Here is a 60,948-nt window from a genome sequence, read left to right as displayed (position 1 = left end):
GGAAGGGTACCAACAAATGTCTGCAGCATTGAAGGTCCCCAAGAACACAGTGGCATCCATCATTCTTAAATGGAAGAAGTTTGGAACCACCAAGACTGGCCGCCCAGCCAAACTGAGCAATTGGGGAAGAAGGGCCTTGATCAGGGAGGTGACCAATAACCCGATGGGCACTCTGACAGAGCTCCAGAGTTCCTCTGTGGAGATGGGAGAACCATCTCTGCAGCACTCCACCAATCAGGCCTTTGTAATAGAGTGGCACATGACAGCCCGCTTGGAGTTCGCCAAAAGGCACTAAATGACTGACGATGAGAAACCTGATTCTCTGGTCTGATGAAACCAAGATTGAACTCTTTGGCCTGAATACCAGGCGTCACGTCTGGAGGAAACCTGGCACCATCCCTACGTTGAAGCATGGTGGTGGCAGCATCATGCTGTGGGGATGTTTTTCAGCAGCAGGGACTGAGAGACTGGTCAGGATCGAGGGAAAAAATGAACAGAGCAAAGTACAGAGAGATCCTTGATGAAAACTTGCTCCAGAGCGCTCAGGACCTCAGACTGGGGCGAAGGACAACGACCCTAAGCACACAGCCAAAATGTTCAAAGACCCCAGTCACCCAAGTCATAGACTGTTTTCTCTGCTACCGCACGGTAAGCGGTACCGAAGCTCCAAGTCTAGGACCAACAGGCTCCTTAACAGCTTCTACCCCCAAGTCATAAGACTGCTAAACTATTAATCAAATGGCCCCCGGAGGGTTTACATTGACACCCCCCACCTCTCCATTTGTTTTTTTACACTGCTGCTACGCTGTTTATTATAGTCACATCACCCCTACCTACATGTACAAATTACAGCACATTGACTTGGTACCGGTACCCTCTGTATATGGAGCAGCAGGTAGCCTAGTGGTTAGAGCGTTGGGCCAGTAATAGAGAGGCTGCTGGATCAAATCCCCAAGCTAACAAGGTAAAAATATGTTGTTCTGCCCCTGAGCAAGTCAGTTAACCCAATGTTCCCCGGGCGCCGAAAACAGGGATGTTGATTAAGGCAGCCCCCCACACCAATCTGATTCAGAGAGACACATTTCAGTTGAAGGCATTCAGTTGTACAACTGACTAGGTTATCCCCCTTTAATAAGACAATGCAGGAGTGGCAGCGGGACAAGTCTCTGAATGTCCTTCAGTGGCCCAGCCAGAGCCTGGACTTGAACCTGATCGAACATCTCTGGAGACCTGAAAATAGCTGTGCAGTGATGCTTGCCCATCCAACCTGACAGAGGATCTGCAGAGAAGAATTGGAGAAACTCCCCAAATGCAGGTGTGTAGTGTCATACCCAAGAAGAGGCTGTAATTGCTGCTTCAAAGTACTTTGAATACTTATTACATTTTTTACACATGCAAACATTTATAAAAAACTGTTTTTTTGTCATGTAGATTGCAGAGGAATTTCTACAAAGAAAATTAACATAGTTTGGGACTTGAGGAGTTTAATTTCTACATACAAACTGGCTTTGATCCAGCTTTAACTTCATATCATACTAAAATGACTATCATATCTAAATGTTGGTCTATCGATCTGACAAGATTCTGCACCAAGTTTAAAATCACTGTTTAAACAACTATATGCCTAAGCATTCAAAATATGAATGTCAGCGCAATGCAATGCCTTCCATTGAAGCAAATTCAGTAAATATTTGTTTTGATCCTTTAATTTACAGACATAAGTACATACACTTAGTGTAAAACAGATGCAAACATTACACCATTAACACATTTTCGTGCAGCAGGATTACTGGGAAACTTAATTGGAAGCACACATTACTTTGCACCATTTCAACATTTTGTCTATCATAGTTATTTTACAGAAACAAAGCAGAGTAAAATTAATATTATTGCCACATGTATGATTCTAATATGCATAATAATGAAGATCGGCACAGGAACACATTCATCAGACACTTAAGAGACTGAGTCCCTTTACTTAACAGTCTGCTATGTAGTATTTGCAACAATTGAGGCACAGCCACTTTGACAAACAGAACTCTGCGTCGACTCTGTACCTTGACCTATCATTTTTTAAATCAAACTTAACCAAAACCACCTTTCTTGTGCTCACAATTCCTGTCAACATTGTCATAGGCACCCCAACCCTTCAAAATTATTGGTATCCAATAAGATAGGAGCAATAAACAATGGAAGTGTTGGATGAGGTAAATAGGAAAATTGTCTTTAGAAAAAAAATATATTTCTGTAAAATTCTGGTTGAAAACCGGTTAAAAATAAACCAAAAACCACAGTTTGTCCATTGAGATCCCTGCTTAATCATTGGTTCATCGTTTTCTTTCCTCTAAAGAAATATAAATCTGACAGATTGTTGCACATCAATCAAGATGCATTGTTAGAATAAATACAGCATTGATCATATAGCAGTAAATTAAGATAAAAAGACACAGGTATTGACAAAATAACTGACTCTTAATCCCAGACAAACTACAGGAGGCACAAATATACAGTGCCCTCTACTTGCAGTGAGCAATGACATAAACCAACATACATATTAAATACCCCTCCACCAGTGAGGGCCTTTATAAATGCCTGACCTATGAGCAATAAACAAACTGAGAAAAGACAGTCTTTGCCATACTACTTTTTAAAACACCTCTTTCTCCCCCCAAAATACTGTTTTTTGGGGAAAGATATTAGAAGCAGAGTTAGTTTTTGTATAAACAATTGCTTAAAATGTGTGGGTCATGTCGTAATAGGAAAAAAGTACCCGCCCAGCCCTATATCTAATCTTCACCCACAAGGTGTTGCTTTGGAAGGGTTAAGTGCAAAACAGGGGTAACACAATCTATCTACAAAGAATTCTCTCCACACACACACCTCAGTGTGTGGTACAAAGACAGACATAGAAAATCTGTGACAAGAAAACTCCACTATCTCGCCCTTTGTCTGACCAATATCAATTATTTCCTCTGTGTACGATCACGGAGGTGCAACCCTCAATCTGTCCGTTTTGTTATTCATTGTTTTCTCCCCTACCCAATTATGAATAAATCAAGATTTCACATGTCCTTCTTCAGAGCCTCTGCAAAAGTACTTGAAACAGAGGAGAGACAGTCAGTTACTGCAAACAGTGGGAAGAGGGCAGGGGGACAACTTTCAATATTCACTACTCATCACTGATGATGTTCATGCTTTGGTCCACAAAACAACCCATTAATACGCTGTATAAATGTGTGTGTAACTTTTAAGCGCTTCTTTTCACAAGCCTGCTTTTCTCCACCAGCTTTCTCTGACTTCTCTGGCCAGTGATAAGACCTGACTAGCAGTAGACAATATACATGTTATGTCTGTAATTGAGTCCCTGTATGTGTAGGAGCCAGTCGCTCTCCACAACCCTTCATGATGTTGCCTGACTCCCTGACAGTGTGTATCCATGCCTCCACTGTCATGTTGGAAAGGATCTAGAACTTGACGTAGTGACCGGTGTTCACCATGAAAGCAGTGCAATTCAGATTATCTTTGTGTCTGCGTTTTGGGGGTGTTTTTATTTTTCGGTTCTTTTCTTGAAAGATAAAGTTTGTCCCTTACAATGGTCCGTATTTGGCTTCATATCGGGACATGATGTTCTTGCAGCGACCACAGTCCTTTCGCAACTCAGCCACTTGTTGCCGCAACGCCGCATTTTCCCTCTCCAGAAACGAAGCGCGCACTGTGATCTGGTTCTCCTTCAGCCGCCGGGCGTCACGTGAACGTTTGGCTGCCACGTTGTTCTTCTTCCTCCTCGACCAGTATTTATCGTCCTGTGGGAGACAGAGGATTTTAATACAAAATAATAGAATCAGTGTTGTGGAAACATCCCTAATCCCAGACAAGCCCCCTTATTTCATGGCTTACTACTCACTCATTAATTTTGCTGGTGTAACATAGTGATACTACAATCTTCATCAACCAATGATTATTTGGTGCCCAATTGCAGTGGCTACATTCTCATTACCCTACTACAGAACAACCAGTTCCATCATTCATCACCTCCCTGAAACAAATATTCACTGGTCATCTTACCTTCTGCTCAGTGGGCACAAAGACCTTTTTGGCCTTCTTGATCATGGGCTGTGGTTTGAGGTCCTCGTCAGAGAACTTGTGTTTCCGTGGGTTGAACAGCTCACCCCCAGGCACGCTGGACAGCACCAGGTCTGTGGGGTCCGGCTGGAAGTTGATGTCCACCTCAATGTCCTCCGGGTCGATGGGAGTGGATGTGAGTCGGTCTGCAGACTTCCCCTCTAGAGGGAGACAAAGTCAGTTCAATGATGAGTATGAGTATATTTTTTATTTTATTTTGGTAGCTGTTAAGTATGTTCTTATAATCTTGAAGGCTATAGTTAGACATTTCAAACTGTTTGCTAGATTTTTTCCTTAAGACATACTAAGGTCAGCACTATATGAATACTGCTATTTGTTAATGCTGTAGAGCTCAGGTTTCACATGTACATGTCCATGTGTGTGCTTTGGGCAAGGTGTCGAATGCGTCGGGTAAGTCTATTTGACATTTGTATACAATATGGGAGTATCTAGTGTCAGCATGTTGCAAGTGTCTATTACAGTGTCAGTGTATGTGCATGTTGAGTTCAAAGGTAGAATTTGTTACAGTGGTACCGTGTCTGGGCTTTTAACAAATGGGCCCCAACAATGTACCTTTTTTATTTTTAGACACTTCAACCTCCGCTGCGTCAAACCCAGACACAGCATCTTCATCGTCCCCATCTTCTTCTTCCTTCTCTTGTTCAGCTGGCTCTAAGGTGAGTGTGACAGTCTCTGTGTCAGGGGTGGTGAAAGGGGGTCTTGTCCCCTTGGTTTCCTCCTGGGCCAGGCTCTTCTGCAGCTCCTCCTCTAGGGTGACTGGGATGCCATTCTCCTGCAGGAACTCATCTAGGTCCATGTACTCCAAGTGGAAGGTCTCCCCATCATAGGGGATGGTCTTCTCCCAGATGGCAGGGGTAAGGGAGGCGGACACCCCTCCAATGCCTGTACCTCCAGTCCCACCACTGGCCCCTCCAACACCGGCCTCGCCATTATCGGCAGAGCACAACTTCTTCTTCTCTATTTCTGTGGAGATAACCGTGAAAAGCATAATGGGTGAAGGTTGCACGGCCATGTGAACACAAACAGGGTGGTAAATAAAGGAAGATAGAAGTCTTGTGTCATGGAAAGAAGTAGAAAAAAAATAAGTGGTGAAATGACAGAATGAGGGAAAAGAAAAGGGGGCTGCATCAACCCAGAAACAACGGGGAAGGGAAATCTGGACTTGTCAACACAGCCCCTAAATGCAAAAACGAACATGAAAAAAATATTAATTGCCCTTCAAATGCAAGACAATTATGTACTCATATTGTATGTGAAAAAATGGTTTGACTGCATTGCTCTAGGACAAGTAGGGAGGTGTGAGAACTTTATGTTCTTTTTTCCTCCCTCAGTTCAGTGCCTCAGGGGAAACTGGAACAGCAATCAGAATGTACAAAGGGTTTTCTTCCCCAGTACTGCTCTATACTTGGCACATTTGAACAACTATTGAACTAGTCATATATAATGATCAAACATAGCAGATTTTTAAAAAAAATAAAAAAAAGTGTCCAGTAGTTTGAGGGTACACAAACGCTCATTAAAAGCACTACTACCTCTCCATACACCAGTCAACATGGCCGATAAGTCAACGATCACATCAGATCACATAAAACATTTGTACATTGGAAAGCATCTCTCAATTCATCCACAACGACACCAGTAGGCTAGTCTTACCATCGTCGCCTTCGAGAATATTAGGTGGGGGAATGTCCATAATCTTCTTCAAAACAATAGGAAACGATTTCTGTGGATCCGACCTAGGCTGCAGAGGCGCCTTGAGTGTAGTTTCCCAGGCACTGTTAGCAATATCCGTGGATAAATGAAGTCAAAGCAGTTTTCAGTCTGTTGCTTTGAAACCCGTTTCACAAATTAAAACGTTGTCAAAACAAACACCACAGATCCCGACAGTCATAGCCTACTGCGAGCACTGTTGTCTTATTCATGAGCTTAACGCCTCTTCAGAAAATACTCGGCGTGGATTGGCCACATATGTAACTTTTAATATTAAGTAGCTGACAGAAAACTCGCTGGTTAGCCAGTCAAAACAGAAGCAGTAGAATACACCGGGAGCTCATTGGCTGAAGGAACACTCCGTTTCAATCCTTCGTACGGAAATAACTGTACATTGCGTGCAGAATGTCAATATTGTGTCTCCTGACTCCTATTATTGCTACATTTAGCTAAACCAGATAGATCTGGAACTGTATGACTATGGCCATTCATTGACCCTGGGAACTGGAAGAGACGAAGACAATGATGCTTCGCGACATTTAATGCCAACTACTAGGCTATCAAATCGTAGTAGGCCAGGCTTCCCCAACCGGCGGTGGTTTTATTTGGCCCCCCCAAGTTTTCTGAGAAAAAAAAGAAGACATGTTTTCATTGTTGGAGATAAAAACACCAGGAAATCAGCTCCAATTGATTTTAATTTTGAACATCTGTTCCCCAGTATTCCCACTCATATAGACATGTGGTCGTATAATAATTTCCTGGATTTATTTGGCACTTTTTTACCAACTGAGGTACTCAAATCACTTTACATCAGCACCCACCTCAGTGATGCACTACGATTGTGCCATAACTCTCACCACACAATAACTATCAGATGGACAGGTGGGGAGTGATATATGCCAATTAGGAATGAGGAGGGTGATAAGGTGGCCATGATGGAATTTAGCCATGACACCGGGGTGAACGTCCCTACTCTTACAATGAGCGCCATTGTTAAGGCTTCTTGCGGTTAATTTGCAGTCTACTTTTTTTTTTTAACTGTTTATTATGGTCCACCCCCGACCACCCACTCAATAAAAAAATGGCCCGCGGCTGAATCTAGTTGAGGATCCCTGTCGACGTTGGATACTTACTTACGTTTTATATGACGATGCCTTGCATCCAGTTTCTCCTCTGCACGACATGATGACTGGATGCATTATACATTGATACATTTGTATCCACACTCGTGACCAAACAAAACACGTGTGTTCTTTTCTCTCCTTCACGTGCAGCGACAAGTTGTTGAGGGGCGTGGTTATGGCACGTGCAAAAGCAGCACTATACTGAACAGCTGGCGTGTCCCTATCATGTATTTACACCCAGCGCAACCGTTCTACCATTGGATTGGAAATGTGTTAATAACATGAGTCATATCCCCTCACCTTACACCACATCAATAAAATTGTTATATTGATAATGGTTTCCGATATGCTAATAGACTAGAATTCTCACATTTCTGCGCGCACACGCGCATTCAAATGGGGCTTCAACATCAGTCTGTTTTTTGTTGCAGGATGTTCAGACAGGAACATGATGTACTAAACCCATTCCACCATTGCTCTTTAAAAAAAAGTACAAACCAGTCATTCCAAGTAACAACAATACTTAATAGCCCATGTTGGACATACCTGGAACCAATTAAGGGCTTCATTAATTGGGTGAATTAAATCTGATTCGTTGAGTTCTAGTTTTAGTTCACCTATGTATTATCTATTTAGGTCAGTGTCATATTTTGTATGAAGACAGTTTGTACAGTGGATGTAGGTCTGATCTTCAGACAATATGAACCTTTATGGCAACACAACATATGATGCAATGCAATGTTATTCTAGCAGGTGCAACAGCTCAACTGTTCTCTCACTGTACACTATACATGACAGAGTGGTACAGTAACAGTACATCTGAACTTTTACAGAGTAAACAAAAGTCCAAGTGTGTACATGAGGGAGGAACTAGCCACAAATAGTTATCTAGGTTAAAATACAGGTGATATGAGCCCAGAAAATAGGTCAGTAGGCTACCTTGTATCTAGACTAGCACCTAAATGTATAGCAAAGTTATATAGACTCTGACAAGCTTCTACAAATGCCAATCTAATAGACTCTACAGACAGTACTTGAAGATGGCTATTATTTAGTCAGGTCACAACATTTAAGATCAATTTATACTGAACTAAAATATACATGCAACATGTACAGTGTTGGTCCCATGTTTCATGAGCTGAAATAAAAGATCCCAGAAATGTTCCATACGCACATAAAGCTTATTTCTAAAAAATGTTTTTCAGAAATTTGTTCACATCCATGTTAGTGAGCATTTCTCCTTTGTCAAGAAAATCAATTTACCTGACAGGTGTGGCATATCAAGAAGCTGATTAAATGGCATGATCCTTACACAGGTGCACCTTGTGCTGGGGACAATAAAAAGGCCACTCTAAAATGTGCAATTTTGTCACACAATGTCAGGGATGTCTCATGTTGAGGGAGCAAGCAATTGGCATTTTGTCTGCAGGAATATCCACCAGAGCAGTTCCCAGAGAATATGTTCATTTCTCTACCATAAACTGACTCCAATGTCATTTTAGAGAATTTAGCAGTACGTCAAACCGGCCTCACGACCGCACACCACATGTAACCCAGGACCTTCACATCCAGCTTCCTCCCCCTGAGGGATCGTCTGAGACCAGCCATCCGGACAGCTGATGAAACTGAGTTTGCACAACCGAAGAATTTCTGCACAAACTGTCAGAAACCGTCTCTGAGAAGCTCATCTGCATGCTCGTCGTCCTCACCAGGGTGTTGACCTGACTGCAGTTTGGTATCGTAAAAGTGGGCAAATGCTCATTTTCCATGGCCACTGGCATGATGGAGATGTGTGCTCTTCACGGATGAATCCCAGTTTCAACTGTACTGGGCAGATGGCAGACAGCGTGTATGGCGTCGTGTGGGTGACAAGTTTTCTGATGTCAACGTTGTGAACAGAGTGCCCAATGGTGGCGGTGGGGTTATGGTATGGGCAGACATAAGCTATCAGACAACGAACACAATTTTATTGATGGTAACTTGAATGCAGAGATACTGTGACGAAATCCTTAGGCCCATTGTCGTGCCATTCATCCGCCGCCATCATCTCATGGTTTTCTGATCCACGCCCCTACCTTTTTTAAAGGGGACCCAAAGATGCATATCTGTATTCCCAGTCATGTGAAATCCATAGATTAGGGCCCAATTTGCTGATTTCCTTAAATGAACTGTAACTCAGTATAATCTTTGAAATTGTCGCATGATACATTTATATTTTTGGCCATATGGTTAATGAGGGGCGTTTCAAAATGCAAATAGCCAAGGTCGTGCACAAGCACTGGTTCTCTTACTGGTGTGAGTGTGACAGTGGTAGGATTGTTTGTTGAATCACACTTTTTCTATGTGTACAAACAGTCTAAATTCCACTCGTAAGTAGTATTTTCGAATAGTTTCTTCGCAATATTGATAAATGAGGCCCCAGATGTGCAAAGCTCTTAGACATTCACAGCTGTAAATGCTGCCAGAGGTGATTCTAACATGTAATTACTTATGCGAGAGAGAGTTCTGCATTTCATTATCAATACATTTGAAAACATTTCTAAAAACATGTTTTCACTTTGTCCTCGTGTGGTATTGTGTGTAGATCAAATCAAAATCACATTTTATTTGGCACATACACATGGTTAACAGATGTTAATGCGAGTGTAGCGAAATGCTTGTGCTTCTAGTTCCGACAATGCAGTAATAACCAACGAGTAATCTAACCTAGCAATTTCACAACTACCGTATACACACAAGTGTAAAGGAAGATGGGTGAGACGTGTATTTCTTTAATCCATTTTGAATTCAGGCTGTAACGCTAAATGTAGAATAAGTCAAGGGGTATGAATACTTTCTGAAGGCACTTGTTTTCCAGTCTGCTAGCAAAACTGTCCTGTAGCTTAGAATTTGCTTCATCAGACCATTTCTGAACTGGTACTTGCTGTAAGATTTTCCCCCACTAGATATATGGAAAGAACAAGCTATTTGTAAACACAGATAACAAAATGATTACGAGAGGGTCACTGTGAATCACCAATGCCATGCCAAATTCATGTGGCATAAAACACTGATGTCTGGGGTGAGAGCTCTGATGTGTAGACTGTCTGTGGGTAGGTAAGCAAGTCTGATATGAACTCTATCATGGGAGCATGCAAATTAATTTCATTGTGAACACCATACACTGACAAAGAGTGAAACATTCTATTCTGGATGTTCTATTTTCTTTGATATTGAATAATGCATTGTTGAGGAAGAGCTTGCAAGTGAACATGTGCACGTGTCAAACTTATTTGATTTGAATGGCTATGGCCTGTGTCAATCACAATTCAGTAAAACATGCCAGACAGAAAAGCAAAGGCACTAGATTTGGGATCTAAATTAAAAACAGGGGTATGGTGAAGAGTGTGTGAACATACACTAGGACTACATCAAGTTGTGAGGATACCGCTCCGCATGAGGGAACACTGTGTGCATAAGTGCCCTACGGCCTACGCAATATTCTGTTTATACAAGGCCAGTTAGCAGAGGGGTTAGTTATGTACTATTAAGAGTAGGACTATGTAAAGGGAATCATGTGATTTACACTGACTAACTTGTCATCGGATCATCACTGCTAGTTAGCCGCGAGCCAGGCGAATCTCCCGGCTAGCAAAAGCAATTACTATAGCTACAATACCTCTTTCGCTAACTGGCCTAGACCCTTTGTCAACACGGAGCCCCGCCGTTCCACCACGACTGGTCTGCCGACGTAACTCCATCTGTTGTGCACTCAACCGGCCTTTTCCGGACGTCAGAGCAGACGCTTCTACTAGCCCTGGTCTGCTAACTTTGAACACAGAGTCTCCCGCTTGCTAGCGTAGTAACGACTACCCAGCGGCTCCCCTGTTTCATCTATTGTTGTTCACTGGACCCTATGATCACTTGACTACATAGCTGATGCCTGCTGGACTGTTCATTAATCACGGTACTCCATTTAGTTTATTTTTTGTTTATCTGTCGGCCCCAGGCTCGAACTCAGGCCCTGTGTGTAGTTAACTGACCCTCTCTGCCCATTCATCACCATTTTACCTGTTGTTGTCTTAGCTGATTAGCCGTTGTCTTACCAGTTGTTGTCTTAGCTAGCTCTCCCAATCAACACCTGTGATTGCTTTATGCCTCACTTTATGTCTCTCTCAAATGTCAATATGCCTTGAATACTGTTGTTTAGGATAGTTATCGTTTTAGTTCACTGTGGAGCCCCTAGTCCCACTCAACATGCCTCAGATACCTCCTTGTCCCACATCCCACACATGCGGCGACCTCACCCAACTAGTGCGTCCAGAGATGCGACCTCTCTAATCGTCACTCAATGCCTGGGTTTATCTCCACTGTACCCGCACCCTACCATACCCGTCTGTACATTATGCCCTGAATCTATCCTACCACGCCCAGAAATCTGCTCCTTTTATTCTCTGTCCAATAACGCACGAGACGACCAGTTTTGATTGCCTTTAGCCGTACCCTCAACCTACTCCTCCTCTGTTCCTCGGGTGATGTGAAGGTTAACCCAGGCTCTGCGTGTCCCCAGGCGCTCTCATTTGTTGACTTCTGTAACCGAAAAGGCATTGGTTTCATGCATGTTAACATCAGAAGCCTCCTCCCTAATTTTGTTTTACTCACTGCTTTAGCACACTCCGCCAACCCTGATGTCCTTGTCAGGTCTGAATCCTGGCTTAGGGAGGCCACCAAAAATTCTGAAATTTCCATCCCCATCTACAACATTTTCCGTCAAGCTAGAACTGCCAACAGGGGCGGAGTTGCAATCTACTGCAGAGATAGAACTTTGCAGGCTGTCATAATTTCCAGGTCTATGCCCAAACAGTTCAAGCTTCTACATTTAAAAATGAATCTCTTCAGAAACAAGTCTCTCACTGTTGCTGCCTGTTATAGACCCCCCCTCAGCTCCCAGCTGTGCTCTGGACACCATATGTGAATTGATTACCCCCCATCTATCTTCAGAGTTCATTCTGTTAGGTGACCTAAACTGGGTGACCTATGCTTGACACCTGGGCAGTCCCACAATCTAAGCTAGATGCCCTCAATCTCACACAAATTATCAAGGAACCCACCAGGTACAACCCTAAATCCATAAACATGGGCACCCTCATAGACATTACCCTGACCAACTTGCCCTCCAAATACACCTCTGCTGTTTTCAATTAGGATCTCAGCGATCACTGCCTCATTGCCTGCATCTGCTATGGGTCCACGGTCAAACGACCACCCCTCATCACTGTCAAACGCTCCCTAAAACACTTCTGCAAGCAGGCCTTTCTAATCGACCTGGCTCGGATATCCTGGAAGGATATTGACCTCATCCCGTCAGTCGAGGATGCCTGGTTATTCTTTAAAATAAATTTCCTCACCATCTTAAATAAGCATGCCCCTGTCAAAAAATGTAGAACTAAGAACAGATATAGCTCTTGGTTCACTCCAGACCTGACTGCCCTCGACCTGTAGCAGACTGCACTAGTATCGAATAGTCACCACGATATGCAACTTTTCAGGGAAGTCAGGAACAACAATACATGCAGTCAGTCAGGAAAGCAAAGGCTAGCTTTTTAAAACAGAAATCTGCATCCTGTAGCTCTAACTCCAAAAAGTTTTGGGACACTGTAAAGTCCATGGAGAATAAGAACACCTCCTCCCAGCTGCCCACTGCACCGAGGCTAGGTAACACTGTCACCACCGATAAATCCACGATAATCGAGAATTTCAATAAGCATTTCTCTATGGCTGGCCATGCTTCCCTGGCTACCCCAACCCCGGCCAACAGCTCCGCACCCCCGCAGCTACTTGCCCAAGCCTCCCCAGCTTCTCCTTCACCCAAATCCAGATAGCAGATGTTCTGAAAGAGCTGCAAAACCTGGACCCTGACAAATCAGCTGGGCTAGACAATCTGGACCCTCTCTTCTAAAATTATCCGCCGCCATTGTTGCAAACCCTATTACCAGCCTGTTCAACCACTCTTTCGTATCGCCCGAGATCCCTAAAGATGGGAAAGCCTCCGCGGTCATCCCCTTCTTCAAAGTGGGTGACACTCTAGACCCAAACTGTTACAGACAGATACATACTTCGCTGCCTTTCTAAAGTCTTCGAAAGCCAAGTTAATAAACAGATCACTGACCATTTCAAATCCCACAGTACTTTCTCCGCTGTGCAATCCTGTTTCCGATTTGGTCACGGGTGCCCCTCAGCCACGCTCAATGTACTAAACGATATCATAACCGCCATCAATAAAAGACAGTACTGTGCAGCCGTCTTCATCGACCTGGCCAAGGCTTGACTGTCAACCACCGTATTCTTATCGGCAGACTCAACAGCCTTGGTTTCTCAAATGACTGCCTAGCCTGGTTCACCAACTACTTCCCAGACAGAGTTCAGTGTGTCAAATTGGAGGGCCTGTTTTCCGGACCTCTGGCAGTCTCTATGGGGTTACCACAGGGTTAAATTCTGGGGCCAACTTTTCTCTGTATATTTCAACGATGTCGTTCTTGCTGCGGGTGATTCCCTGATCCACCTCTACGCAGACGACACCATTCTGTATACATCTGGCCATTCTTTGGACACTGTGTTAACAAACCTCCAAACGAGCTTCAATGCCATACAACACTCCTCCGACTGCACTTAAATGCTAGTAAAACTAAATGCATGCTTTTCAACCGTTCGCTGCCGCACCTGCCCGCCCGACGAGCATCACTACTCTGGTCGGTTCTGACTTAGAATATGTGGACAACTACAAATACCTAGGCGTCTGGCTAGACTGTAAACTCTCCTTCCAGACTCATATTAAGCATCTCCAATCCAAAATTAACTCTAGAATCGGCTTCCTATTTCGAAAGCCTCCTTCACTCACGCCGCCAAACATACCCTTGTAAAATTGACTATCCTACCGATCCTCAACTTTGGCGATGTCATTTCCAAAATAGCCTCCAACACTCTACTCAGCCAACTGGATGCAGTCTATCACAGTGCCATCCGTTTTGTCACCAAAGCCCCATATACCAGCCACCACTGCGACCTGTCTGCTCTAGTCGGCTGGTCCTTGCTACTTATTCATCGCCAGACCCACTGGCTCCAGGTCATCTATAAAGACTTTGATAGATAAAGCTCCGCCTTATCTCAGCTCACTGGTGAAGATAACACCCACCCATAGCACACGCTCCAGCAGGTATATCAGTCAGACTGCTCTATCAAATCATAGACTTAATTATAACATAATAACACACAGAAATAAGAGCCTTAGGTCATTAATATGGTCGAATCCGGAAACTATAATCTTGAAAACAAAACATTTACTGTTTCAGTGAAATACAGAACCGTTCAGTATTTTATCTAACGGGTGGCATCCATAAGTCTAAATATTCCTGTTACATTGCAATACCGTCAATGTTATGTCATCATTACGTAAAATTCTGGCAAATTAGTTTCCAACAAGCCAGGCGGCCCAAACTGTTGCAAATACCCTGACTCTGCGTGAAATGAACGCAAGAGATGACACAATTTCACCTGGTTAATATTGCCTGCTAACCTGGATTTATTTTAGCTAAATATGCAGGTTTAAAAATATATACTTCTGTGTATTGATTTTAAGAAAGGCATTGATGTTTATGGTTAGGTACAGTCGTGCAACGATTGTGCTTTTTTCGCAAATGCGCTTTTGTTAAATCATCCCCCGTTTGGCGAAGTTGGCTGTCTGTTAGGAAGAAATAGTCTTCACACAGTTTGCAATTAGCCAGGTGGCCCAAATTGCTGCATATACCCGGACTCTGTTGCAAGAGAAGTGACACCATTTTTCCTAGTTAAAAGAAATTCATGTTAGCAGGCAATATTAACTAAATATGCAGGTTTAAAAATATATACTTGTGTATTGATTTTAAGAAAGGCATGGATGTTTATGGTTAGGTACACGTTGGAGCAACGAGTCCTTTTTCGCGAATGCCACCGCATCGTTTATATGCAACGCAGGACACGCTAGATAAACTAGTAATATCAACCATGTGTAGTTAACTAGTGATTATGATTGATTGTTTTTTATAAGTTTAATGCTAGCTAGCAACTTGCTGTATTCGCGTAACAGGCAGGCTCCTCGTGAGTGCAATGTAATCAGGTGGTTAGAGCGTTGGACTAGTTAACTGTAAGGTTGCAAGATTGAATCCCCGAGCTGACAAGGTAAAAATCTGTTGTTCTGCCCCTGAACAAGGCAGTTAACCCACCGCTCCTAGGCCATCATTGTAAATAAGAATTTGTTCTTAACTGACTTGCCTAGTTAAATAAAAGATGTAAAAATGGTTTTTAAAAATCGGCGTCCAAACACACCGATTGTTATGAAAACTTGAAATCGGCCCCAATTTAATCGGCCATTCGGCCAAATTCGGCCAATTTGGTCGACCTCTAATATAGACTTGATTTTTTTCTTATTGTGTTATTGACTGTACGCTTGTTTATTCCATGTGTAACTCTGTTGTTTGTATCGCACTGCTTTGCTTTATCTTGGCCAGGTCACAGTTGTAAATGAGAACTTGTTCTCAACTAGCCTACCTGGTTGAATAAAGGTGAAATAAATAAACTGCTTTGTTAGGCTACACATTTGTGCCACCCTTAAGCACTGGTGCCAAAAATAACAGCATAATGCTGGAAGTGGAAGGGATGCTTACCATGCTTGCGACGCCTCAGTTGGCCAACATGTTTCTCATCCCAGTTGCTGTTATCAAATCAAATGTAATTGGTCACATACACGTGTTTTGCAAATGTTATTGCGGGTGTAGCGAAATGCCTGTACTTCTAGTTTCCGACAGTGCAGCATTTAACCATGGGCTGTCTTTTTTTTGGACCCCAAGGCAGTTCAGTCAAATGGACATAGTCAAATATTCCTAAACTTAAAAAAACAAGGAGTGGGCCTCCCAGGTGGCGCAGTGGTCTAGGGCACTGCATCGCTAGCTGTAAATAAGACAAGGTTGATAAACCCAGACAGCCAGTAACGACTAAGCAATTGAAGATGTTGCACATGCTGCAAAGTTTATATTTCAATGACATTGCATCAGTCCATTTAGTTAACAAAGAAGTTGCAGGACACTAATGAAATTTGACTGTTAAAACATTACTGTATGAATGTAGCTAACGTCACTGGCATGAAGTTACCCTCTATCGGGATAGATGTGTGTCACAACTGTGTTGAAAAGAATAGCAAGGGTATAACAAATTCACACTAATTTCTATTACCGTTGTTAATGGAAAACGAGAATGGAAACTCATCAGGGCTTTGACTTCAGAAACAAAACTTGAATTGAAGTGTCTGATTGAGTTCAGAGTCTGATTGAGTTCAGTAGCCACGCCTACTAGTATTATGAATATACAACATACTCTGTGAAAGACCAATGATACTAATCGTTCAATTTATCCCGTTTCGGTTTGCTGTATAGGCTGTCAATCATACCCATCAGCCAATTACAAGTTGGGAGCAGGTTTGTGTATTCGATCACAAAAGGTACGAAACCCCCCCATCTCACCACGCACTCACAAGCAATCGGGACACTAAACAGCACATCATGAACAAGATCTGAAGGTGGAAATCATTAACCCTCCTCTTGAACCTCATTGATTTGAACCACACTAACAAGAACACAAGATTTTTACACAATATACATAAAAAGTCATTTAATAAGATAACAGACCTTGGTCAGTAGTAGTGTTACTTATTGTAATTTATTAATTTTACACAACCATAACAAACTGTCAACTGTAAAAAAGGATCTGGCATCTATTCCCTCTCAAAAATAGTTTTATTTAGCATGTCAGATTTGGTCAATAGCTCACACAAAATAAAATTAATTATTGTTTTCTTAAGTCTAGTATACAACCCATTCTTACCAACCCATGACTTTGGAAATTAAATGCACAAACGCTGCGGTCTCTAACCATCTGTTCAATCAGTATGGCAGCTACAATAAAATAGTGCGTGGTCACGAGAGCAGTGTGAATACTGTTTAACAAGGGTGCACTTTTATAAAGGGGTCATTTTGATGGCTTTGAGAGGGGGTACTTCCGTTTCAAGAACTGTTTCCAGCCAGCAAGGATTAAATTGCCTGAAAAAAAGTAACATAGGTAGATAGATATTTGTGGTGCAATCAGTTCAATGACATAGATGGATGTGATAAAGGTCAATGTGATTCACTCTTGATTAGAATAATTTAATCCAGGACAAAACCTATGTAACAGTTTCCCAAACTTGGTCCTCGGGACCCCAAGGGGTGCACGTTTTGGTTTTTGCCCTAGCACTACACAGCTGATTCAAAAAATAAACGAATCATCCAACTTTGGTAATTTGAGTCAGCTGTGTAGTATCAGGGCAAAAACCAAAACGTTCAGAGTTTGGACAACACTGACCTATGGCAAATCAACAGGATCCAGCTCACTGACTTTGTATAGTAGGAAACATACCACTTCCCACTCTATAGATTATTTTAGAATGTTGTAAATCAAAATCGTTATAGCCATAATAATTGTCATCGAAATAGTATTTAGTAACAAACTAAACCTTCTATTTGGTTCATTCCGAGAGTATCCATTACCTCTCTATACTGGCTAAAGCTGGTATTCAACACACTTCCAGTGTGTTGCTTATAAACTAACACTAACATAATTACCAGTGATGTATACAGAACATTCAATATTATTTCAAGAGAACCCCCCCCCCCCCCCCCAAAAGTGAGCGTGTTACCCCCACCCTTACCCAGCCTGGTCTCAGACTAACATAGTAAATGTATATCCGGGACACTCAAATTAGTATGTTACGTTTGGTATGGTTACTTAAGACAAAAACTAAAGTAAGGTGGATGGGTGGGCATATAACATGAATGTCTAGCAACCCAAAGGTTGCTACTTTAAATCTCATCATAGACAATTTCAGCAACTTCTGAACAACTTACTACCTCCTAAACTCTAACCCCTAGCCTAGCTAACATTAGACGCCTAGCTAGAATTTGTAACATACCATACATTTTGCTAATTCGGAACATATTGTACGGGTGATGGAAATCCACAAATGAACACATACCATACAACTATGTCATATCATACTGAGGCGGCAGGTCGCCTAGTGGTTAGAGCGTTGGACTAGTAACCAAAAGGTTCAAGATCGAATCCCCTTGCCGACAAGGTAAAAATCTGTCGTTCTGCCCCTGAACAAGGCAGTTAACCCACTGTTCCTAGGCCGTCATTGAAAATAAGAATTTGTTATTAACTGACTTGCCTAGTTAAATAATACATGTAAATAAAAATATATATAAAAAAAAATAAAATCAGTGTCTCGATTGACATACAGAATAACAGAAAATGCTCAGACTACGTATGCTTCACTGCCTCTTTCCACTTCTAGGGTTACAGGCTAAATGCTCTCATCTGCACAACTCTGAATTATCTATTCTCCCTCTCCTTATTTAGAATGACAGTCTTAGTTTTTAGGCCATCACCCTTGCAAAACAGGAATGACACACCCAGAAGCATACTCTGAACCCAACAATACAAAGTATGATTTGGTAACAAAGAACGAAGGTATAAAAACCAATAAGATTATTTTTGCCAGGTTTAACTACCGTGTTATTACCTATTGTTTGCCAACATCGATATGTATTAATGTGCAGGACTAGATTTGCGGAGATACATTATTCCCATCTTCAAATTTACTGGGCAGATAATAATCTTGTCTTCAGCATACCATGAGTGAGTCTATAGCTAGATAGGAACTACTACTACTACAGGCACATTTGAGGAACCTCCAATCTCCCTTGTATTGGATATTAAATTATAGATCAACTATATACCCACAGGTAAGGCCTTAGTTAGCATCCTCAATCTATTTAGCCAGTAGTAGTGGTAGGCGTGGTAGAGTCCGACCGCTAATTGTAGAGGCCCTCCTCTTGACCGCAGAGACAAATTTTGTATTTTTTGTTTGTCATGAGGCGGAGAGAAAATGTTACTGTTTTAAAGCTAGTTTCCTGCAATTCCACACATTTTATCATCAGGCTGAGAGAAAATTAAGTTTAAGCAATTCTTTTTGGAAAGAGTGTGGCAGTCCCATTCCTTTCATAATTTTTGCTTTATTGAAGAGAGTACAATGTGAAAGACAGGGTGAGTCAAAGGATAGTGGGCAGGTTTCAAACCCACGCCAACTCTGGCATATACGTGTGTCGCTGACAGAAAATTTGCAGTTTTAAAGCAAATTCTGAAATTCTACCCATTTTGCCATGGCTTACGACATGTTCTTATGCTATTGGAGTGACTTCAAATCTAATTCCATGAAATGTTTTGAATTTTAGATTTTCCCTTTCTATGTTAGTTATTTTGGTGGTTGTTCTTAAATGATCTTATTTAAAATATATAGCCCCATTATGTCTTTTCTAGTTTAGTTTTTGTTTACACTGAAAACGTTTTACCAGCCCAAAAATGTTTCATCATATCTAAATGAATATAGGAGAAACACTGTCCTGTGAGTGCAATTAGCTCAATATTAGGAGTTGAGAAATAAAGTTCACATCATTAGAAATAAGGTATTATCCTCATATTGTATGTCTAATTTAAAAAAAAATGTAATCTTGTTGCTCACAATATTGAATAAAACATTGAAATAAAATGTGTTTTTATATATTTCCATGAACATCCTGCAGTACCCCTGTATTACTAAGATCACATTCTGTAATGTTTGTCTGTCTACAATGGCAGCAGCAAATTCTTTAAAGATGCAATATACAGAAATCACTGACAATTTCCTGGTTGCTAAAATTAAAATACTTTGCCTAATTTCAGTTTGTGACAAAACAAGCAAATGTAGAGAATCATTGTACCATCTTAATTGTGAAATATCTTTCCAATAACCAAAAATATAGTATTTTCAGCTGTTTGAAGCTGGTGTACAAAACAAAACTTAAGAACATTAAGCATAGAAATAGGGCACATTGAATGATCTGTTCTATGAGAATGACAGCTCTATAACTAACATTTCTATGTAAATTTGCTCAGGTCACCGAAGTTACACATTGCAGCTTTAAGTGACATAAGACACATTAACAAAGTGAAAGTGAATAACTTGTGCCTTCCAGCAAATCTGTTTTCATTTGATGGAAGAACATTTGTGAATGTTTGAGGGTTGTATAAAGAGTCCAATCAGAACGCAAGCTTAAATGATTTCTTAATATCCCTCAATAAGACATGCATAGAGTAAACAGACTAGTAATGGAGATATTTGATCGGTACGGTTTTGTTAAATGGCAGTGCTAAATTACTTTTTCCCCCACTCAAATTAGGCACCAAGATCTCATTTGTTAAGCCATTTTGAAAATATTGGACAAATAAGGCACTTGCAGTCCTAACCAGCTCAAACAGGTATAAACTGTATTAACTGTTAACTAATGAAGAAAATACCCCCCAGGGTTTTCAACAAAACAGACGACTGCTGTCTGTTTACAGGTACAAGTGTCTCACATAGGGGACAGGGGCTTCAGTCCTGCAGGAGAAAGTTGTACTTCCCAAAGTCAAACTCGTCTGGCATGATGAGCATGTCTTCACGGGCCTTGGCCAGCTTCCGCCGCAGGAATTCCCGCCTCTCCTGCCATTCCACCAGCTCCTCAGCACTGTGGGCGTAGTCACAGCTCACCCCCTCGAGACAGCCACTCTCCAGCCTGTCAATCACATTGATCTATATTATACATATGTCAATCATTGTGCACCGATAAAATTTGATAGGAACAAATAGGACAGGGGTTTGGTAAGTGAACCCTGCCATATCCCAGTTGTTTTCTGTGTGTATATACAGAGCATCTCTTGATGGGTAATGAGAAAGGAACTACAGTATTGAGACCCAGTACTGTGATTCTGGGAGAGTGTTACCTGGGACAAAGGGCGAGGCGGAGTCCGGGGAAGCGGTATGTCCAGGTGAGGCTCTCGTCCTCTCCCTCGCAGCTGAATACACGGTCCTTGTGTTTCTCTGAGGAGATGTGCTGCTGCCACTGGCGCTCACTGTTACTATGCCTCCCACACAGACGACAGTGGAAGCCGCTCTAGAATACACGCGCACAGTAGAACTGTCTTCATAGTGTTTATGAATGCGTAACGTACTGACAGACATACGCATACATTGCATGAAGATGCACGCACACACACTATCAAAATGTAGTCCTTCTTGATAATGGTAGATAGCTTTTACAAATGAGAAAGGTGAATGTATTGTTTGCGTTCTACATCCAACAAACAGGTTTTGTGAGTAAGTGTATTCACTCACCATTGGCTCGGCATAGTCGGTTGGCATGACAATTTGCTTCTCCTCTGTGTGTTGGGTGATCAGGGTGTCATCCGCCGGACGGTTTTGATTTGTAAGCCACATGTCGTACATCTGCTGCATATCCTTCACTTCAGGAACAGGTTCAAAGAGGAACTTAAGTAACAATACTAATCCATATACATTGATGTACGCTGACTTGGTGAGCAAGTGCATCGGAGATGTCGTACCCACTGTGACTATTAAAAGTTTTCCTTAATAGAAACCATGGACTGATGGCAGCAGTAGCACAAAACTGAAAGCGCGAAACACCGCTTTTAATCATGGCAAGGCGACTGGAAACATGACCGAATACAAACAGTGCAGCTATTCCCTCAGCAAGACAATCAAACAAGCAAAGCATCAGTATAGAGGCAAAATAGAGTCGCAATTAACGGCTCAGACACGAGACATATGTGGCAGGTTCTACAGTCAATCATGGATTACAAAAAGAAAACCAGCCCCGTCGTGAACATTGGCGTCTTGCTCCCAGACAAATTAAACAACTTTTTGCTCCCTTTGAGGACAATAAAGTGCCACTGACACGGCCCGCTACCAAAGCCTGTGGGCTCTGCTTTTCCGTGGCCAACGTGAGTAAGACATTTTAAACGTGTTAACCCTCGCAAGGCTGCCGGCCCAGGCGGCATCCCACAGAGCATGCGCAGACCAGGATGCTGGTGTGTTTACGGACATATTCTATCAATCCCTATCCCAGTCTGCTGTACCCACATGCTTCAAGATGGCCACCATTGTTCCCAAGAAAGCGAAGGTAACTGAACTAAATGACTATCGCCCCATTGCACTCACTTCTGTAATCACCCTACCTGATACCCTAGACCCACTCCAATTTGCTTACCACCCCAATAGGTCCACTGACGATGCAATCGCCATCACACTGCCCTATCCCATCTGGACAAGAGGAATACCAATGTAATAATGCTGTTCATTGACTACAGCTCAGCATTTAACACCATAGTGCCCTTCAAACTCGCCATTAAGCATGAGATCCTGGGTCTCGACCCCGCCCTGTTCAACTGGGTCCTGGACTTTGACGGGCCGCCCCCAGGTCGTGAAGGTAGAAAACAACATCTCCACCCCGCTGATCCTCAAAACTGTGCCCCACAAGGGTGCGTTCTCAGCCCTCCCCTGTTCATCCATGACTGCGTGGCCATGCACGCTTCCAACTCAATCATCAAGTTTGTGGACGACACTACAGTGGTAGGCTTGATTACCAACAACAATGAGACAGCCTACAGGGAGGAAGTGAGGGCCCTCGGAGTGTGGTGTCAGGAAAATAACCTCTCACTCAACGTCAACAAAACAACAGATGATTGTGGACTACAGGAAACAGCAGATGGAGCACCCCCCCCCCATCCACATCGACGGGACAGTAGTGGAGAAGGTGGAAAGTTAAGTTCCTCGGCGTACACATCACGGACAAACTGAAATGGTCCACCCACATATAGCGTAAGGACGAAAGCGCAACAGCGCCTCTTCAACCTCAGGAGGCTGAAGAAATTTGGCTTGTCACCTAAAACACTCAAACTTTTACAGATGCACAATCAAGAGCATCCTGTCGGACTGTATCACCACCTGGTACATAAACTGCTCCGCCCACAACCGCAAGTCTCTCCAGAGTGTAGTGAGGTCTGCACAATGCATCACCGGGGGAAAACTACCTGCCCTCCAGGACACCTACAGCACCCGATGTCACCGGAAGGCCAAAAAGATCATCAAGGACAACAACCACCCGAGCCACTGCCTGTTCACCCCGCTATCATCCAGAAGGCGAGGTCAGTACAGGTGCATCAAAGCTGGAACCGAGAGACTGAAAAACAGCTTCTATCTCAAGGCCATCAGACTGTTAAACAGACATTACAAACAGAGGCTGCTGCCAACATACAGACTCAAATCTCTGGCCACTTTAATAAATGGACTTAATAAAAGGTGTCACTTTAATAATGTTTATATCCTACATTACCCATCTCATATGTATATACTATACCATATACTGCATCTTGCCTATGCCACACAGCCATCGCTCATCCATACATTTATATGTACACATTCTTATTCATCCCTTTACATTTGTGTGTAAGGTAGTTGTGAATTTGTTAGATTACTTGTTAGATATTACTGCATTGTCGGAACTAGAAGCACAAGCATTTCACTACACTCGCATTAACATCTGCTAACCATGTGTATGTGACCAATACAATTTGATTTAATGTGTGCTGATGGGGATAATAGGCATCTGAACCAATCCCTCTCATAGATCAACGTAAACAAAAGCGATAATGTGGATCAAAAGGTTTAATGGATAACGAAAATATAGTGTAAACTTACAGCCATTGTTCTTCATATAAGTCCATACTTGCTTCTCCTCTTCACTGTGGGCAAAGGCACAGTTCCCAATGTAGTGGCACTTCTTCTGCTTCACCACATGAGCACATATCTGAGGGGGACACGTTATGCCGTTACACACAGACTGCGAGGATGTTTGTGGAAACAAGTTTGCACAGTGTCAATGATTAAGTATTAAATTCAACACAAACATAATAGTTCATTGTAAGTTAAATAGACACAATGATAATATGCTTGGTTGAGTCTATCAAAAATCATTTCTAGCAGATCGTGCATGAGGAGTAGCAGGGGGCAGCACACACGTCATACTGCTGGGGGTAGGTCTTGGCAAAAGGCAACGTCCGCACCATCACCCACTTCTTTCCCTCGAAGAACTTCACCAACAACACCCGACGCTCCTTTGTCCAACTACAGGGAGAGAGATGTAAGAGTTATGGTAGACTTTCCAGAAAGATACTATCCTAAATTACATAGGGCTTTGCTGTAAACGCTCCATACAACGTGGTTTGTGTCCCCGAGATGAACAGTCTCTATTGTTATTCAAAAAACCAAACACAGATATCTCAGACTACACATCTAATATACATTGGACATTTGATAGACAATAGTGAATAACAGTGGTCAGTCATATAGAATTGTTGCATACTACAGTGAAGCACTGGCCTCCATCTGGCTAGGGATGCTAGGTAGGGTGCAGCCTCACCTGTGCCTGGCCTTGGCTGCACAGTACTTAAGCGCTTTGTCCGGCTCGCTGACCAGCCCGTCCCTCCAGCACTGACCACAAACAAACTTCCTCTTCAGGTTCAAGCTATAGCCTCCTCCACCACTTGAGGATGAAGATGGTGGTGGCATGTACACCGGCTATAGTCAATGAGTCAAAAACAGAGAGGACAAAAACAGAGGCAAAAGGTAGAGAGAATCAGACAAACTACACAAGAGCCGTTGCCTCACCATATTATGAGATGTAGCATAGCAGGGATATTATACCTTGGGTTTGTGCGTGTTCTGCTCCTGTTTATGCCAGTGTCGCTTGGATTCCTGAACAATTTCTTCATGAGTGATGCCTATAGTACAGGAACATACACAGAAAAGTGATGCCTAGTCGAGCCTAGGCATCACTTTTTACAGACAGTATTTATGAACCGTGTTTATCAACTGTGACAAAATTGAATGGCAGTGTCTACTGACACCTACTGGACTTTGTTGAAATTTTCCTGACTTTTAGTATAGAAACTAACATTTACAAATAAAGATATTTTTAAATGTTTTCACATTTATTAGACAGGAATAAGTATGTCTCTCTGTGTCTGAGACCAAGTACAATGTTCATGAGTGTGTGTGCATCAATCTGACTGTACCAGAGTCTTGCTGCAGCCTCCAGCACTTGAGCTCTATGACAGAGTGGGCAAAGGAGCAGCTGTCCTCTCGCTGGCAGCCGTAGCGCCGGGCATGGCGGCACACGTCCAACTGGCACTGGGTATACAGCGGGCGGATCTTAGTGTAGTGCACGCTGCTGGACCTCACCGCATGCACCAGGCACCTGCAGGGCAGAGGGGGGGGAAGAGTGAGGGTTTGTGTGTGTGTGTGTGTGTGTGTGTGTGTGTGTGTGTGTGTGTGTGTGTGTGTGTGTGTGTGGGACCAAACACGACTCACTTGTTTTTGTCGAATGGGTGTCGGGCGCAGGGGTTGGAGCAGGTGGACGGCACCTCCTTACTGTGCTTACTGATGATCCTGGGCTTACTGTCATAGCACTCCTGAGGAGAGAGAAAGGGGGGAAGAGAACGAGGGGGAAAGTTGAGGTAAACAGAGACAAGAAGTAGGGGGGAGCATGAGTAAGGTTGTTTTAGAGGTCTGCGCAGGACAGATTTTTTCCATCCCATTTTTATTGCACCTCATCTCACGGTGGTTGAGCGCCTCCACTTCTTTCCATTATCAGCATGTATTTATACACACTGTGGTAAGCTACAGTCTAATCATATTTAAGTTAACGGCCACGTGATTCTCCGCCCATGTAGGCAGCCTACTCTATTTCAATGAGACCACACATACTCGGCACACTTGAACTCTCACTCCCAACTAGGAGAGGAGAGGTAGGCTACTGAAGTTGAAGCAGAGCGTGAATAATGCAAAACATGTGCTTTTAAGCATACAAAGCAGAAAGACAACCTTTTCCAAATAATCTGCGGGACAAGAAAAAATATTTTCATCCCAAAGTCGTCTGTCTGACTGCACGCTCCCTGTCAGGACTCGCAGCCCTCTACCATGTTTCACTGGTCAAGCTTGGACATATGGAGGCGGGTCTGTGTAAGGGCACAAGTGTGTGTGTGTGTCCCCTACCTCACAGAGGTACATGAACATGCCATTGTGGAGCTGCAGAAGGCATTTGATGCTGAGTGTGGGCCTGTCATTGTTGGGGCTCTGTGAGTCAAACAGCAGCTCTCTGTTCAGGGCTCCCTTCCTCTCCAGGGTCCACACATCTACTTCCTCCTGGCAGTAGGCAAACGTACAGCCCGCCCTGTACTTACACTTCTGAGTCTCCAGCACCTCTGCACAGAGGGAAGGAACTTAGATTACTACATTTACAAACAGACCAACGCTAACCTTTAGGACCTTTTTCCCACAGATTAAAACTGGGTTATTCGTCCTATGACACACACACACATTCTCTTCATCTAAACAGAGCCTCTTTCCCACACCAGTAACTGTTATTTTCCGTACCCTTGCAGAGCATAAACGCCCCAGTAAAATTGTGTGTGGGGCGGGGTCGCACCCTGTTCCAGACAGGGTGCTCTGCAGCCCTGATCCTACACAGAAGAATGTCCCGCTTACAACGGTGGGCCAATTCTGCCTGGTGCTGGTAGTCCAGGACCCCTGGACCTGAGAGACAGAGAAAGGGAGGGAGGAGCGAGTGATATTTGGGTAAAGGGGTAAATAGAGGGAGAGAGACAGAGAGAGAAAGGGGAGTTAAGGGGGGACATAGAATGATAACAATAGAGAAGTGAACCTCAGTGCTATGATGGCCTTGAAACTGTCAGTCTTATTAGTTAGAAGTAGGGCACCTCCCGAGTGACGCAGCGGTCTAAGGCACTGCATCGCAGTGCTAGAGGCTTCACTACAGACCTGGGTTCGATCCCAGGCTGTGTTGCAGTCGGCCGCAACCGGGAGACCCATGAGGCGGCGCATAATTGTCCCAGCATTGTCTGGGTTAGGAGAGGGTTTGGCCAGCCAGGATGTCCTTGTCCCATTGCGCTCTAGCGACTAGTGGCGGGCCGGGCGCAAGCACGCTGACTTCGGTCGCCAGCTGTACAGCGTTTCCTCCGACACATTGGTGCGGCTGGATTCCGGGTTAAGCGAACAGTGTGTCAAAAAGCAGGGTCGTGTTTGGGAGGACGCGTTTGGGAGGACGCATGGCTCTCGACCTTCACCTCTCGAGTCCGTACGGGAGTTGCATCGATGGGACAAGACTAACTACCAATTGGGGAGAAAAAGTAGACTACAAAAAAACAAAACTAAAAAAGTAGTAAGTACTAAACTGGGGGAAGGACACTGTCTGAGAGCAAGTTATTCAGGACCACTACTGTACCGATCCAGCTGTAGCACGTGGCACAGGCCTGCATGAAGTCATGGGTGGCTGCTAGGGGGTTCTTGATAAGCTGAGAGAGCTTGGAGGAGACCTGGCCATTCTTTACCACCTACATCACCATGGTAATAGAAATTCATTTAAGTTAATATGTCAAGGCAAAACTAGCATGACACTGTAAAAGGTGAACTCCATCTACAAAGTTGTATGTGACCTAAATGTTGCATAATAAATGTTTTAATTTAAATGTACACAATGTACAGGAGGGAGTCCAGCAAATCCTGCTGACAGAAATAAATGGCTTACTGTGCGTTTGGACTTCTTGGGCGAACATGTTGCAGAGAGAACATTGTGGGAGATTCTTGCACCTTAAGATAGCGTGAGAACAAAAAACAATAAATTATAACATCTACATTAGATTCACAACTTTCTTGTGTTAAACATTAAAAGAAAAATGAACCATGTAGACATTGCTATAAGTTAACAAGACTTTACCGCCCTCAATCGACTCACCAGGCAGGTTGAACTTAGAGAGGGAGTCCAGCCCCCCTCCCCCCACCGGTTTGGCTGCTATTGCATCCCCAAGTGGGTAGAAACTGTCCAGGGCATCTAAGGCATCAAGTGAATAGAGTGCTGTTGTGGGAGCCGGGGCATCCCCACCACCAAGGTCTGAAAGGGTGTCCAGGTTGTTTAAAGTATCTAGAGAGTCTAGTGCATCAAGGCCATCTAAAGAGTTCAGCACACCTAGGGCATCCTCCCCACCCATGCCTGGGAAGGTGTCCAGAGAGTTGAGCTGGCTGATGGCTGAGTTGAAGAAGGCTGGGGGGAGCCGGGGCGAGGGTGCGGGCAGGCCTGAGGGAAACGGGAGCTGGATGGGGACACAAGCTGAGCTGGGGAGGATGATGGGAAAGGCACGTTGAGGGGGAATCTGAATGAGAACGAGAGGGAGAATGAGAAGTTGCATTGACAGATTCAGGGAAGCTATATCTGAATATTACGTCAACCAGTAGACAAACTCACACAGTCCAGCAGGCTGTCTAGATCATCTCCCATCAGCTCACTGTCACCCAGGTGCTCTGACTCAGGCACAGAGAAGGGCAACCCCCGAGGGCCTTGGACAGGGCTACCCAGAAGGTTGGAGTAGACCAGAGGACCAGAGGGAGAGGATTCATCACTAACTGGGATAGTGGCAGATAGAGGCTTGCAGGAGAAAACAACTGAAAGACAGGGTGAGGGAACAGGTGAGTTTAATTTTCTAGAAGAAATCTTCTTTGATAGTCCTTACATTACAATGTGATAGGTAATTCAACATTTCTGGTCAGGAGAATTACTACCTGATGAAATGTCACTTAAGGAATCCAGACCACTGCCATACATCTTGAGGTGAAAAGAGAAAGACAACAGCTGTTTAAGTGACAATAAATCAACAGGTAAACCAAAGTACATTCCAAATCTCAACCAGTTTAAGTGGCAAGTTTTTGGGCAGCCCGACTAAATTCACATAGATCTATAACCACATATCTATCATTCTACTTGAAAGCAAGTCTAAAAAGCGATAGATATTTTCTATGTGCTCTATTTCTATGCTTCCTATTCTTATGTTTTGTTTTTGCGTCTTTTACTTTCGGTTTTGTACACCAGCTTCAAACAGCTGAAAAAAATATTTCTGGTTATGGAAAATATATTTCAGAGCGGTGTAGATGGTACAATGATTCTCTAAACAATACTAGCTTATAATTACGCAAACTGTTATTTTTAGCAACCAGGAAATGGCAGAGCGATTTCTGCATAGTGCAACCTTAAAAGTGTAATGGTGAAAGTTGTTGTACTTGCCTCTCCTGCAAAAGGAACTGTGTTCCCATTACTTTGCTCAGATGTGGCCGACTCCTGCAAAGGAAACAAATACTAACTCCATAAAGACGCAACCTAAAGAAAATGTCAAATTTAATGACTTCAATTGTTATGAATCCAAATTGAGATTTAATCCAGGGCAGATTTGGTCAGAGAATGGCAGATTGAGAACAATTGAATCCAAGCCACTTATCATGGAAGGTAAGTTGCCATGCTGTTTAAATCTAGACCTTCTGCTTTGGAAACGGATTCTCACCTGTGTGCTAACGTAGGCCTTGCGTATCTTCAGGCCCAGTTTGTTAGCTAGCTCCTGTGCCAACTCATACACATGTTTGTCCTATGAAGAGTACAATACTTTTTTTTAAAAATTATTATTGACATTTAAATAAGCTTTTTATTAAATTAATTTCACAAACACTTATTCTGAGCTACATGATACTTCAAAAGTACGGTGTGAGGTCTCCCCCCTCGTCACATCTTCTCACATTCTTTTGAAAAACATCAAAAGGTATTCGAAGGAAAGAAAGAAATGTGGAAACAAATCCACTTGTATGAAATTAAAATCTCCTTCTCCACTAGCAGATCATCATGAGGAATCCCAAATGACATATGTCAAGTGGTAAAAAGAAACGTTGCTAGTTGTGCTAGACTTTTTATAGATAAAAACAATATTCTACTTAACCTTTTAAAGGTGTGCATGCTTTTCTAGTCCAATAAAACAGCCTCTGATGTGAAGGGGTAATTCATAATGTTACTCACGTTAGGCGTAGTGAGCAGGCAGCCCGTGCTGCAGTTGTAGGCCTCTCTGAAGCGGCCCAGCTCCCGCAGGCATAGAGCCTTCCTGTAGAGTGCCCTGCAACTGTCTTTGCACAGCGCCAGCGCACTGTCACAGTCCTGCACACCCTGCTCATACTCCCCCTGAGAGAGATGGAGAGAAAGAGATGACAGGTAACGTGTGGGTTCTGCCACAGAGTGAAAGACTAAGGCCAATCAGTGGTTAATACAGGCTAATGAGAATGGGGTAATGATAGCTGATACAGGCTCTGTAACTTCAAGGGGATGTTGAGGAAGTGTGGCATGATGGCAAAAGTTCAATGAGGCTGAAACATGTTGCACATGATGCAATGAAACAATGTGATGCAACAACACAAAATACTGAAATAGAGAAAGTGCCTTGGGTATTCACCGTTGGTTCAATATTTGCCCACTACAGCACATTTGCTTACAACACAATTGCTATTAAATATTCGATTTAAGAGATGACTTCATACCTTTTGTATACAGAATCGTGAACCTCATTCAATCATCCATATTGTGGATCAAAGATGCATAATCCTGGTGACACACCACTCTGACTCACCATGCTGTGGTAGGCTGCTGCCCTGTTGAAATACAGACTCTCCAGCAGGGCTGAGGGAATTTCTAGAGACTCAGCCTGGGCATAGTGGGCCACGTTAACACCCTCACTGAAGTCCTTTATGGCCTGCTGCCACTCACCCTCCCTGAACATTGCATTTCCCTCATCCAGCAGGTCACACACCAACTGGGTCAGAAACCCCTGGAGGGACATACAGGGAAGAGGAGAGGAATATGGCATGGGAGTGAGATAAAGACAGTACACAGGAAAAGCCATAAAGGACATGGATGTGTCTAATCAGTATTATGGCTGTTTTTGGTACTTTTTTCCCATGGACCAAATGTGAAATGGAGAAAATCGCTGCAAAGGGCAAGCTGCATGACTGTGAGCACACAACATGTTCTTGGAACAGTATAGGGAGTGTAGACATGCCTAGACTAAGGTCAAGAGAAAAGACAGTCATCGCATTCATTAATCCCTACCTTATAGCCTTCAGGCTTTGGATAAGGCAAAGAAGACCTAAGACACAGAGGAAAAGATAACCTATCAATACAAGTGAACTAGTGCCGTATGGTCGTTTGTGGGTATAGGATGAATAACATGTAAGAGAGCAACTGGCTACAATTTAGTTGAAAACTTGTGGGAATTGCAGGTGAAATGTTTATTTCTCACTGTATGAATCCCAGGGCGTTCTGAATGCCCTCCTGGCGCTTTTGACGGTCCATGTCCATCTCTGCACACTGTAAAAAGAGAAAGGCCCATATCAACATAATTTTGACGTCTACAATCGAATTAACGTTACCTAGCCAGTATAAATAAACTAGGTTCAAGAGCTCGTGCGAAGTATACAGCAACGAAAAAACAATACTTGGTCAGTTTAGCCAAACATTTGTTTTGTTTAGCTAACGTTAGCTAGATAAATAGTTAACCATGCCTCAAGTTTTCATGCTAGCTAGCTAACGTTAGCTGGGCACTATTCGAGGAAGTTACGACCCACCTGGTGATAAAACACATAAATCGACGTTTACTGCTATGGACAGAGGAAAATCTCAGCACAAAGAATTTAGAGCTGTACAGCTACCAGCCATCCAGTGCAAGGGTATTTTTGCATGGACAGTTTACATGTGAGTTTCACTTCCAATTCCTCAGCTGAACAGTGAACTCCCTCCCTCCCTAGTTTATTTTTGAGTTGCTTGGCTGCCACAAGGTCCTAGTGAGATTATTTCAAGGGTAGGGTGAGGTGTGCTGTGCTGTGAATAAAATGTTTCATGTTTAGACATGTCATAATGAAGTAATCAATTATACGCGAAATAGAAAAATGTGCATTTGTATTTTATTTGAGAAATTAATCTAGCTAGGATAGCTTTCACTTTTTGTATTTTATTATCTTTGTAGTTCTGGCGCAAAGGCCAGCAGATGGGGATATTGAGTAGTATCATCTCATTTTACCTCTTGAAGCAAGACATTTTTATTATTTCTAGGTCAACACCAACAAAGATCTTATCACATACACATGGTTAGCAGATGTTAATGCAAGTGTAGGGAAATGCTTGTGCTTCTAGTTCTGACAGTGCAGTAATATCTAACAAGTAATCTTACAAATTCACAACGACTACCTTACACACAAATGTAAAGGGATGAATAATAATATGTACATATAAATATGTGGATGACCGATGGACCTTGCGGGATAGGCGAGATGCAGTAGATGGTATAGAATACAGTATATACATATGAGATGAGTAATGTATGATATGTTGACATTATTAAAAGTGCCGTTATTTAATTTATTAAATCCATATATTAAAGTGGCCAGAGATGATTTTTTTAACCTTTATTTTACTAGGCAAGTCAGTTAAGAACAAATTCTTCTTTTCAATGACGGCCTAGGAACAGTGGGTTAACTGCATGTTCAGGGGCAGAACGACAGTTCAGGTTTCGAACTTGCAACCTATCTAGTCCAACGCTCTAACCACTAGGCTACCCTGCCGCCCCTGAGTTTGTATGTTAGCAGCAGCCACTCTGTTAGTGATGGCTGTTTAACAGTCTGATGGCCTTGAGATAGAAGCTGTTTTTCAGTCTCTTGGTCCCAGCTTTTGATACCTCGCCTTCTGGATGATATCGGGGTGAACAGGCAGTGGCTCGGGTGGTTGTTGTCCTTGATGATCTTTTTGGCCTTCCTGTGACATCGGGTGCTGTAGGTGTCCTGGAGGGCAGGTAGTTTGCCCCCGGTGAGGCGTTGTGCAGACCGCACTACACTCTGGAGAGCCGTGCGGTTGTGGGTGGAGCAGTTGCCGTACCAGGTGGTGATACAGCCCGACAGGATGCTCTTGATTGTGCATCTGTAAAATAGTGTTTTAGGTGACAAGCCAAATTTCTTCAGCCTCCTGAGGTTGAAGAGGCGCTGTTGCGCCTTCTTCACCACGCTGTCTGTGTGGGTGGACCATTTCAGTTTGTCAGTGATGTGTACGCCGAGGGACAGAACTTTCCACCTTCTCCACTACTGTCCCGTTGATGGGGGGTGCTCCCTCTGCTGTTTCCTGAAGTCCACGATCATCTCCTTTGTTTTGTTGACGTTGAGTCATGGGTGAACAGGGTGAACAGGGAGTACAGGAGAGGGCTGAGAACACACCCTTGTGGGGTCCCAGTTTTGAGGATCAGCGGGGTGGAGATGTTGTTTCCTACCTTCACCTCCTGGGGGCGGCCCGTCAGAAAGTCCAGGACACAGTTGCACAGGGTGGGGTCGAGACCCAGGATCTCAAGCTTAATGACCATTTTGGAGGGTACTGATGTTAAATGCTGAGCTGTAGTCAATTAACAGCATTCTTACATAGGTATTCCTCTTGTCCAGATGGGATAGGGCAGTGTGATGGCGATTGCATCGTCAGTGGACCTATTGGGGCGGTAAGCAAATTGGAGTGGGTCTAGGGTATCAGGTAGGGTGGAGGTGAAATAATCCTTGACTAGTCTCTCAAAGCACTTTACGATGACAGAAGTGAGTGCAACAGGGCGATAGTCATTTAGTTCAGTTACTTTAGCTTCCTTGGGAACATGAACAATGGTGGCCATCTTGAAGCATGTGGGTACAGCAGACTGGGATAGGGATTGATTGAAAATGTCCATAAACACACCAGCCAGCTGGTCTGCGCATGCTCTGAGGACGCGGCTAGGGAACTTTATGCACTTGGCAGATGATTCTGCATCTTTGTTGCATTCTTCACATATGATTTGACTCAGTATTTGCACATGTACACAGCTTTTCCTTCTACATTAGCTGCAGTGAAATGTCTCCACACATCAGATAGTGCCCTTGGCATTTTCCTGTAAAAATCTGAAAAAAAGGAGTAAAAAAATCCCCAAATACAATTCCATGTCCAGATAAATGGTTAAGCAGTTAGATTAAACAACTCCTTTGTAAGAGAAATGCTTTAAAATTAAACGTGTATGGAAACAAGTGAATTAACACTCCTCAGTTAGCAAGCTCAAGCAAGCTAAAACCCACATGGTAGCAAAAACTAAATAGCAGAAATTGTTAACAAGTTAGAAATGATTTAAACACACTGCTGTAGGCTGCAATTTACTAGTTAACAAAAAAGATTGTATGTCATATAAAATATATTCACCCCACCCAGTATTGTAATATTTAAAAAATATATATATATTATTTCACCTTTATTTTGAGAACAAGTTCTCATTTACAACTGCGACCTTACCAAGATAAAGCAAAGCAGTGCGACAAAAAACAACAAAGTTGCACATAAACAAACGTACAGTCAATAACACAATAAAAAATCTATGTACAGTGTGTGCAAATGTAGAAGAGTAGGGAGGTAATGCAATAAATAGGCCATAGAGGCAGAATAATTACAATTTAGCATTAACACTGGAGTGATAGATGTGCAGATTATATTGTGGAACTAGAGATACTGGGGTGCAAAAGAGGATAAATAACAATATGGGGATGAGGTAGTTGGGTGTGCTATATTCAGATTGGCAGATACAGTGATCGGTAAACTGCTCTGACAGCTGATGCTTAAAGCTAGAGAGGGAGATATAAGACTCCAGCATCAGTGATTTTTATAATTCGTTCCAGTCATTGGGAGCAAAGAATTAGAAGCAAAGATGGCCAAAGGAAGTGATGGCTTTGAGGATGACCATCGGAATATACCTGTTGGAGCGTGTGCTATGGGTGGGTGTTGCTATGGAGTGAGCTGAGAGAAGGTGGAGCTTTACCTAGCAAAGTCTTATAGATGACCTGGAGCCAGTGGGTTACATGACGAATATGTAGTGAGGGCCAGCCAACAAGAGCATACAGGTCAATAGTATATGGGGCTTTGGTGACAAAATGGATGGCACTGTGATAGACTACTTCCAGTTTGCTGAGTAGAGTGTTGGAGGCTATTTTGTAAATGACATCGCTGAAGTCGAGGATCGGTAGGATAGTCAGTTTTACGAGGGTATGTTTGGCAGCATGAGTGAAAGAGGCTTTGTTGTGAAATAGGAAGCCGATTCTAGATTTCATTTTAAATTGGAGATGCTTAATGTGAGTCTGGAAGGAGAGTTTACAGTCTAACCAGACACCTAGGTATTTGTAGTTGTCCACATATTCTAAGTCAGAACCGTCCAGAGTAGTGATGCTAGTCAGGCGGGTGGGTGCAGGCAACAATCGGTTGCGCATGTACCCCTGTCCCAGAGATTCAGTGACGTATGTCTCCATCGCCACTGTCTCCTCCTGGGACAACGGGTACACGTGACTCCTGGGAAGTGCAGTGTTTTCCATGAGGTTTATCGCGCAATCCCCTCGTCGATGAGGTGGTAATTGTGTCGCCCTCTTTTTACAGAAGGCGATAGCCAAATCGGCATATTCAGATGGAATGCGCACAGTGGTGGGTGGTCAAATGTCTTTTTACTGTTGTTTTATTTCTTTACTTACTTACCTACACACACACTTTTTTTTCTCTGCACTATTGGTTAGAGCCTGTAAGTAAGCATTTCACTGTACCTGTTGTATTTGGCGCACGTGGCAAATAAACTTAGATTTGATTTGGTATCCTGAGTGAGGCATGTTTCCGTGAAACAGAGAATGTAACAATCTCTGATGTCTCTCTGGAAGGCAACTCGTGCTCTAATTTCATCCACTTTATTATCTAGAGATTGGACATTGGCGAGTCTGACAGTAGGCCTTCTGAGTCTGACCAGTAGGCCACTCCGTCTGCCTCTCCTGCGGCGACTGCTTTGTTTTGGGTCGGCCTCTGGGATAAAATCGCATGTCCAGGGTGGAGGTCCGAACCAAGGATCCGCTTCGGGAAAGACGTATTCCTGGTCGTAAGGATGGTAAGTTGACATCGCTTTTACATCCAATAGTTCTCCCCAGCTGTATGTAATAACAGGCTAGGGGGTACAATATGACATTACACAAGGACCTTAAGGGACATACACACATTTGTAATTCTAATAGCTTTTTTGTTGCCAGATTATTGTTGGCAGAGGATTTAATTGTCTTAAAATATAGGTACATTTATTTTTGCAAGGTAGTAAAATGTGGTGTTTTGTTTGTAAATTTACATGTGTGAATATGAAATTTGGCCAAAAGAATAATGAAATTAATTATATAAAATTGTTTCAACTTACTTGTATTATTTCTATCATAAGAAAAAAATCAAGTTTTATAGAAGACACATTTAAAAAAGTTCTACCCAATGGCATCATCAAAAGTTAAAAACATTTACAAAAACTGTAGCTAGGTGTCCATCCAATTGGCGACACATTTTAATGCGAATATTTTAAAATCTACATAGAGAAAATAATATGCGTTCTTCCCACCAGGGATGTTTCCACCAAACTGACTTTTGCGAATAAAAAACACATTTTTCATGTAAGTTTTCATGTACTGAATAAATAGCAAATGTGGCTACTCTGGTATCCACACATGCACTCTAACCAGCAGTTCACAGATACAGTGTGGATAGGTTAGTTTACATGATACGATTGTATGGATAAGCGCAAGAACGGCAGTCAAGCACCTATCATATGTCACCAGAAATAAGACCCTTGATATTTATTTATCTCAGTCAGTTAGAAAAGCTAAGGCTAGCTTTTTCAAACAGAAATATGCATCCTGTAGCACTAATTCCAAAAAGTTTTGGGACATTGTAAAGTCCTTGGAAAATAAGAGCACCTCCTCCCAGCTGCCCCCTGCACTGAGGCTAGGAAACTCTGTCACCACCGATAAATCTTTGGTAATCGATAATTTCAAAAAGCATTTTTCTATGGCTGGCCATGCTCTCCACCTGGCTACCCCTACCCCGGCCAACAGCAACTGCAGCAACTTGCCCAATACCCCCCCCCCCCCCCCCATTTCTCCTTCACCCAAATCCAGACAGCTGATGTTCTGAAAGAGCTGCAAAATATGGATCCCTACAAATCAGCTGGGCTAGACAATCAGGACCCTCTCTTCAAAGGGGGAGACACTCTAGACCCAAACTTATGGATCTATATCCATCCTGCCCTGCCTTTCTAAAATCTTCGAAAGCCAAGTTATAAACAGATCACTGACCATTTCGAATCCCACCGTACCTTCTCCACTATGCAATCTGGTTTCCGAGCTGGTCACGGGTGCACCTCAGCCACACTCAAGGTCCTAAACAATATCATAACCGCCATCATTAAAAGACAGTGCTGTGCAGCCGTCTTTATCGACCTGGCCAAAGCTTTCGACTCTGTCAATCACTGCATTCTTATCGGCAGACTCAGTAGCCTTGGTTTCTCAAATGACTGCCTCGCCTGGTTCACCAACTACTTCTCAGATAGAGTTCAGTGTGTCAAATTGGAGGGCCTGTTGTCCGGACCTCTCTATAGGGGTGCCACAGCGTTCAATTCTCGGGACGACTCTTTTCTCTGTACATATCAATGATGTCGCTCTTGTTGCTGGTGATTCTCTGAACCACCTCTACGCAGATGACACCATTCTGTATACATCTGGCCCCTCTTTGGACACTGTTATGGATGATGCGAATTTTCGCAGCTTTTTGTTAAAAATCGCGCAACATTTCAAAGTCCTGATACTCATGCCAGGAATATAGTATATGCATATGATAAGTATGTGTGGATAGAAAACACTCTGAAGTTTCTAAAACTGGTTAAATCGGGTCTGTGGCTATAACAGAACGTGTTTAGGAGTAAAAATCCCTGGTAAAACTGTTTACCAAAAACAAAACAAAAAATATTAGTCCGCAATTCAATGAATTGTTTAAGACGAGAGAAAATATATGCGATGTCACCATTGCTATCAATATCTGAATCATTTATCCTTGGTTACAACACGAATAGACCCCTCCTTTCTTGAGGCGCACCACAGTATGTTGTGAAACTGAAAAAATGGACGATGTTTTCCAGACTTGCTGCTATCGAATACAGATCGCCCCGTGATCAATTTGATACATCATTAACGTTTATTAATACCTAAAGTTGGTTTAGAAACGTCGTTTCAAATTTCCATCACAGTGGCATTTAGTTACCCACTACCTCTCATCGTCACGGCGGTGGAATCATTTCACGGGGCGCGTTTCTTCACAAAACTGGACCTTAGGAGTGTGTATAATTTGGTGCGTATCCGGGAGGGAGATGAGTGGAAGACCGCGTTTAGTATCACATATGGCCATTATGAGTACCTCGTCATTCCATATGGGTTGAGAATGCTCCAACCGTTTTCCAATCTTTCGTAGACGAGATTCTCAGAGACCTGCACGGGTAGTGTATATCGATGATATACTGATCTATTCTGCCACATGCCGCGCACGTGTCTCTGGTGCATAGGGTACTTGGGCGACTGCTGGAGCATGACCTGTATGTCAAGGCTGAGAAATGTGTGTTCTCCAAACAAGCCGTTGCCTTCCTGGGTTATCAGAGGCAGGCAGAGCTTTCAGTCGTCTGAAGGAGCTGTTCACGGACGCTCCCGTGCTGGCTCATCCGGACCCCTCTTTGCCGTGGACGCGACCGAGGCTGGGATGAGAGCCGTGCTATCACAGCGCTCGGGCGTGCCACCAAAGCTCAGCCCCTGTGCTTTCTTCTCAAGGAAGCTTGGTCCGGCAGAGCAGAACTATGACGTGGGGGACCTGGAGTTGTTAGCTACAGTCAAGGCTCTGAAGGTCTGGAGACATTGGCTTGAGGGGGCCAAGCACCCTTTCCTCATCTGGACTGACCATCGTAATCTTGAGTACATCCGTGCAGAGAGGAGATTGAATCCGCGTCAGGCCAGGTGGGCTGGGGGTCTCGGCCAGTCTGACCTCGTGATTCCACCCCGAGAGTAATGGGCAGGTGGAGAGAGTGAACCAGGATGTGGGTAGGTTTCTGAGGTCGTATTGCGGGGACCGGCCTGGTGAATGGGCGAGGTACATCCCATAGGAGGAGGTGGCTCAGAACTCCCTCCGCCACTCCTCTACTAACATGTCACCACCGTTCCAGTGCGTGTTGGTGCTACCAGCCGGTCCTGGCTCCATGGCATCAGAGCCAGACCGAGGCTCCTGCGGTGGAGGAATGGGTGCAGCGCTCGAAGGACACCTGGAGAGCCGTCCAGGAATCATTAAAACAAGCTAGTGGACGGCAGAAGAGGAGCACTGACCAGCACTGCAGTGAGGCCCCCGTGTTTGCACCGGGGGACCTGGTCTGGCTCTCGACCCAAAACCTGCCCCTCCGCATTCCCTGCCGGAAGCTGGGGCCGCAGTGTGTGGGGCCATTTAAATCCTGAGGAGGATAAACGAGGTGTGTTAGAGGTTACAGCTTCCTCCTTACTATTGTATTAAACCCTCGTTTCATTTGTCTCTCCTCAGGCCGGTGGTGGCTGGTCCCCTGCAGGAAGGTGAGGTGCCAGAGGTCCCTCCGCCCCCTCTGGACATCAAGGGGTCCCCGGCGTACACTGTACGTGCGATTCTGGACTCTAGACGCCAGGTGAGGGGCCTACATTACCTCGTGGACTGGGAGGGGTACGGTCCAGAGGAGAGGTACTGGGTACCGGTGGGGGACATTTTGGACCCTTCATTACTGAGGGACTTCCACCGCCTCCACCCGGATCGCCCTGCGCCTTGTCCCCGGGTCGCCCTCGAGGCCGGTACTGTCACGACTCCCACTGAAGGTGGCTCCCCTGCCTGTTCGGGCAGAGCTCGGCGGTCGTCGTCGCCGGTCTACTAGCCACCACCGATCCCTTTTTCCTTTTCGTTTCGTTTTGTCTTATTGGTTACACCTGTTCCATGTTTTGTTTCTTGATTTGTGTCTATTTAAGCCTGTTAGGTCCGCCTAGGTTTGTGCGGGATTGTTACTCTGTTGGTTGTGGATGTGTTTTCATGTTTGTGTTCTATGGACTGTTTGGTCCTGTGTTTGGGCTGGTCTGTTTTATGCGCCCTGTATGTTGGCGTGACTGTTTTGTGCCGGAGAATAAATTACGATTTACCAACCCTGCTCTCTGCGCCTGACTCCAACCCACCACTCCTAGTAAACTCTGACAGAATCCCGCACCTTTTTGAATGGAGTCAGCAGGAGCAGCCGCACCTCCTCTCCCATCGATGGAGGAGCGAGTCCTTCATCATACAGCCATTCTCCACCGGATTGGGTCGGCAATGGACCAGATGATGGAGAGGATGGACCGATGGGAGAGGAGTGGCCTCCCTACCTCACCTCCAGCTCCTCTTCCACCAGCACCACCTACCCCTCCTTCGACATCCGGATCCGGTGCCCTGCGTCTGGCTCTCCCCAGGGAGTACGGTGGAACGGCGGCTGGGTGCCAGGGGTTCCTGCTATAGTTGGAGTTGTACCTGGCTACCGTTCGTCCGACTCCCTTGGAGGAGGAGAGTGTGAGCGTCCTCATCTCCTGTCTGACGGGTCGAGCCCTAGAGTGGGCCAACGCAGTGGGGAATGGCCCAGACTCGGCGAGGGATCACTACCCCGAGTTCACCCGCCGGTTCCGGGCCGTGTTCGGTGAACGGCAAATTTGAGGCTTTTTGAGCCTGACAACGAGCTATCCTCAACAAGGTTGGAAAGTGACAGTGAAGATGAGGCCTCAGAGTCTGATGTTCAAGATGTGGACATTGAGGATGTCCATGGAGAAGACATGGAAGCCTGAGAGGAAGACAACCAAAGCTTTAGTTTCTAGACTATCAATGTTGAAAATGTTTTTGGGAGATGCGATGGATCATTGGGAATCATTCAATATTCCCTTTCTTTTGTTGTTCAGTGAAATCATCCTATGTGAAGAGTCAACTAATTTAATTAATATTCCATTTGTAACTACATTTTTTATTTTTTTTCTATTGGAAGGATTTAACAATTTGCAATTATGTCTACTTATGATAAGGTAAAAGGTTTATGTTTCTGTCTCCATATGATATGGCAAATATATCCAATGCAAAAAACATCTACATTTAAATGGTATTAATAATAATTTGCATATATTTCCGTTAATTCCCATATATTCCCGTTAATTCACATATTTTCCCGTTAATTCCCACGGAAAGTTTCCACCTCTGAATATTCCCCAAAATGTCCAACCCTGATCTACACACTCATGTATCAATCTGATTGATGGATTGTGTTGTGCAGTAAGCAGGCTCAGGTGTATAACTGTGGCTTCTTCCACCTTCAAAGAATAGGCAAGTGGGCCAACCATGGAGAATAGTAAAACACTTAATTATTTCTATCATTACACTATATTGTTTGTCCTCGTGTATCCGTTCATGTTTTTCAGCATATACTCTGCAGCCACTGAGTGTAGACACCAGGTGAGGTCCCACACACAGATTCCTGTTGAACACTCTTTAACTACCTTATTTTCTCAATAACATCCTCTCTCCTTCACTTCATCCCTCTCTCCCCTTCTCCCTAAATCATATCAGCTGTGTCGGTGAACCCCTCCTGTATCTGAACTGGCTACATAGAGGGCACTTGGTCAGGTCAACAGGAAGTATTATTAAAGAGATGCTTTACATTGAAATACAGATAGAGATGCAGTTGACCCAGAGTTAATGATCAAGGGTCAGTTTTGCATTTCAACTCCTGATGTTTGATGACTGACAGTGTTAGAATAAAAAAACAAACAAGGCTTAAACATGCTATCTCTCGCTCGCCATGTGTCTCTTGTTTTCAGGTATGTTTTGATGTGAGAGAGGATGCCAACCCCCAGTCCCATCATCGCCACCTCACCCGCTCTTAAGATAACCTTCGGACCGACTGGGAGTCCAAGGCTGGTTAGGAGACACCACTAGAGACACTTACAGTGCCTTGCGAAAGTATTCGGCCCCCTTGAACTTTGCGACCTTTTGCCACATTTCAGGCTTCAAACATAAAGATATAAAACTGTATTTTTTTGTGAAGAATCAACAACAAGTGGGACACAATCATGAAGTGGAACGACGTTTATTGGATATTTCAAACTTTTTTAACAAATCAAAAACTGAAAAATTGGGCGTGCAAAATTATTCAGCCCCCTTAAGTTAATACTTTGTAGCGCCACCTTTTGCTGCGATTACAGCTGTAAGTCGCTTGGGGTATGTCTCTATCAGTTTTGCACATCGAGAGACTGAAATGTCTTCCCATTCCTCCTTGCAAAACAGCTCGAGCTCAGTGAGGTTGGATGGAGAGCATTTGTGAACAGCAGTTTTCAGTTCTTTCCACAGATTCTCGATTGGATTCAGGTCTGGACTCTGACTTGGCCATTCTAACACCTGGATATGTTTATTTTTGAACCATTCCATTGTAGATTTTGCTTTATGTTTTGGATCATTGTCTTGTTGGAAGACAAATCTCCATCCCAGTCTCAGGTCTTTTGCAGACTCCATCAGGTTTTCTTCCAGAATGGTCCTGTATTTGGCTCCATCCATCTTCCCATCAATTTTAACCATCTTCCCTGTCCCTGCTGAAGAAAAGCAGGCCCAAACCATGATGCTGCCACCACCATGTTTGACAGTGGGGATGGTGTGTTCAGCTGTGTTCCTTTTACGGCAAACATAACGTTTTGCATTGTTGCCAAAAAGTTCAATTTTGGTTTCATCTGACCAGAGCACCTTCTTCCACATGTTTGGTGTGTCTCCCAGGTGGCTTGTGGCAAACTTTAAACAACACTTTTTATGGACATTTTTAAGAAATGGCTTTCTTCTTGCCACTCTTCCATAAAGGCCAGATTTGTGCAATATACGACTGATTGTTGTCCTATGGACAGAGTCTCCCACCTCAGCTGTAGATCATCCAGAGTGATCATGGGCCTCTTGGCTGCATCTCTGATCAGTCTTCTCCTTGTATGAGCTGAAAGTTTAGAGGGACGGCCAGGTCTTGGTAGATTTGCAGTGGTCTGATACTCCTTCCATTTCAATATTATCGCTTGCACAGTGCTCCTTGGGATGTTTAAAGCTTGGGAAATCTTTTTGTATCCAAATCCGGCTTTAAACTTCTTCACAACAGTATCTCGGACCTGCCTGGTGTGTTCCTTGTTCTTCATGATGCTATCTGCGCTTTTAACGGACCTCTGAGACTGTCACAGTGCAGGTGCATTTATACGGAGACTTGATTACACACAGGTGGATTGTATTTATCATCATTAGTCATTTAGGTCAACATTGGATCATTCAGAGATCCTCACTGAACTTCTGGAGAGAGTTTGCTGCACTGAAAGTAAAGGGGCTAAATAATTTTGCACGCCCAATTGTTCAGTTTTTGATTTGTTAAAAAAGTTTGAAATATCCAATAAATGTCGTTCCACTTCATGATTGTGTCCCACTTGTTGTTGATTCTTCACAAAAAAATACAGTTTTATATCTTTATGTTTGAAGCCTGAAATGTGGCAAAAGGTCGCAAAGTTCAAGGGGGCCGAATACTTTCGCAAGGCACTGTATGTAATTGTGATGAACTGAGAGAATATTAGGGTAGCACTGTGATTCATGAATCACGTGCTGCCTTCCCTGCTCCTATGTCCTTACTGTCACATCTGCTCCTGCAACGCTTTCTACTGCTCATCCTGTTTCTCCTTGACCTGCTGCCACTCGCCCAGTACTCTCTCCCTCTCTCTCTGTGTCTGTGATTGTGTGGGCAGAGACAGTTGTGCTGGAGTCAGAGCAGATCCCCACCGGCTGAGCCTGTTCATAATCAAGACCTCTACAAATACTCAGCCCTGCCACTTCCACGCTGCCAGATCGTAATCTCTGCTCAGTCAGTCTACGTCTCTAGCCGTTTGTTACTATTCAGATCTTGTTTTCCTCTCCACTACAGTTCTGCCCGCTCTGACTCTGGTCCCTGTCTCCAGTCCCACGTCTCGTCATCCTGCTACTCTGTCCTGGATTCCCCACTTTACTACTCCCTTGGATTCCCCTCCGAGGGAGATTATCAGTGGTCTTGTATGTCTTCCATTTCCTAATAATTGCTCCCACAGTTGATTTCTTCAAACCAAGCTGCTTACCTATTGTAGATTCAGTCTTCCCAGCCTGGTGCAGGTCTACAATTTTGTTTCTGGTGTCCTTTGACAGCTCTTTGGTCTTGGCCATAGTGGAGTTTGGAGTGTGACTGTTTGAGGTCTTTTATACTGATAACAATTTCAAACAGGTGCCATTAATACAGGTAATGTGTGGGGGACAGAGTTACAGGTCTGTGAGAGTCAAAAATCTTGCTTGTTTGTAGGTGACCAAATACTTATTTTCCACCATAATTTGCAAATAAATTCATAAAAAATCCTACAATTTGATTTTCTGGAAAAAAAAATCTCATTTTGTCTGTCATAGTTGAAGTGTACCTATGATGAATATTACAGGCCTCTCTCATCTTTTTAAGTGGGAGAACTTGCATAATTGGTGGCTGACTAAATACTTTTTTGCCCCACTTTATATGCATAGTCACTTTAACCATATCAACATGTACATACTACCTCAATCAACCTGACTAAACGGTGTCTGTATGTAGCCTCGCTACTGTATATAGCCTGTCTTTTTACTGTTGTTTTATTTCTTTACTTACCTATTGTTCCCCTAATACCTTTTTTGCACTATTGGTTACAGCCTGTAAGTAAGCATTTTACACCTGTTGTATTCGGCGCACGTGACAAATAAAGTTTGATTTTATTTTGATTTGATGGATGACGATGGGGGCAGTTGTGAGTCGCTGCTTTAGATCCCCAAAAGCCTTGTCCGCTGCTGGAGACCATGTGAATGGTACCTTGGGAGAGGTGAGTGCAGAGAGAGGGGCCGCCAGGTTGCTGTAGGCCTGAATGAAACTGAGGTAGAAATTAGCAAACTCCAGAAACCGTTTTAGTTGTACCCTGGACATGGGCTGGGGCCAAGCCACCACCGCTCTCACCTTTTCCGGATCCATCTGAACATTGCCTTCAGCGATGATGTATCCCAGAAAGGAGATAGTGAAGCAGTGAAACTCGCACTTCTCAGCTTTTACAAACAACTGAATTTCCAGGAGGCGCTGAAGGACCTGTCAAACATGGAGAATGTGTTCCTGGGCAGAACAATAGAAAACCAGAATGTCGTTGAGGTAGACAAAAACAAAATTATTAAACATGTCCCGGAGCACATCGTTGACCAGGAAAACAGCGGGCCATCTGTTGAAAGCCATCTTCCACTCATCTTCTTCGCGTATCCGCACAAGGTGGTAGGCATTCCAAAGGTCCAGTTTGGAAAAGGTGGTAGCCCCGTGGAGAGGTTTGAAAGCCGAGGAGAGAAGTGGTAGAGAGCACCGATTTTTGATCATTATGTCATTGAGGCCCCGGTAATCAACGCATGGACGCAGGGTCTTGTCCTTCTTCCACACAAAGAATAATCCTGCGCCAGCAGGAGAGGCAGAAGGACCAATGCTCCCAACAGCAAGTGAGTCCTCAATGGACTCCTCCGTGACATTGGTCTCAAGACCAGACAGGGAATATAGCCGGCCTCGAGGCGGTGTGGTGCCCGGGAGGAGGTTAATTGCACAATCGTAAGGACGATGTGGAGGAAGGGAGGTAGCACGAGCCTTGCTGAAAACCTCCAGGAGGTTATGGTACTCTCACTCCTGCATTCCCGTAGATGTCCATCAATCCTAATGGTGAGGGCAATGAGGGAATTGAGGTCCACCGGTAACTCCAGAGCAGCTAGCTCATATTTTAGCACATCTGATCATCCGTGAAGGAAGGTATCAAATAAGGACTCCGGATTCCAGGCACTCTCGGCGGCCAAGGTGCAAAAGTCTACAGCGTAGTCTGCCACACTACGGGAGTCTTGATGTAATTCACATTTTTGGGCCACCTCTCTCCCGGATACCGGAGAATTGAAAACCTTCTCACCTCTGCCATAAAGTCTTCCAGATCATGACAAATAGCGGATTGTTGCTCCCATACTGCCTTAACCCAGGAGAGCGCCCTTCCCGACATTAGCGTAAAAATATACGCTACCAATCCAAAGGGAACGAAGATGGCTGCAGCTCAAAAATGAGGGAGCACTGAGAAAGAAAACCCTGGCAGGTTCCAGGATCCCCAGAATATCACTCCGGAGGAGGTAAGCAGGGTTCTCAGGGAGCCGGGGTAGGCTGTACAAACTCCCCACTAATAGTAAAAAGGTTACTGTGTGGTTGGGGGGTCTCAGAGGTGGCTCCCTGATTTGCTCCATAATAGCCTTGAACCCTTGGTAGTGTCATATATACACATATTCATATACATAGCTCATATATCAAGCACATATATTAAGCCGCCTGACTCAAGTCATTGCACGCACCCCTGTCAAAACAGGAAGCACCCTACCCCAAGCCATAAACTGCCAGTTTTAGTTCCCCCTATCTCACGCTTCCTTGACACACAAACATTTCATGAGCACTGCACACTCACACTCCACCCCCCTCTACTGGTCGGGTGCCAAGAGCAGAGGACTCTGCTGTGCACCATTGGGGCTCCTGCTCTGGCTGGAGCAGGCCCGCCTCCAACTCTTCGGGACCAGTCAGAAGACCACCACGACAAGACTCCACCTACATTATTCCATGTATATAATCTGCTACAACCTTTGTCTAGGTCCCTTTTCCAGCTAACTCCTTCTGAGCTATATGAATCAGGTCCGTGCACGTTAAACTGCAGGACAAGATATATTTTGACTCAATAAACTGCCTTTTTGTTACAACTGAAATCCACTCTGTCCAGCGTCCATGATTTGGTCTCACTCTCCTGTAGTTAATCATCAACAGTAGTGGCATTCCGTTCCAAAAGGTCCAGCAGTAGCTCCTCATGCCTCCCTGCAGGGCGAAAGCGTGGCGGAGCTGGTCCAAGTCTGCTGGGTCTGTCATGGCCAGTTCGTACTATAAGGGCACAGGGCGAGACCCAGATGCAGAAACGGGAGGCAGATGGTTAGAGTCTCTGATATTTAGGGGCAGGCAAGAGAATGGTCGGAGACGGAGCATGGAAAACCACACTGGTTGACTTGACAAGGCAAACTGGCAACAGACAAACAGGGAACACCGGAATAAATACCCAGGGACTAATGGGGAAAACGGGTGACACCTGTAGGTGGCTGGAGACAAAGACATGTGAAACAGATCAGGGCGTGACAATCCCAAGTCTAAATGTAAACCAAGATCTACCACTTGCAAAAAATGACAAAAAAAGGCCACATTGTGGTTCCACTTTGACATTCTTTATTTTGTTACCTGTAAGTCACAAGCAAATAATTCATTCAATAATACAAATAGTATAATCAGAAGTAAGTGCAACTATCATTCAACATTTTATAACAGTCATATTCAATTTTTCAATATTTCCACAGGCCTATTACTCATTCACCTTTCATACTGTATATAACCTCAACAATCAGTCAATTACAGGCCTAAGCCAATCATGTACAGTACTGTTTCACTTTATATTTTTGAACAACATACGACACAAGTCACATCCTTTTGTAAACAATATAGCCTACAACAGACTTCAAACTGGCAATGCTCACTCACTCTGATGGCTGTGGATGAGATCCCCTCCCCACATACACATTCAATGTGATGGCTGTGATTGCACACCATCAGCAAGTGCTCTGTAGTCTGGCTCATAGTTTGACACAGCAAGTCTAACACTGTCTGTGAGATGTCTATTAGTTAGACAAGACCTGTTCTTTGACTTGATTCTTTTCATTTGTGAAAAGGCCATCTCACAGAGATATGTTGATCCAAAGTAGGCCTTCACCTTATTAAGTGAGCAGGATGAAAGGAGGGGAAACTTTTCACTGTTACAAGATCTCAAAAGTTACTGTCTCTTGATCTTGCTTTCAACTCAATGTCATTATGCAATTCAATTATCGCCATATCAACTCCAATTGGTAAAGCAAATACTAGCTGGAATTTGGTGAACACCTCCTCGATCTCAATGGGGGGGAGAGGGTTTGAGATAAATTCAACAACCTCCCCTGTGTCATTTAACTTCTGAAAACGCCTGTTGAATTCAGATGCCAGTTTCTCCAGGTGGGCACAGAATTCTTGCGGGAGAAAAGCATCTTTGTTTCTGATGTTTTTTTGTGACATTTTCTCCAGGTTTGGGATGTGCACCAGCCTTCTATTCCTCAGCTGAGAGACCCACATACCCACCTTGGCCTTAAAGGCATAGACAGCGCTGATCATGTGTGCCACGTCTTTGTCTTTCCCTGAAGCTCATAGTTGAGCTGGTTCAGTTTGGCTGTTATGTCCGTGAGGAAACAGTCTAGCAGCCATGCATCATCAGACAGTTCCTCATGCTCCTCATTTTGTGACTCCAGAAATTATTTGATCTCGGGCAGCAAGTCAACAAATCGCTGCAGTACTTTCCCAGGACTCAACCACCTTATGCAAGCGTGGAGAATCAAGTCACTGTATGCGGCATCAAGCTCATCTAATAAAGATTTAAACAAGCGGTGCTGAAGTCCTTTTGCGCAAATCTAATTAACAATCATAGCGACAAGTGTCATGACATGAGACAAGTCCACTACTTTACTAGCTAGTCCTTGCTGATGGATTACACAGTGATAGTTCAAAAACTCTGGGAAATCGGGACGACGGCACAGTGCAACAAAGCCCAAATGCACCCTACGCATTGCCAGTGCCCTGTCTGTAGTGATCGCTACCAGCTTATGAATGGGAATGCTGTTATCATGCACATAACATTTAAACTCGTTGTAAATGTCCTCTCAATCGGTGAACGATTTCTTATGTTTAGCCAAAGGATGGCTGACATGGAAGGATGCCTCTGTTGCAGCCTAACTTTTAGCTGTCGGTTTGGTAAAAAGCGACTGCTGTGCTTTCAGTACAGACTTGAGATCATCAACTTTCTTTGAACAAAGATGGCTCTTTGAACTTAGGGTGGATGTTGTTGTGGTGCCGCTCCACATTAACCCTTTTTGCAAGCTCTACAGCCTGGTCCAGAGGCGCCCTCTATGAGGATCTTCAGTCTGGGGCCCACTGCGAGGGTGGGCCTTCTTACGGCGGCAGCTCGGGTGCGGGACGTGGACCCCGCTCCACCTCAGTCTTGGCACACTTAGGTGGCGCCTCTGGAGCGGGGTCCACGTCCCACACCCCGAGCCGCCGCCGTAAGAAGGCCCACCCAGACCCTCCCCTTTAGAGTCAGGTTTTGCGGCCAGAGTACACACCTTTTAGGGGGGGGGGGGGGGGGGGGTACTGTCACGCCCTGGCCATAGAGGCTTTTTATTCTCTATTTTGGGCGTGGGCGTTCTATGTTCTTTTTTCTATGTTTTTGTATTTCTTTGTTTTTGTCCAGGTATGGTTCTCATTCAGGGATAGCTGTCTGTCGTTGTCTCTGAGAACCATACTTAGGTAGCTCTTGCCCACATGGGTTTTGTGGGTAGTTATTTTCTGTTTAGTGTGTTTTGCACCTGACGGAGCTGTTTCGGTTGTTTCTTTTGTTCCTTGTTGTATTTAGTGTTCAGTTTATTAAAATAATGATTAACACTTACCACGCTGCATCTTGGTCCTAGAAACTGTATATGATTGGCCAGATATACCCCCTTTTTTCTCTGATCTTAAACTCTTCCGATCGATTTGGAATGCTTCCAAGATTGACTTGTCGACCACGATCGACGGGTTGGTGATGCCTGATTTAGAAAAACAATAGGTAAGCAAAAATGCTCACAGTCATCAAGCTAGGTAAGAGATCATTTTTAAATATGTTTAAGTTATTGACAGTTGGTTTAAGTTAAGACTGAACTAGATCAATGATAATTCAATAATCAATATTGTGTTGCAGCTTTAACCAATAGCCTAACTAATGAACAACTCGTACAAATAAAGTACAAAGATTTAACTTTTGACTTTATTAAGACATCCTCTATCAAATTTCAGCCAGTCCGCCCAGCCAGCACGAGCCACCTGCACGCCCGACCCCCCCCAGTCTAGTCAATAACTCAACTCTGTCCCAAACACAACTTCCTTCCCCTCTTTTTTTATGTCGCAAGGGAAAGGTTTGGAAAACAAAAATTTAATAAAATATTTTTTTTGGGGGGGGGTGTGCCTGTTTTGCATGTTATTTTGCCATTAATACGTGTCACATATCAGTTCTCTCTAGTTGCGCCGTGATTGGCTCAGTGTTCTGTCACTCATGGGGACACTACGTCACCGCAAAATCTACGGGGAGAGCTCAAAAATTCAAGCCCCTTGGGTGCTACCATAGAGTTACATTAGAAGTGCCCATCCAAGAAGTCATTGGTCACAGATAAAATGACGTCAAATGACGTTATATCTACTGTAGCTTTGATCATACTGGTCATGTGTGATGGAACATTTTATGTTTTTGCTTCACTAATAACCAATTTCTGTCTTCATGCAAGTGACTGATTGAACGAATCCTCACTATCAGCATTTGCAATTTGGCAGTACGCCCAGAACCTTGTTTTGAGAATGAAAGGATATCTCAGTTTCAAGGTCTCAGCTTGGAGAGAAGAAGCCTTGTGAGGTATTGATCTGTCACATGCATGAACCAGTATTGGTCTGTCACATGCATGAACCAGTATTGGTCGGTCACATGCATGAACCAGTATTGGTCGGTCACATGCATGAACCAGTATTGGTCGATCACATGCATGAACCAGTATTGGTTGGTCACATGCATGAACCAAACCTTAATGATTAATGAATTATGAATAAGGAATAAGCTGAATCATGCAAATATAACTTGTCTGTGTAAGCAGTATATAAGAGAACTAACGGGACTGCCTTGGTGGAGCTCACTTCAGACTGGTACTTTATGCATCTAAGTTTGACTGTGATCTCTCCAGCTTCTGTTAATAAAGGATGATTCATTTAAGATTGACTTTGAGTGTCCCTGTGTAGAATTTCATCCTCATGAAATAAGTCGACAATCTACTGGCAAATCCCTTTCAATATTTGTCATATGAAGACAAATAATGAAGAGAAATTCTAGCTAAAACGTATCGGTGTTGGGACTGCTGTTGGGACAACTTTTGTAGGCCCTAAGTTTGTGGGCACTGTTTGTCACTGTTATAGTGTAATTCATGTACAGTGCATTGCGAAAGTATTCGGCCCCCTTGAACTTTGCGACCTTTTGCCACATTTCAGGCTTCAAACATAAAGATATAAAACTGTAATTTTTGTGAAGAATCAACAACAAGTGGGACACAATCATGAAGTGGAACGACATTTATTGGATATTTCAAACTTTTTTAACAAATCAAAAACTGAAAAATTGGGCGTGCTAAATTATTCAGCCCCCTTAAGTTAATACTTTGTAGCGCCACCTTTTGCTGCGATTACAGCTGTAAGTCGCTTGGGGTATGTCTCTATCAGTTTTGCACATCGAGAGACTGAATTTTTTTCCCATTCCTCCTTGCAAAACAGCTCGAGCTCAGTGAGGTTGGATGGAGAGCATTTGTGAACAGCAGTTTTCAGTTCTTTCCACAGATTCTCGATTGGATTCAGGTCTGGACTTTGACTTGGCCATTCTAACACCTGGATATGTTTATTTATGAACCATTCCATTGTAGATTTTGCTTTATGTTTTGGATCATTGTCTTGTTGGAAGACAAATCTCCGTCCCAGTCTCAGGTCTTTTGCAGACTCCATCAGGTTTTCTTCCAGAATGGTCCTGTATTTGGCTCCATCCATCTTCCCATCAATTTTAACCATCTTCCCTGTCCCTGCTGAAGAAAAGCAGGCCCAAACCATGATGCTGCCACCACCATGTTTGACAGTGGGGATGGTGTGTTCAGGGTGATGAGCTGTGTTGCTTTTACGCCAAACATAACGTTTTGCATTGTTGCCAAAAAGTTCAATTTTGGTTTCATCTGACCAGAGCACCTTCTCCCAGGTGGCTTGTGGCAAACTTTAAACAACACTTTTTATGGATATCTTTAAGAAATGGCTTTCTTCTTGCCACTCTTCCATAAAGGCCAGATTTGTGCAATATACGACTGATTGTTGTCCTATGGACAGAGTCTCCCACCTCAGCTGTAGATCTCTGCAGTTCATCCAGAGTGATCATGGGCCTCTTGGCTGCATCTCTGATCAGTCTTCTCCTTGTATGAGCTGAAAGTTTAGAGGGACGGCCAGGTCTTGGTAGATTTGCAGTGGTCTGATACTCCTTCCATTTCAATATTATCGCTTGCACAGTGCTCCTTGGGATGTTAAAGCTTGGGAAATATTTTTGTATCCAAATCCGGCTTTAAACTTCTTCACAACAGTATCTCGGACCTGCCTGGTGTGTTCCTTGTTCTTCATGATGCTCTCTGCGCTTTTAACGGACCTCTGAGACTATCACAGTGCAGGTGCATTTATACGGAGACTTGATTACACACAGGTGGATTGTATTTATCATCATTAGTCATTTAGGTCAACATTGGATCATTCAGAGATCCTCACTGAACTTCTGGAGAGAGTTTGCTGCACTGAAAGTAAAGGGGCTGAATAATTTTGCACGCCCAATTTCAGTTTTTGATTTGTTAAAAAAGTTTGAAATATCCAATAAATGTCGTTCCACTTCATGATTGTGTCCCACTTGTTGTTGATTCTTCACAAAAAAATACAGTTTTATATCTTTATGTTTGAAGCCTGAAATGTGGCAAAAGGTCGCAAAGTTCAAGGGGGCCGAATACTTTCGCAAGGCACTGTATTGTTTAGTGTTGTGTTGTGCTCTGCTGTGCTGTGTAGTGGCTTTGCTGGCCTGCCTCTAAAAAGAAATGTTGAGTTTCCCACACCAAGATTTATATGCTAAAATTGCCACTGAAAATGAGTTACAAAACATTACAGATAATTTCAAGTTACCAGTCTTAAATCAAAGTCGAGTCCCGAGTCTTGAGGCTCCACGTCAAAGTCAGGTCTCAAGTTATTTTATTTTATTCCAAGTCGAGTCTCAAGTCATCAAATTTGTGGTGACTCCGGCACAATGGCCAAAAGGAATAGATTTTTTTAGGGGGCATTACAGCCACACCGGGGCTGCAATGCCTATGGCCGTCGATGCCGCCGGGAAATTTGAGGCATGATGCGGGCATTGCCCGGTGTTGAGGGAAGTGACCTCAGAGTGGGCTGCAGGATGCTGGAGTTACCGCTGCTGGGATCACCGCCACTAGGGTCACCATAGTTGGTCTGGTCACCGCCGCTGAGGTCACTATCGCTGGGGTCACCGCTGCTGGGATCACCGCTGCTGGGATCTCCGCCGCTGGGGTCGCCATCGTTGGTCTGGTCAATGTCGCTGAGGTCACCATCACTGAGTCACTGCCGCTGAGATCCCCATCGCTGGTGTCACTGTCGCTGGGCTGGTCACCGTCACTGGAGGGCTCACCATCCCTGGGTACAACATTGCCGGGGGCAGCACTGGCACTTCTCTTCTCCCCCTCTCCTCCGGCGTTGCTGTTAGGACTGGGTAGCTGCTGCACCTCTCTCCTCTCTTACTGGTCCAAACTTTTATTGAAAATAAAATGAAAAACTAAAAATCCAGAAGAGGAAAAAATAATAACTTGAACAAAAATAGGCCTGGCTGTGCCTCTTTCACAGTTCTAGCTGCCTTTGGGTTGCCATAGCAACACGTTCAGGGCTTGCACACAGATATAACATTATGAAAATATTTGGCTTGCAGCACATGGAGAGGGAGGGGAGACCTGAATCCAGCAACTGAATCTAGCTAGCTAACAAGCTAGCTAGCAATGTCATGATCAGTGAGAACACCCAAAAATGTCAGAAAGTCCACAGAAAAGATTGGATGGCTCACAAAAAGAACATGTTTCAGTATGATATGCTAGATAAAGGAATAAAGACAGACACCAATGTCAGGTTCAATAGTATTGTTTGTGCATTGTACAAATCCCTACAACTGGAGTCCCGGGGAACAGTCCGGCTAGTCGATTACCTATCAACTAGACTCCGTAACATCATCCTTTTCAATAGAAAGTGCAAACATAAAAGGCACAACATTAAGTTCTTAACAGTCAGGTCATAACAATAGAAAAAGCATTACATTTTCTTTTTTACTTCAGTTGTCATCTTCCTTTTTTAATTGTAATTTAATTATTTAAGAAAAAAATATAGATTTTAATTAACCGAGGGCAAGTTAACAGTCCCTTGCTTACAGAGTAAGCCTGTCCGGTGGCTTGCACGTATTGGCTCTGACAGGGGTAGGATTAGGGGCACGAGCTGGAGAGCTTGGTGAGGTAGAAGCCTCATCTTCAGTTGGCCCATGTCTCAATTCTGCGCACCTTACCCTTAGGCCTGGACTGTGATCCAGCTCATCTAGGTGAGTGTATGGCGTGTTCTGGTTTGTCTGCTCTGCTACACCGATTGCGACGATAGAGGGAGCCACCAACATCCACCAGGTGCAACTCTCTGCAGGCATGTGCCCAGCCTCCAAAGTAGGTCCCGAGCAGTCCGGTCGTAGAAGCACTTAGCGAGCTGCTTTCTGTGACGCAGTTTGTCCGTGACGCCAACCATGACGCAGGGCTCAAGTAGCTTGTTAGCTACGGGGATGGTAGTCTTCAGACGTCTGGACAGAAGGCGTTGTGCTGGGCTGCTGTCCATGTTTTCGGTGGGTGTGTTCCTCCACTGTAAGACCGCTTTCCATGGGTCGTTGCTGTCGCGCAAGGCCCTGCTTAACATGTTTTTTGCAATCTTGACAGCTGATTCTGCCTTGCCATTTGCTTTTGGGTGTCTTGGAGAGGAGGTCACGTGGTCAAACTCCCATTCTGAGGCAAAACGCTTGAACTGTGCAGTGAATTGTGGGCCATTGTCCGTGATTACCTTGTCAGGCTGACCTTGCCTTGCAAACTGCGCCTTGCATCGCTTTATGACCGTCTCTGCAGACAAGTCAGGGAGCAGTTCAATTTCCCAAAAGTCAGAGTAGTGATCAACGATGAGAAGATAGTCATTTTGTCTGTGGCTGAATAAGTCCATGCTGACGATTTGCCAGGCCCTTGTGGGCAGTTCGTGTGACATCATGGTTTCCTTTTGCTGTTCATGAGCGTACTCGTTGCATGTGGTACAGTTGCTGACAAAGTCTTTAATTTCTGCTTGCATGTTTGCCCAGTATAATGTTTCACGAGCCTGGCGGTAGCATGCATCACCTCCAACGTGACTGGAGTGTATGCGGGTAAGCATCTCTGGACGTAGTGATTTGGGAATAATGACCTTCTGACCTCTGAACAAGATGCCATTTTGCACGCTGATCTCATCTCGAAAGGTCCAGTATTCTCTCACTGTGAAAGGTGTCTCCTCTTTCAGGTATGGCCAACCTGCGAGAGCCATGGACTTCAGTGACTGTAGGTGTTCGTCCTTGTCAGTGTGTTGCCTTATCTGGGCTAGGCGGTGATCTGTGACGTTTAAGTAGTCTGCCTGATTGATCTGTTGAACATCTTGTTGTTCCTGCTGTAGCGAACAGATGGCCTGCCGCTGATAGACAGTGCCTCTGCCTGTACATTGTGTTGTTGCCCTGCTCAGTGTGTCGCTGATGTACATCTCTGGTCCTGGCTTGTAAATGACCTTCAGGTTGTAGTTTTGCAGAGTCAGGAGCATGCTTTGAAGCCTCTTGGGTGCGTTGAGGAGAGGTTTACTGAATATGGCAATGAGTGATTTGTGGTCAGTTTCAGCGATGACCAGGTCTCGCCCATATAAGTAGTGATGGAATCGCTGGCAGGAGAAGACGATGCTGAGGCACTCTTTCTCAATTTGTGCATAGTTTTGTTCGGTGGGGGTGAGCGCTCTCGAGGCAAACGCAACGGGCTGGCCTTCCTGCATAAGGCAGCATCCAAGTCCCCTTTGGCTGGAGTCGCTCTGGATTGTGACAGGCTTCATGACGTCGTAGTTGCGCAACACTGGCATGGATGAAGCCACAGATTTCATCTCCTGCACTGCGGCCTCGTGCTTGGGTAGCCAGTGCCATGGTATGTATTTGTCCAGCAACCGGCGCAGAGGCTCACAGACTGCTGATAGGTGTGGCATGAACTTTGCAAGATAGTTTGCAAAGCCGATGAGAAGCTGTACTCCTATTGCATCAGACGGGTTTGGCATGTCGAGGATCGCTCTGACCTTGTCTGGGTCCGGCTTCAGGCCTTTTGCCGAGAGAATGTGGCCATGGAAGTGGATGTCTTTCACCTTGAACTGCAGCTTCTTCAGGCCAAGGCGAAGCTTAACTGATCGGCAGCGCTCCATCAGTGCCAGAAGCTTCACATCGTGGTCGCGTTCTGCTTCTTCGTCTGTGTCACCACAGCCTACGATCAGGACATCATCGGCGATGGGTTCAATGCCCTTGAGCCCAGCCAGTAACTCGTGCTGCTTACGTTGGTATATCTCAGGCGCCACTGAGACACCAAACGGGAGCTTGAGCCAGCGTTTCCGACCCCAGGGGGTCCAGAAGGTAGTCATGAGGCTGCTTTCTTCATCCAGCTTGCATTGAAGGAATGCATCTCGGGCATCCACCAAGGTGAAAATCCTGGCCTTGGGAAGCTTATAGAGGACATCCTCCAGTGTCGGCATGATGTAGTGGGATCGTTTCAGTGCTTGGTTCAGATGCTTTGGGTCGATGCAGACCCTCAGCTTCTCTGGTTTTTTCACTATGACCATATTGCTGATCAAGTCAGTTGGTTCAGTCACAGATGTCATGTGGCCATCGGCCTCATACTTGTCCAGCTGGGCCTTCACAGCCACTTTCATTGCAATGGGCACATTGCGAGGAGCACACTGGACTGGAGTGATGCTCTCATCCACTTCAAAGTGTACCTCCCCAGGCACAGATTCAACGGGCATGTTGAATACATTGTCATATCTGCTGAGAAGTTGTTCTTTGGACAGGGGTCCATGCTGGACATGATCCACAATGTGCAGGTCATTTGGTACAGTGAACTGCATCAGTCCCAGGCGTTCGCATGTAGAGCCTGAGAGGAGAGGATGTTGACTGGTTTTTACAATCTCAAACTCCAGCTTGTGTTTGCGTCCCCGAATAACACATTCGGTCTCAAAGGTGCCCATAGAGCTCATTAGCTCTCCTGAGTACAGCTTTAGTCTAGTATCGCTGGGCAATAGATGTGTGTCAGGTGCCAGATTGATTTTGTCTTTGTAGCTCATTACGTTGCATGTAGCACCAGAATCCAGTTGACATTGTTGTTGCTTGTTGTGTAATCGTAGTGTCACAAACCATTTCTTCCCTCGAGTGTACAGCCCCAATGGATTCATGCATGTAAATGTCACTTTCACTTTTCAGCTCTGAACATTGAGTGACATCATCAACACAGTGAATCTTGCCCTCACTCACCCTTCTTTTGCTTTTGAGACACACTTTTACAAAATTATTATTAGTTCCACAAGCTCTGCATGGTTTTCCGTAGGCAGGGCAGTGCTCTTTGCCACGTGTGTGTGTATTCCCACAGTATTTACAAGCTACGGGGCTCTCTGTGTTCACCGTTCGTGGTGAATTGCTCTGCCTCGATTGGTTTAGTCTGAATGTCTGCCTAGCAACAGCGTGAACAGTATCAACGTCGGAGCGTGGGGTTTCGATTTCCATTGCTCTCATTCTCATGTCAGTGACTTCAGCAGTGCGGCACATTTCGATGGCAGTTACTAATGTTAAGTCTCTCTCTCTCTCAGTAGACGCCGGCGTGTATCCTCATTTGCAATTCCCAGCACTATTTTGTCACGAATCAATTCATCTTTCAATCCCCCGTATTCACAAATGGCGGATTTCTCTCTCAAACGGGTTACAAAGTTGTGTACTGACTCACCCTCTTCCTGTTTACAGCTTCCGAAAACGAACCGCTCATAAATTATGTTTCTGGCGTGTTTGAAGTAATTCTCCAATGCATCCAATATAGCCTTTGCATCACACTGTTGTCGTGCTGTGAGGGTGAGATTGTGCCGGTAGATATGCCTGCATTCGCTGCCCATTAAACTCCTCAGAGTTGCAGTTTGTACCTCGTTGGCTTTCTCATGTAGACCGGTCGCCAGCGCATAGTCCTCGAATTCATCCCTGAAGTTGTCCCAATTAGTATTCCAGTCCCCTGTGAGAACCATGGGATTTGGTGGCGGAATGTTTGCTGCCATAGCAATTGAATATGAGATTTCTTTGCCTTCAGTCATCGACGTAGGTAGTGATGCTAGCTAGCCAGCTAACAACGAGTTGATCAGTGTTGTGAGTAGGAAACGGCGTGTGTTCGCATATGGAACGTAACTGCGCCTATACTGTACTTAGCTACAAAAATAACAAACGTGTGTTTTCCGAGCCACTTCTGATACCATGTTTCAGTATGATATGCTAGATAAAGGAATAAAGACAGACACCAATGTCAGGTTCAATAGCCTTGTTTGTGCATTGTACAAATCCCTACAACTGGAGTCCCGGGGAACAGTCCGGCTAGTCGATTACCTATCAACTAGACTCCGTAACAACACATTTCAACAAAAATAACTTCTGACACCGGTGTTGTGGTTTGAGATCTTTACTGATTGTGAGCTAATGTTAGCTAATGCTCAATCACCTCAGTACACTAGCTAACCTGGCTGGCACTGTGAATCTAACTAGCTAATAATTTGCTATACAGGTAATTTTTATTTTTTTATTTTACCTTTATTTAACCAGGTAGGCAAAAAAGGCCTTGGTGGCAAGGTAAATACAATATAGCAAGTAAAACACTGGAATGGTAGTTTTGCAATGGAAGAATGTGCAAAGTAGAAATAAAAATAATGGGGTGCAAAGGAGCAAAATAAATAAATTAATTAAATACAGTTGGGAAAGAGGTAGTTGATAGGGCTAAATTATAGGTGGGCTATGTACAGGTGCAGTAATCTGTGAGCTGCTCTGACAGTTGGTGCTTAAAGCTAGTGAGGGAGATAAGTGTTTCCAGTTTCAGAGATTTTTGTAGTTCGTTCCAGTCATTGGCAGCAGAGAACTGGAAAGAGAGGCGGCCAAAGAAAGAATTGGTTTTGGGGGTGACTAGAGAGATATACCTGCTGGAGCGTGTGCTACAGGTGGGAGATGCTATGGTGACCAGCGAGCTGAGATAAGGGGGGACTTTACCTAGCAGGGTCTTGTAGATGACATGGAGCCAGTGGGTTTGGCGACGAGTATGAAGCGAGGGCCAGCCAACGAGAGCGTACAGGTCGCAATGGTGGGTAGTATATGGGGCTTTGGTGACAAAACGGATTGCACTGTGATAGACTGCATCCAATTTGTTGAGTAGGGTATTGGAGGCTATTTTGTAAATTACATCGCCAAAGTCGAGGATTGGTAGGATGGTCAGTTTTACAAGGGTATGTTTGGCAGCATGAGTGAAGGATGCTTTGTTGCGAAATAGGAAGCCAATTCTAGATTTAACTTTGGATTGGAGATGTTTGATATGGGTCTGGAAGGAGAGTTTACAGTCTAACCAGACACCTAAGTATTTGTAGTTGTCCACGTATTCTAAGTCAGAGCCGTCCAGAGTAGTGATGTTGGACAGGCGGGTAGGTGCAGGTAGCGATCGGTTGAAGAGCATGCATTTAGTTTTACTTGTATTTAAGAGCAATTGGAGGCCACGGAAGGAGAGTTGTATGGCATTGAAGCTTGCCTGGAGGGTTGTTAACACAGTGTCCAAAGAAGGGCCGGAAGTATACAGAATGGTGTCGTCTGCGTAGAGGTGGATCAGAGACTCACCAGCAGCAAGAGCGACCTCATTGATGTATACAGAGAAGAGAGTCGGTCCAAGAATTGAACCCTGTGGCACCCCCATAGAGACTGCCAGAGGTCCGGACAACAGACCCTCCGATTTGACACACTGAACTCTATCAGAGAAGTAGTTGGTGAACCAGGCGAGGCAATCATTTGAGAAACCAAGGCTGTTGAGTCTGCCGATGAGGATGTGGTGATTGACAGAGTCGAAAGCCTTGGCCAGATCAATGAATACGGCTGCACAGTAATGTTTCTTATCGATGGCGGTTAAGATATCGTTTAGGACCTTGAGCGTGGCTGAGGTGCACCCATGACCAGCTCTGAAACCAGATTGCATAGCAGAGAAGGTATGGTGAGATTCAAAATGGTCGGTAATCTGTTTGTTGACTTGGCTTTCGAAGACCTTAGAAAGGCATGGTAGGATAGATATAGGTCTGTAGCAGTTTGGGTCAAGAGTGTCCCCCCCTTTGAAGAGGGGGATGACCGCAGCTGCTTTCCAATCTTCGGGAATCTCAGACGACACGAAAGAGAGGTTGAACAGGCTAGTAATAGGGGTGGCAACAATTTCGGCAGATAATTTTAGAAAGAAAGGGTCCAGATTGTCTAGCCCGGCTGATTTGTAGGGGTCCAGATTTTGCAGCTCTTTCAGAACATCAGCTGAATGGATTTGGGAGAAGGAGAAATGGGGAAGGCTTGGGCGAGTTGCTGTTGGGGGTGCAGTGCTGTTGACAGGGGTAGGAGTAGCCAGGTGGAAAGCATGGCCAGCAGTAGAAAAATGCTTATTGAAATTTTCAATTATGGTGGATTTATCAGTGGTGACAGTGTTTCCTATCTTCAGTGCAGTGGGCAGCTGGGAGGAGGTGTTCTTATTCTCCATGGACTTTACAGTGTCCCAGAACTTTTTTGAGTTAGTGTTGCAAGAAGCAAATTTCTGCTTGAAAAAGCTAGCCTTGGCTTTTCTAACTGCCTGTGTATAATGGTTTCTAGCTTCCCTGAACAGCTGCATATCACGGGGGCTGTTCGATGCTAATGCAGAACGCCATAGGATGTTTTTGTGTTGGTTAAGGGCAGTCAGGTCTGGGGAGAACCAAGGGCTATATCTGTTCCTGGTTCTAAATTTCTTGAATGGGGCATGTTTATTTAAGATGGTTAGGAAGGCATTTAAAAAAAATATCCAGGCATCCTCTACTGACGGGATGAGGTCAATATCCTTCCAGGATACCCCGGCCAGGTCGATTAGAAAGGCCTGCTCGCTGAAGTGTTTCAGGGAGCGTTTTACAGTGATGAGAGGAGGTCGTTTGACCGCTGACCCATTACGGATGCAGGCAATGAGGCAGTGATCGCTGAGATCTTGGTTGAAGACAGCAGAGGTGTATTTAGAGGGGA

General features: G+C 44.2%; 2 protein-coding genes across 2 annotated transcripts; both read right to left on the bottom strand.

The window, feature by feature from the left end:
- Positions 1-1,471: 1,471 nt before the first annotated feature.
- On the bottom strand, positions 1,472-6,087 carry LOC110538372 (thyrotroph embryonic factor). Its single transcript, XM_021625146.2, has 4 exons — positions 5,797-6,087; positions 4,696-5,106; positions 4,066-4,283; positions 1,472-3,803 (listed from the first exon to the last, which is right to left on the bottom strand). Exons 1-4 carry the CDS (start codon positions 5,834-5,836, stop codon positions 3,588-3,590), a joined length of 885 nt encoding a protein of 294 aa, XP_021480821.1. The 5' UTR covers positions 5,837-6,087; the 3' UTR covers positions 1,472-3,587.
- A 10,600-nt stretch (positions 6,088-16,687) lies between these two features.
- Positions 16,688-31,674, bottom strand: LOC110538373 (zinc finger CCCH domain-containing protein 7B). The gene is made up of 23 exons (XM_021625147.2): positions 31,459-31,674; positions 31,134-31,201; positions 30,944-30,980; positions 30,465-30,662; positions 29,864-30,022; positions 29,361-29,441; positions 29,087-29,140; positions 28,588-28,630; positions 28,274-28,470; positions 27,767-28,181; positions 27,560-27,621; positions 27,257-27,365; positions 26,392-26,550; positions 26,011-26,219; positions 25,327-25,427; positions 25,032-25,213; positions 24,661-24,737; positions 24,377-24,534; positions 23,976-24,081; positions 23,656-23,764; positions 21,274-21,401; positions 20,883-21,052; positions 16,688-20,674 (listed from the first exon to the last, which is right to left on the bottom strand). The coding sequence occupies exons 2-23, from the start codon at positions 31,190-31,192 to the stop codon at positions 20,494-20,496; spliced, it is 2,994 nt and encodes a 997-aa protein (XP_021480822.2). The 5' UTR covers positions 31,193-31,201; positions 31,459-31,674; the 3' UTR covers positions 16,688-20,493.
- Between the last annotated feature and the right edge of the window lie 29,274 nt (positions 31,675-60,948).

The sequence above is a fragment of the Oncorhynchus mykiss genome, chromosome 12 (genome assembly GCF_013265735.2).
Source record: "Oncorhynchus mykiss isolate Arlee chromosome 12, USDA_OmykA_1.1, whole genome shotgun sequence".
NCBI classification, from domain to species: Eukaryota; Metazoa; Chordata; class Actinopteri; order Salmoniformes; family Salmonidae; genus Oncorhynchus; species Oncorhynchus mykiss.
Note: the sequence above shows the minus strand (reverse complement) of the source record. Positions and strands in the feature narration are given on the sequence as shown.

Coding starts and splice junctions, on each gene's coding strand:
- LOC110538372 (XM_021625146.2), bottom strand. CDS start 5,836: ATGGACATTCCCCCACCTAATATTCTCGAAGGCGACGATG. Junction 5,107..5,796: donor TATTCTCGAAGGCGACGATG/GTAAGACTAGCC, acceptor TTATCTCCACAG/AAATAGAGAAGAAGAAGTTG. Junction 4,284..4,695: donor AGTGTCTAAAAATAAAAAAG/GTACATTGTTGG, acceptor GTCTCCCTCTAG/AGGGGAAGTCTGCAGACCGA.
- LOC110538373 (XM_021625147.2), bottom strand. CDS start 31,192: ATGGACATGGACCGTCAAAAGCGCCAGGAGGGCATTCAGAACGCCCTG. Junction 25,214..25,326: donor CACCCATTCGACAAAAACAA/GTGAGTCGTGTT, acceptor TCTGCCCTGCAG/GTGCCTGGTGCATGCGGTGA. Junction 21,402..23,655: donor TTATATGAAGAACAATGGCT/GTAAGTTTACAC, acceptor CTGTTCCTGAAG/TGAAGGATATGCAGCAGATG.